A 72089-nucleotide genomic window follows, 5' to 3' on the forward strand; every position below is an offset into this window, starting at 1 on the left:
TCTGTACCAACTTTTCAAGAGTTAAAGTGTTTTGAAACGAGAGTTCACGACGATTCGTCGTACCTGTGACGGTCTGTCCTGCAGGTCCGTCACAGAGTTCAGAGAGTCGATTTCAGTACTCAGATTTCAGAATTTCCTAAGTGTTTTGGTACGAGACACCCTCGACGGTCCGTCGTGCCCATGACGGTCCGTCATGGGGTCCGTCGTTTCAGCTAGTTTTCCAGAAATAAAATCTGCTGCTCAAAACGACTAAACAGGTCGTTACAATAGATACCAATTTACCCATCATTCGTCCTCGAACGATTACAAGAAGAAAAACAAGGGCGAGAAGGAGTACCTGAATCTTTAAACAGGTGTGGGTATCTTTCTTGCATATCGACCTCCTTCCCCCAAGTAGCTTCCTCAACCGGACGATTCTTCCATTGCGCCTTGATGGATGCAATCTCCCTCGACCTCAACTTGCGTACTTCTCTATCTAAGATAGCAACAGGCTCCTCCTCATAAGACAAATTCTCATCAAGCAAAACTGAATCCCAACGGATAATGTAGTTTCCATCCCCATGGTATCTTTTCAACATCGACACATGGAATACCGGATGTACTCCGGACAGCCCTGGAGGCAAGGCTAACTCATAAGCCACCTCCCCTACTCGCTTAAGTACTTCAAAGGGACAAATGTACCTTGGGCTTAGCTTGCCTCTTTTACCAAACCGCATCATCCCTTTCATGGGCGAAACCTTCAACAAGACTTGCTCACCCTCCATGAACTCTAAGTCTCTAACCTTTCGGTCTGCATATTCTTTTTGCCTACTTTGCGCCGCTAAATGCTTTTCTTGAATAGATTTCACTTTCTCTAATGAATCCCTCAAAAGGTCAGTACCCCAAGGTCTAACCTCAAATGTATCAAACCACCCAATGGGAGACCTACATCTCCTACCATACAATGCTTCAAATGGAGCCATATCAATGCTTGAGTGATAGCCATTGTTGTACGAAAACCCCGCTAAGGGTTGGAAGTTATCCCAATGACCACCAAATTCTATCACACATGCACGAAGCATATCCTCCAACACTTGAATCGTTCACTCCGACTGACCATCGGTCTGAGGATGGAACGCATTACTAAGGTCCAATCTAGTACCCAATTCCGCATGTAATGTTTTCCAGAACTTAGAGGTAAACTGCGTACCTCTATCTGATATGATGGATAGTGGAACCCCATGCAACCGAATCACCTCCGAGATATAGATTTTACCTAACTTCTCTGCATTGTAAGTCACCTTGACCGGAATGAAATGAGCAGACTTAGTTAACCTATCGACAATCACCCAAAGAGAGTCATACTTACCCATTGTCTTTGGAAGACCAACCACGAAGTCCATTGCGATTCTCTCCCATTTCCATTCTGGAATGGGCATTCTCTGAAGTGTTCCTCCGGGCCTTTGGTGTTCATACTTTACTTGTTGACAGTTTGGACATTTGGCAATAAAGTCAACAATATCACGCTTCATTCTACTCCACCAAAAGTGTTGCTTTAGGTAGCGGTACATCTTGGTTGCACCCGGATGTATAGAATACCTTGAACTATGAGCCTCTGTCAGAATAGTGTTGATCAAATCATCGACACAGGGTACACATACCCTTCCCTTAATCCTCAAAACACCTTCCTCATCGATTGTTGCTTCTTTAGCCTCTCCTTGCAACACTTTATCTTGGATCCGGATCAATTTCTCATCATTAAACTGCCTTCCCTTAATCTTGTCAAGGAAGGAAGATCTTGCCTCCACACAAGCTAAAAATCCTCGCTTCTCATTTACCTCTAACCTCATAAGGTCATTAGCCAAAATCTGAACTTCTCTAGCCAATGGGCATCTAAAAGCTTGCAAGTGAGCTAGACTTCCCATGCTTCCCGCCTTTCTACTTAAAGCAACTGCCACAACATTCGCCTTCCCCGGATGATACAAGATAGTGATGTTGTAGTCCTTCAGTAGTTCCATCCATCTCCTCTGTCTCAAGTTCAAATCTTTCTGAGTAAAGACATACTGTAGGCTACGATGATCCGTGTATACTTCACAGTTAACCCCATATAAATAGTGTCTCCATTGCTTTAATGCAAACACTACCGCAACCAATTCCAAATCATGGGTCGGATAGTTACGTTCATGCATCTTTAATTGCCTCGAAGCATAAGCAATTACACTCTTCTCTTGCATTAGCACTGCACCCAACCCCGAATAGGATGCATCACAATAAACGATGAAGTTCTTACCCTCTACTGGCAAGGTAAGGATAGGTGTGGTAGTCAACAAAGTCTTGAGTTTCTGAAAGCTTTCTTCGCACTCATCCGACCATACAAATGGAACATTTTGCTTAGTCAAGTTCGTCAGTTGGGAAGCAATAGAAGAGAATCCCTTGACAAATCGGCGATAGTAGCTAGCTAACCCAACAAAGCTCCTTATTTCTGACACATTAGTGGGTCTCACCCAATTCTTCACTGTCTCAATCTTAGAAGGATCCACCATCACTCCATCCTTAGAAACCACGTGCCCCAAGAAGGACACTACATCTACACACTTAGAGAACTTGGCATAAAGCTTTTTCTCCCTCAATATTTCTAATACAATTCTCAAATGTTCCTCATGTTCCTTCTTACTTTTAGATTATATCAGTATATCATCAATAAACACGATCACAAAGAGATCCAAATATGGCTTAAATATCCCGTTCATCAAGCTCATGAATGCAGCAGGGGCATTCGTAAAACCAAAAGACATCACTACAAATTCGTAATGCCCATACCTAGTTCGAAAAGCAGTCTTTGGCACATCCGTTGCCCGTATTTTCAATTGATGATAACCGGATCTCAAGTCAATCTTAGAGAAGAAAAAAACACCTTGTAACTGATCGAACAAGTCATCAATGCGAGGAAGAGGATACTTGTTCTTAATAGTTACCTTGTTCAACTGCCGGTAATCTATGCACATCCGAAAACTCCCATCCTTCTTCTTCACAAACAAAACCGGAGCACCCCAAGAAGATGCACTTGGTCTAATGAAGCCTTTGCTCAACAACTCTTGAAGTTGAGCCTTTAACTCTCTTAACTCCGCGGGAGCCATTCTATAAGGGGGTATAGAAATGGGGCGAGTTCCCGGTTCAAGATCGATGCAGAAGTCAATATCCCTATCCGGTGGCATACCAGGAAGATCTGCAGGGAACACATCCAAGAACTCACGGACTACCGACACCGTTTCGATTGAAAGTACTTGGGTGGTGTCATCCTTAAGATGTGCCAAGAAAGATAAACAACCTTTACTAACCATCTTCTTAGCACGAACAAAGGACACGATGCGAACCGGATTGGAAGTGTAGTCGCCCTCCCACACTAACGGATCTGTCCCAGGCTTGGCTAACGTCACAATCTTAGCATTACAATCCAAGATCGCAAAATTTTGGAGAAAGCCAAGTCAAACCCAGAATTACATCAAAGTCAACCATTTCTAAGATAACCAAATCTACATAAGTGTTACTCCCCACAAAATTCACCAAACAAGACCTATATACCTTTTCAACTACCACAGACTCACCCACCGGAGTAGAAACACGAATAGGCATATCAAGTAATTCACAACGCAAATTTAGACCATTAGCAAATGAGGAAGATACGTAAGAAAATGTGGATCCGGGATCAAATAATACAAAAGCCATGCAATCACAAACCAAAAGAATACCTGTGATAACAGCATCAGATGTCTCCGCCTACGATCTCCCAGGGAAAGCATAACAATGGGCCCTTTCGTTTGTTTGCCCGTTGCCCCTACCATGTTGTGATGTAGTGGCTCCTGTTTGCCCATCACCCCGGCCGTTTTGGTGACCACCATTACCTCGACCACCGCGTCCTCCAGAATGACGGCCTCTTCCATAACCACCTCTACCTCTAGCTATTGGGGGTCGATTACTCTGTTTTGGACAATATCTCTTAATATGTCCAATCTCCCCACATCCATAGCACTCTCTGGGTTCATGCATAGGTCTCTCAGAGAAGTGTTGACCGGTCTGAGGTGGACCCCCAACTACAGTCTGTAGTGAAGACTGAATTGGTCGAACTGAGTAACCTCCAGAACCCTGTCCTCTAGAGTAAGAACCATTAAACTCACCTCACTTTCGAAACCTTTTTGATGTCGATGTCGAGGTGAAGTCATCGGGCTTCACTACTTCCACCTCTATCACGAAGTCTACCACTTCTTGGAAGGATTTTGCCATAGCTGCTACTTGTAAGGCCGAAATCCGCAACTATGACCTCAACCCCTTCACAAACCGGCGAATCCGCTCTTGTGGACTGAAACAGAGTTGAGTGGCATACCTTGATAAAGCATGAAACTTAGCCTCATATGCATTAACCGACATCCTACCTTGCTCTAGGCTGAAGAACTCATCCCTTTTCCTATCCCTCAAAGTTCGGGGGATATACTTCTCCATAAACAAGCTAGAGAATGAGGCCCAAGTCATAGGTGGTGCCTCTGTTGGTTGACACTAAACATGTGACCGCCACCACATTTTGGCGTTCCCTTGAAACTGATAACTCACGAACTCAACACCAAACCGTTCTACTATACCCATTTTGTGTAGTATCTCATGACAGTCAACCAGAAAATAGTAGGCATCCTCAGATTCAGCACCCTTGAAGACTGGAGGTTTCAATTTTAAGAACTTACTGAAAATTTCATGCTGATCATTTGTCATTATGGGCCCCGTAGTCAGACGAGGAAACGTGCCTATCTCCAATGAGGCATCCATGCGGGGAGCCCCAACAGTGGCATGTCGTACCTCTGGAACCTGAGGTGCTGGTGTAGAAAGCACTGGGGGTGTCTGGCCTTGATCAGATAACCCGCTAAGATAAGCCAGAACCTGATTGATCATCTCTGGGGTAGGTTGGGGTGGCATTTCCTCATTCTGCACTTTTTCATTCTCCCCATCCTCCCCCTCTCTTACTACCTCCTCAGTCGGTGGAGGAGTGACCGCCCTAGCATCAGATGGACTAGGTGCTCGTCCTCTTCCTCTAGAGGACGTCCTCCCACGACCTCTACCACGGCCTCTTGCCGCTGTTCTCCCTCGAGCCACAGCCCTAGTGGCTGGCTCAGTTGTATCTTGCCTTGCTGGTGTTGGTGTTGGCGTAGTCGTTGCTCTAGTTCTAACCATCTGCGAAATAGAGTGAAGATGGTCAGATACCAATTTGTATCACCTAGATACCAATTGGATTCAAGTAGTAGCACGAAAGAAAGAAAGAAAGAATGGAATTTTACTAAAGTCTTATAGCCTCTCAAAGAAAAGTAAAGGCGTCCCCCTACCGTTCCTTAAGACTCTACTAGACTCGTTCTTGTGTGATGAGACCAACGAACCTAATACTCTGATACCAAGTTTGTCACAACCAAAAATCGAGCCGCGACTGGCACCCACATTTACCCTCCTATGTGAGCGAACCAACCAATCGAACCCTTAACATTTCAATATAATGTCGACAGAAAGTAATGCGGAAGACTTAAACTCATTAAGTAAAATCAATAATCAACTTCTATAACTCAAAACTTATCATTATCCCTAAAATCTGGAAGTCATCATCACAAGAACATCTACCTCAAATTACTAAATCTAAGAGTTTCTAAGAAGCTAAAATACATAAAAAGCTAGTCCATGCCGGAACTTCAAGGCCTCAAGACATGAAGAGGAAGATCCAGTCCAAGCTAGAAGCATTAGCTCACCCTGATATCCGGAGTAATGAAGACTGGCTAGAGTTGCTGTTGAGTTGAAGACGACGGCACGTTTGCTGCACTCCACAAATAACAAAAGGAAAACATAAAAGTAGGGGGGTCAGTACAAACACGGTACTGAGTAGATATCATCGGCCAACTCAAAATAGAAAACTGTATATATCAAGTAATATCATAAAATCAACTATGATACTCAACATGTAGCAACAACAGCACTATAATCATTAACAAGTACCGCCAAGTTCACACATGAGGACGCAAGCCTCAATTACCATACTCATTTGGGGATTAGATTCATTAGATTGAGTTTATTAACATATTTCAAGATTCATTATCTTTATTCCCCCCGTGTCGGTACGTGACACTCCGCTCCATATACTATCCTGGTGTCGGAACGTGACACTCCGATCCTCATTCTATCCTGTTACCGGAACGTGGCACCCCATCCATATACTATCCTGGTGTCAGAATGTGACACTCCGATCCTCATTCTATCCTGGTACCGGAACGTGGCACCCGATCCCCTAATCTCACCACTTTCGTTCATCAAGCCTTCTTTTATACCAAGGCATCATCATTAACAAAGTAGATTAGGGTTTCTTTTCAAGATTTGGGATTCAATTGCTTCATCATGATTATTCATTCACAATTACATAATCATATTCATGCAAGCATACAATTAAGCACATAGCAGGGTTTACAATACCATCAATACATATCATTCGCTATTAAGAGTTTACTACGAATAGCATGAAATAACCATAACCTACCTCCACCGAAGACTAGTGATCAAGCAAGAAATTCCCAAGCTTTGCTATCCTCTTCGTTTCTCTCTTTCTCGTTCAATTCTCTCTCTCTCTTTGTTCTTTCTATTTTCTTATTCCAATCCTCTTTCTTTTACCCTAATTAACATATAATTAAAAATGAAAGATGGCAATAATAACCCACTAATTAACTTAAGGTTACCTCTTTTAACCCCCAAGTAATTAGATTTATAAACCTTAACCCTCTAACTTTATAATTAAAGTAGGAATAGTCCAAAACGTCCCTTAAAACGTGTAAAGAAATTCGACTCCTCCTGGGATTACGCAACCTGTGACGGCCCGTCGTGCCTGCGACGGTCTGTCATGCAGGTTCGTCAGGGACTCAATTTGTTTAAGGAGTCTGTGATGGCCCGTCGTGCCTACGACGGTCCGTCCTGAACTTCCGTCACGACGTTCAGATAATCGTTCCCTGTACCAACTTTTCAAGAGTTGAAGTGTTTTGAAACGAGAGTTCACGACGGTTCGTCGTACCTGTGACGGTCCGTCCTGCAGGTCCGTCACAGAGTTCAGAGAGTCGATTTCAGTACTCAGATTTCAGAATTTCCTAAGTGTTTTGGAACGAGACACCCTCGACGGTCCATCGTGCCCATGACGGTCCGTTGTGGGGTCCGTCGTTTCAGCCAGTTTTCCAGAAGTAAAATCTTCTGTTCAAAACGACTAAACAGGTCGTTACAGCATGGTATTCCATCAACTTGAAACTTGTTGCAACTGCAAGTCTTCTGTTCCAAGCATACGATATAAATATTTTTTTCATCACTTACTGAATAAGTGTAGTTAGTTGATGGGGCAACCTAGCATCAATACATAATTTCAACTATACACTCCATAGGAAAGCAAATACACTTTAAATACTTAAATAAATGAATATATAAGCAACTAAAATACGACAAATATTATTTTTCTTACAAAAATTAACATTTCTTCAGCATGCATACCGTCATACGCCCAGATTTTGATTAATTAAGCACAAGCATCTCCTGAAACTCCTTCTCAAGTAGTGTGAAAGTGCATGATGAATTCTTTTGATTTGTGCAATTCCATCTAGAAAACATCAAGCACACTTGTTCGAGAAAGTCAAATATGGGTAATTCTCTTGCTGCTACCAAAGTCAAATTGTTGCAGTCTACAATATTTGACGTCATCATGAGACCAGAAGAATTGGTGCATACAACCTTGCCCACTTCTCATATTCAACCAACTCCAAGTAGTTCTTCACCCTTACATTAAACTGCTTAAACCTTTTCATTAGCTTATCAAAATCAGTTTTCTTATATGTTTTTTCCATAGTGTAGAATACCTCACTCAATTGTTCATTTGGTTTTTTGAAAATTCTTGCATACATTAGCCCACAAGTTCCATATGCAGGTGTAATGTTAGATATTGTTTTACACATCAGATATGACCTTTATTATGCTATTAGTCGGTCAGATACCACACACATATTTCTTCTTAACATAAGTTTCTTTGAATTGTTCAAAGAACCATGTCCAAGCAATTTCATTTTCTGAATCAATAACTCTTTATGCCAAAGGCAATATATTCCCTATTATAATGTATAAGAAAGATGAATAACAAATAAATTAAATTATAATGTATGTATGTATCTAAAATACCTGCTCTATCCATAGTGTTGGCTGATACGAATGCACCAATATATGTTGATTTGAGGTGACTAGCATCTATAACAACAACCAGCCTACAATGATCAAATCCCTTTATAAAAACATCCAAAGATATAAACATGTATAAAAATTTGTTCTCATGTGTTCTCTTCATTCATATATGTGAATTATGGTACGTCTTATCCAAGGTATACAAGTATCTGGTAGCTTCCCATAAGACGCAGTTGGTTGCCCCATTATCAATTCTAATGCTTTCTCTTTTGCTAGTCATGCCAACATATAGTTAATATTAATACCCAATTCCAATCTAACGTCATCCATGATATCATTTGGAGTCTACTTCCTCTTGTGATTCCTCAATTTAGGCGCGATTATTCCTCCAATTAATCCACTTGTTGCACGATAGTCAGAATGCACCCCATCCTTGAGAGGACGTTTATGTTCAGAGTTAAATTTTGAACATCTTCGACTTGTTAATACTTGACGCTTTCATCAACCATGCACATTCTTTAGATTGGCATACAAGATTATAGATGGGAATACAATTTATATTTTTATTAGTTTTGTTTTGCATCTGCAAACACAACTCGATACACGTAAAATTAAATGAATTTAACAACAATTCACCTAATAGAGTTTGACCTCTCCACCAACAAATTAAATCCTTTTTTTGATTGAATACATTTCCATCACATCCTTTAATGTCGACTTATCCATGTATATCTGATAAACCATTATCTTCTTTTGTTATCTGTTCAGAATTATTAAATCATTTCCACGATCAAATATATCCGCTAGTTGATCGTCAAACATTGGGAGCATTGGTAAATATCATGCGTACCAATTAATTCATGATTGTATTCAAATTGCACCACATAACCTTCAATAGAAGTTTCTCAAGAATCAGAATATACTATATCAATATCGAAAATCCTTACACACAAGGAATATACTCCAAATTGAGTGTTGATATTTTTCAAACGAACATATATGCGCACACCTATGTTATTACGTATTTCTATTGGCGTGTTATTACCTACAACAATGTATTTGATTTTCATACTTTTTTGTAAGATTGACGTTCAATTGTACCGAAATCAAATCAACTAAATCAGAATACAAAACATATTCTTTCAACACTATCCCGTCAATGCTATATTCTACATAACAATTCTCTTCGCTCCATTTTCTAAAATACCGGATCAAAACTGTGATAGTAGCCATGAAGTTGTCTTTTCGTTTTAGGAGTGAAATTAAGAAGAAAGAAGGAGCATATTTTTTCCTTTTAAGTTGATCAGAATCCTAGAAGGTATATGTCACGACCCAAAAATGGTCGTGATGGCACTCGTCTTATCCCACCAAGACAAGTCAGCCTAAAACCCAATATCTAACAAAGTGCGGAAGTAAATGACAATCCAACAACAATTTCTATAAAAGAAAACCAAGTCATATTAATTCAATCCCCAAAACCAGGTTGTTACGTGCACAAGCCTCTAATGTAAAAATTAGAATTGGAACAAAATAGAAATCTAAATGAAGTTGTCTTTCAAGTAAAAACAAAGTCATAAACTGGAGTAGGAAAGTTCGCTGAGATGACAAGCAGCTACCTCACAATCCTCCACAAGATGCCTCGGAAACGAAGAGAATGGAGGGTATCACTAAAATCCCGGCTCGTAACCTACAAAAATTTGTAGAAGCAAGGGGTGAGTACCAAACCACGCGGTACCCAACAAGCAAACCTCTAAACACAAGTTAAGTGAACAAAATACGGGTACTCCTGACACCCTATCTAAACCTCCACGCTACAGCCTAATATTTTACCAAACACACCACTCAATAACCACACTCTATCAGTTTACACATTCTCAATAACAACTCAATATTCAACAATCACAAAATTCACAGAGAAACAATCACAAGATCAGCAAAACACATGTTCAAGTTCATCAATAATAAAATGTGCAATGCCATGAGATGCAATGTCAAATATCGTGATGCATGTCTTTCTTAACGATACACACCCGCTGTCTCTCAGTCTGGGACCCATGGGGGGCATATCTGTCCATGCATCTGTCGCGGCGCACGACACGACCCTCGATAGTAGTAACCTTCGCGGCGCGCGATACGTCCCTCGAAATATAATATCCATCGCGGCGCGCGATACGACCCTCGAAAATAGTACATCCTCTTACCACAACCATGTCTCAGATACAATGCAAATGACATGCTCAAATGAAAAGGAGGAGATAACTATTTGATAACAAAGCACAATTTGCAACAAGAAATACAACACTAACAAATAAGCAACAAGTCTCCAAATCATTCTCAACATCACACACGGAAATACACGAATTTCGTACGCTTAACAAGAGTTTAGAAATCCACTTGCCTTAGCCAATCGAATAATTACTCTTGGACTTGAGCCTTCCCTTTCCGTTGAGCTTCTGAACCAATGGAATCTATTAAAGTATATATTCACAATAAGGTTTTCAGAACTAACAACACTCACACTTTTATGTGTTTAACCTTTACCCAAAAATACACCCCAACTTTATAATCAAATTTGTAATTATTGATACCAATTCACATGCCAACTCTTTATATCTCCTCAAATTTCAAGTCTAGGGTTATATCATAATTTCTCCCAAACATTATAACTTTAATAGTATACTATAATACACCCAATATTTAATCACCTATATTGATATATCAAATTTTTGATCATAATGAGATAATAAAATTACAATTTCTAAATATAGAAACCACTGGTTATGAAACCAGTGGTGGAAATCCTATAAAATAAAAACGCCAACATTTCACATATATATAATATTATAGTTATACCAAGTATGCCATACCATTATTGCCAATAGGGGGTAACTCGTTTCCTTACTTAGATTATTTTATCAATTGGCCAATTACACCACACATTAAACAATATAAAAAAAAACTATATTCAATTATATATGACCCCTTTTGTCCTTTTCTTAAAGTTTCAAACAATACCACCCTAATAAATTTATACATATGAGATGTTAACACTTACTTGATTCACGCAAGGTTTTTCCTTGTGTTTTTTTCCCCAGCCGCAACGAGTTCTTCAACTCGTTCTTCTCCTCTCTTGTTGTCGCTCAGGTAAGGTTTTCGCCTCTCCTTCTTTTCTAAATTAATTATTTATTAAACTGATCAAAACCACTAACTTATTTTAAATTTTTTTTATATATATACATGACCCTAATAGTATAAAATCTTAAATAACTGATCACTTTAGCCCACTAACTATCTATTAATTTTATTATTTTTTTTTTCAACAATTACTCATAAATAAATTAACTCAAGTTATACAAATAATTTAAATTTTCCAAAAATAACCTCACGGGTCATTACAGTATATGTTAGTTACGTTTTTTAAAATGCCAAATTAGTGGGTTTAAGGGCTGAAAAATAGGTCATTTACATTAACTAATTGACCTCATTTAGTGGTATTTTATTTTTAATGTATTTTTTAAAATGAAATATTTATGGAATTTAGCAATTTTTTAATTCAAGCTGTAGCTATTTTTTTAAAAAAATATGATACTTATATCTATTTCAATCTAATAACCCTTAAATTATAGTCATTTATGTAAGTTATACAAAAAGAATTGACAAAGAAAATAAAAAAGACTGCTCAAAACATTACTATCTATCTATGAAACTTCTAATAACTAAGATGAAAGTCGGGACAAAACCCACAACATCCAAATTTAACTGAAAAGTAAATGGAATCAAGCAAACTATGCATTGAGGTGTAAGGGGAAACTCTAAAGCACAAGCTTAAGCTTTAGAGTACGAGTATGTAAGAGGAAACTTTAAAGCATATGCATAAGCTCTAACTGTAAAAAAAGAAAAACATACTCAGCTCATCTCAACTCAACTCAAAGATACTCAAGAATATACAAACTCAAAATTAATCAGCTCAATTAAGTATAAAAGCAACAATAAAGATGCATTACATAGGATGTTTTTAAAACAATAGATAATAACTCAATCTATTAAAAAATACAATAATAAAATACTCGATGTCTGAAAATATATTAAAAAAAGTCAAATAAATTAATAGAGAAATTATTAGTGACATCTAAAGAAAAAACTAAAAAAAAGGGAAAATAATATATAATAACAAAGTATTAATTAAATTAAGTGTTGTAAACATAGTTTGATTTAATTGTACCCCATAACAAACTGTTGCCATTTCGCCTCTCTCTTGTGATTCTCGCTCGTCACTCTCATTCTCACTAGCAGTCTCCCTCGCCTCTCTCGCTTTTATACAAACACAAATGTATATAATAAGTTTGTATTTGTATAAAACGAAAGAAAATTGTATATATACCTATATTTTTCATTCCCATCTCCTCTCTCAGATTTCGCTCGTCACTCTCCCAAATATCACTCGCGCTCTCACTTTATTCAAATGCAAATGTACACATTGTGTTTGTATAATATGAGAGAAAATTGTATATACAAATGCAAATGCATATAGTTACGTCTAATACACTTATGATTATACAAATACGATCTTCCTCTGCCCAGTTTTCTTTTTATCTTTCTCTCTTAATACAAACACATATAATGCAATTGATCTTTTTGTATATGTATACCGAAACATAGACAGTTTATACAACTGTTTTTTTGTGTATATATATAGAGAGAAATGTACATATATATGTTTGTTATTGAGCGCAATTATGCAAATTATATCTATAACATACAAATATATTTTTTATGTTTGTTATAGGTGAAAATTGCTCAAAAAAGAAACTACTTGGAACTCTAGTACTTTAGCTAAATAATTATACAATAGTCTAAAATTAATTTCAGTCTAGTCATTCCATAGATTTGGCCAAAAATGATACTTGGAGATGCAAGGTGTTTTCTATTAACACGAATAATTTAAAAATGTAACTAACTAATTTTTTTGGATGGTTGTTAGCCTAGTATTGTATTATATTGTATTGTATTGCCGATTTAAGAGAAAAAGGTTAAAAGTGCCCTTAAATTATGTGAAAGAAACAAAAATGTCCTTCATTTATTGTTTGGCTCAAAAATGCTCTTATCGACAATATTTAGCTTTAAAATGCCCTTATAGTCAATATTTTGGTGCAGAAATGCCCCTATAGTTACAAAATGAGTCAAAAATGTCGTTTTCCCAATAATTATATTTTTTTTCTTGGGAAAATGCATTAGTATCCCCCTAGACTTTGACTGAAATTCTAAAAAACACCTTAACTAAACTAAGGTCCTATTACTCCCCGAACTTATTATTTTATATAGTTTTGTGCACTTTTTTGACTTACGTGACATCCAAATATCTCCCACGCGCCTCAATTTCATGGAGTTACGGACTGTGCCACGTAAGACAAAAGGTGTATAAAATTACAAAAAAATAATATCAAGAGGTAAGAGGACCTTAGTTTAGTTAAGGTGTGTCTATGAGATTTTCGGTCATAGTCTAGGGGGTACTTGTGCATTTTCCCTTTTTTCTTTTTAAACACATCTTTTTCCAAATTAATATATTGTTAAAGAACACTATTCTTGTTTTCTTTCTTCTAAAATCATTTCAACAAATAAAAATGTACCTTTTTGATAGATAATATATGTCATATACATAATATTATAGTATATTCATCATTAATTTATATTTATATAACGATAAAAAATAATGATAGTAAAATAAAAAATATTTTTATATTCTTTTCTGAATTGAAGTAAGATAAATATTTTCTTTTGTTAAAAAAAAATTAATTGAAAAAAAATGTGTCAAAAAGAAAATAATAATATATTTATTTGAAAAACGAGCATTTTGATCCATTTAATAACAAAAGGAGTATTTTTAAACCAAAATATTGACGGTAAGAACATTTTTTTGACCAAACTATAATAGGAGGGCATTTTTTATCCTTTTGCATCGTGTAAGGGCATTTTTGAACCAAAGTATTGATGTTGAGAGCATTTTTAAGCCAAACTATAAAAGGAGGACATTTTTGTTCCTTTCACATAGTTTAAGGACATTTTTGACCCTTTTCCCTTGACTTAATCATAGTGTTTGTTTGATTGTTATTTAAATTCTATTGTATTGTTTAACTGCATCATTAGATAACTATGGAAAGATCAATTTTATATAACGATTGATTTGATGATCACCGCTACCTTAATATTTTCTTTTTATTTTTTCTTTGTTTGTTATGTAATAATTATATTTATTAGGTTCTGGCGTATCTTATCAGAATCACAATTAGTATAGATTTGATCAACTTTGCAATGTTTTTGTTGGTAGTCCTAATCTATCTCAGGACAACCATATGATTTCGTTCAATAGTTTGCTTCAATTTTTAGACAATTTAGAGTTGGCTAGGGGATTGTCCTTACAATTCATTTATGAGTAGAGACTTTCAGATAGTTAATAGATGATGTGCATTTTGTTTTGTATCAGATTCTCTTTAATGATATGATAGTTATTTGAGACTTCATTTTATTTTCCAGTTTATTTAGTTATGTATGATATCGTATTGTAATTTCAGGAGGTTAGCTTGGGTTTATTTGTGGCTTGAGGCTACGTGTTGTGTCTAGGAGGTAGTCTTGGGGCGTGATAAAAATATGATCAACACACTCTCACGATTACCTAACATGTAGCCACACAAAATCCTAACACAGTGCAATTGAAATCGAAGCTCTATAACTCCCACAACCACAATTTAAAATGTGAAGTGGGAACTAATTCATGACTGGTCTTTGTATAGATTTATTGAATCAAAATTTGACCTCTATATGTAATGTAATTTTTCGACGAGTGTAGCTTGACACCCGTTGGGCAAGGGTGACTCTACCCCTAAAAGAAGACTCGTACAACTTTAATTTGATGGGTTATGTTCCACCTAATTCATTATATGCTAAGAAATATATCCGTTTAAAGTTGACCCTTGAATAAACTAATGAAAAAAAAAAGCCTGCAGGAAGATTTGGAGCTCAGTTATAATCCTGAACCACTTCTAATACACGTAGCGTACATAAAAATGAACCTTAACATATCATAACACGTAGGACACTATTCAATTCAAGCTTATAAACCTAGGAGAAAGATTCGAATTCTACAAGTAGAATTGTGAGTTGTTCTCATATTTAATTTTGTGTTGCACTTAAACCAGACAAGAGGCGAACCATGACCATATGTTTCTGTTTGTTAGTGAAATCAGATTTTATATTTTTAAATTAATAACAATATATATTCTTACTCAATAGTTTAAATCAAATTTTAAAATGTACGAACTGCCATTTTTGTTGGTAATTTTTTTTACGGTGCAATATAAGATGGACAAACTATTATTGTCTTAATAATGAAATATTATAGGGTTCATTCATTGTCGGGAGAACTGACCCTTTTTTAATAAAAAAAATGATTTCCTTTTTTTTAAAAAAAAATCCAAAATTATGTTAGGGAATATATTTTACATTGTCATTGCAACCTTAACTATTTTGATAGGTGCGAATTTAAAGGAATGGTATTTGACGATATTTCTTTACTTGTTGAGTATTGACGTACTGAAACACTTACATTTCACAATTCACACTGAGCAGGATGTGAATGAAGGTTTTGTTTGGATTACAACCTCACAAATTTGAGTATCAATATACATTACGATGAATCAACAAAAACAACTTATCATTTTGTATTTTGGACGTTTGAAAAATTCCTTGACATAGAGTATCAAGTTTTACAACAGGAAATAAAAAATTATTGACATAAGTATGTGTCTTCAAAAATCTAATAATTGCACTGGATGCAACCGTGTAAAATACATATACAGTTTAACGTTAAATTTATAACACATATACCATCTCAAAATTGTATAACATATTCCAATTTAAAGACTTCATAATATAACAATTTTTAGTAACTAAACCGTAGTAATGTAATTGTTGGTTGTTGAATAAGCATCTGATCTATCGGTGGCTAAAATTTGTAAACACACAACTGAAATGAAAAGTAATTATGTTGGAGGTACTAACACACTATTTGACTGAGATTGAAGTAACCAAGACACTTAAAGTGTCTTACAATGTGACAGTTATTCTTGACCTCAACAAATTATTCAACTTCATAAAACATTGTATTATTTCTCTTCGGAGGTCACATGTGAAGAAAAAGTCATACAACACCTTCTGGTCAAAACCCTCGCTCTCATCGCAATAGCAATGCACTGGGTACAACTATAAGGAAAAGATCTAGAAAGGAAATTGATCTCTCCAATATTAGTGAAAGAGAAAGGAAAAGTATATGTATGCCCTCTTGCACAAATATCTATGGATGAGAGCTCAAACATAGATTTTGATGCCATGAATAAAGATGTCTATCCCTTCATTTTGTGGGGATTAGATTGGATTTTCTCAAAACAATAAGGGGCTTTTATAATATAAAAAAAGGAGGATATAATGCTTAAAGGAATATCTTAAAATGTGAGAAGCTTTTAGTGTGACCAAGAGACATATTTTTTCAAAGTGGGGTACACAATACTCAGGAAACAAACACTTATTAGGGCCGGCTAACACCCATGTTATAAGTAGTCTCTCTAGGACATATTAATTGTTACGTTGAAAATAATATTTAAGAATACAAATTTAAAATTATTTTTATTATTATTTAAATTATTCTATTAGAAAATAAAATAGCGAAGAGCCTTATTAAATTAACAATAAGTATATGAAAAAATATCAATTATTTTCTTAAATTTTGAATTTGTTATAAAATCAAGCTCAGAACAATATAAGTATAAAGAAAAGAAGACAAGAGAAGTAGATAGAAGAGAGAATTTTTCTTAATTCAAGTGTGTCTTTCAAATGATGAGTGATCTCTATTTATAGTGTTGAAATATCACTCCCAAAGGTCACCCAACAATTAGGTACATAGTTATCCACAATGGATCATATCACCTTGGAAATATACATACATGAATTCAAGTAATTCATGAATAACTTAAATGGACAATCCAGTTAATTAGTTCAATGAATTTATAACACTTTCCCTTGGATGCCCATAGATAATGTATCTCGTTAAAACCTCACTAGGAAAAATCCTGTGGGAAAAAAATCTAGTGAAGAAAAAAGAATACACATATCTTTTGATATGCATTATTTGTTGCCTCATTCAACATAATGTCGGGAAAATCCAATGGGACAAAACCTCTGTCAAGAAAAAAAGAGTGCAACGCATATTATTCTCCCCTGATTAAAACATCACATAATTTCTTGCGATAATGTATCCAATCTTGTAAACCGACTTCTCAAATATTGATATTGATAATGTCTTTTTGGTCAAATTGTATTCACAAAAATGTTGCATCGTTGAACTCATCCAATTTTATCATATTCTGATTTGATGAATATGATGAGGCTTTGAGTTTAGCCGAGCACATTATTGAATATCATTCTATTCATCATGACCTCGTTGTTGCAAGTAAATCGTCCATTCAACTTGTTCATAGCAACAACCATCTTGCGAACACTTTCACTTGTAGTTGATTATCTTCGTATATTGTGGTATATTATTTTTCAAATAAAAACCACACATTTTATAAATATGATGTGTCATTATTCTCAACCAGACGCATTCTCAACTTGCTTCATGGAGAGACATTATTTCTACATGGGGGCTAGAAAAGTTTGCTTCATAGACCACCAATATATTATTGCACCTCAACATCTAAATGAATAACATGTTTGAGACCTAGCTTTATGCGGATCAGATTAATATTTTGCATCTGCATAATCAATTAGTTCTGACTTAGATTCCTCGAATTAGAATAAACTCATGTGTATGGTCCTTCAAGGATATTCAAGTGTCTACTTAACACCATTTCAATATCCTTTTCTTGTGGAGGAAATGAATCTTGTCACTGCAAAGCAACAGATATCTGGTCCAGCATTGTTAACAAGATGCATTATACAAAGATATGGAGTTTCATCACAAAGAATCTCTTTATCCTTCTTTTGTGATCAAAGTGAATCTTTATGCATAATCGTTGTGGTACTCAATAAATGTGATTTATCCATATAAAATCGTATCAAAACCTTTCTGTGTATGTTTATTGATGGACAAATATTTCATTCGTCAAAAACACAATCTGTAGGTCAAGACAAAAATTTATCTTTCCAGAATCTTTTCATTTTAGATTCCCTTCTCAAACATTCAAAAGCTTTTGAAAGAACTATAAGAATATTAATAATGTTCAAGTCATCAACTTACACAAATATTATAACAAAATAGATTCTGACCTTTTAATAAAAATGCAAGGATAGCTAGTTAAGGTAATTCTTTTTGTACCCTTCGCTTTCTTGATTATTTCACTCTATATAAAGATTCTTGAAGTTTTATTGAAAAAGTTTGTTTCAAACTGTTATATCCTTCAGGCATCTTGATTGTTTGAAGGATTTTCAGATAACTTTTGATATTGTCTAGCTAAATATGATAATTATTCATTATATGCATTCAAGTTTTCATATATTGCCAGAGAAAACAAATATCATTGCAATCACCATAGGAGAAAACATCTCCAATAATATCAAATTTTTTGCGGCAAATGGTTATGACTCATGGCACAAGCCATACTTGATATCTTACAGTTATACTAATGCATAAGAATTTATTTGTACCCCACTAACACTATACCTTGATTTATGGACTATTTGTTCAAAACATCACTTTTCTAACTGAAACAAAATATACTTGAATTATGCATGTTACTTGGTCAACCATTTACCTGTCCACACAATATGACAAATTTGAATCAAATCATCATCACAATTTATATCATTGACCGCTACTTCATACCAAAGATACCATGAATGGTTACTTGATATCTTTTCCAATATGACATAACCTATCGAGATCTCTTCATTTTTATCATTTTTAAGTACATGAACCTTTTATAAGGCTTTATGAAGTGTTATGTTGTGGCGCTCTCTTATAGCACTTACCTCAATATCATGACCATATTGATCAGTTGCTCCTCTCCTTCTTCAAGGAATTTTATATTTGGAACCGATTGATCTATTACGCTTCAGATTTATCATAGACTATATCCTTCAAGGACTTCTCATTAGAGCATTTACGGATGAATTATATCACAGGGTCAGAAAATTAACCTTGCAATTGATTTGCAGCATTATGTAAATAAATTATCACTTGAACTTCAAGTTCATATTTTATTATAACAAGGATCTCGATAATTCATATTAACCTCACCATAATTTAGCTGTAAATCATCTCCCCCCCCCCCCCCCCAATTAATGTTAGAATATCCAACATCCATCTCAATATTATTTGGGAATTCATCTTTGTGTGTGGTGGAAAAATAAATCATAACCGCATATTCAATCTTTTAGATGCAATTAATTTCATATTTCATGACACCATCCATTGGTGAACATCTCCTTCAAGGAGAAATTATATTACATTGTCATGGTCAAATTATCATGAGCAAGACATGTTTCTTGCTTTACTTTTGTTGTACCATAGGTACACAACAATGAAAAATTTGTATTGCTACGAAATAATATTATTTTGGTCATGGCCATAATTTTTATAGACAGTAATTATTTCTTTCTTTTGTCATTTCGGTAGTTCACAATAAACATACCATAATATTTATGACGTATAAACGTACACGATCATCGGCCATTTCCGTCAAATAAAATTTATTTATTTTTCTCAAACATCCCATAGAGGTGAGTTGTGGCATATATCCCACAATATTTTTATTATATCTTGATTCATTCACTTTCAAGAATGGGCAAATATTTTGAGTTGACCATAACCATTTATACTTGTCGTACCTTTATATTTGAAATATTAATATGACTCACCTCAACATCATTTTGAAAGATAAAGTACACCATCACTTTATATATTTTTTTAAATTTGATGGAAGATTTATTAAATTTTACTAGATTAGTCTGCAAATATTGAGTGTCAATTGACATTTCATACTAAATTACAATTACTACTATCAACCTTCGAAAGACTTTTTTGAGATGATAATAATTACCTTCACATTTTAAAAAATTATTTGGAGAACCCAAAGTGTTCTCTCTTTCATAATTGTCGCAATGATGACTATTATAATTTTGTCCTTTCACGCCCTTATTCATACATTTAATCACTTGTCATCTTTCAGACTTATTATTCACTGCAACCAAATTCGTATGATAGAATGGAGCAGGTGGGCGGATTTCAAACTTATAATATACTACTTCCGCATCTGTTTTAGGGAATGGAGAAAACTCAATTGGACAAGTTTCAAGACTTTTCGTAGAAATATATTACTTTTTCCTTAGTCATCATTTTATCATCATTACGATTTATTGACTCAAACTCAATGTCATACCCATTTAAGATGTGTTAAGCCATAATTCTATGGGACTTGAACCCAATCCTTTTCATCAAGGTACATCATAACTCAAATTAGTGTCTTATATTTTTGGTGCGATAGAACATGAATGTACCATCTTACCTTCAAACACTATGATAATGATGCATCCGGACTTTAATTTGATGTCTTACCCTTTTTGGTGCGGTGACATTATAAAATGACGTGGTATTGCAGGTCCAAAATGAGTGTATTACACACATCCATCGAATCAGAAAGGGGTCTAAAATATTGTGCTTGCAAAAGTTTAAGGATTTAGTTGACAAAGTCATAAGTATAGGGATATAACTGACAAATCAAGTCAAGTACAAGGGCTTCTCAGTGAACCATATAAACATAACCTTAGCTCTAGCTGATATCAACAACTTACCTTGTTTCAATAAACATAATAAACATAACCCAAAATGTATTTTGGTTAGAACCTCGTGTTGATAACGTGTTATAATATCAAGCTCAAAGCAATATAAGTATACACTTGAATAAGAAGAAAAATTCTATCTTCTATCTACTTCTCTTGTCTTCTTCACTTTATACTTGATTTTATGATAGAATAACACTTAACTTAAATTAAGAAAAAATCATATAAATCATTAGGAATCTACTAAATGAGCATGGCCCAAGATTTAAATAAAAAATTGTTAGGTAGAGGGAGCTATGGATGTTCACAGTTTGGATAAAAATTTGTCGAAATCAAAAACATGAACCAACTCAATTTTATTTGTGTTTGATTTGGTTTGTTTTTAGATTTTTAAAAAGGGAAACTAAGCAAATACTTTATAAAATCAAAATAATTACAGTATGTATCCCATAGTAAATTTCGCTTAATTGATACTAAATCAATATTATATACTGATTACTATATTGGTATCATTAAATTTGATAATTTGACTTTAAAACTAATACATAAGGTTGGGGAGTTAAATATTTACCTTAACCGATGAATTCCGTGAAAAGCGGGTGCAAGCTGCCAAAAATCGCCACTCCCATATCAAAGAACTGATATGTAGAAAATAGGAGTTTATGAGTTATTTTTGCATTAAAACACGATCCGGTCCGCTATAGTGGTGCCGCCATCACAGAACTTACCCCTGCTATAACAATTTGCACACTAGCGGGACGCCTTCTGCCATATCGAGCTCAATGAAAGTTCAGAAGCTTAAAAGTCCGAAAAAGACCATTTTTACAACACAACATCTTCCCTTGACATTCTGACATATGCCTTTTATTCCAGGATCAATTTCGAAAGTTCTACTTATCTTGATTCAATTCGGAAAGTCTCTATTATATATTTTATTTTGAGTTATTATGTTTAAACATGTATTTTAAAGGCCATAGATTCTAATTGATGGATATTGGGGTTATATGAATAAAATGTGCTCGTTCTAAAAAAAAAAGGCTCTATGGACCTCTTATGTCTTGGTTTCAAGAATATATGAACCCAACTACAAAAATTGACCCCACCCATATCAGGATGACATTAGACCTCACCTAGCCTAGATTCTATTTAAGGCTGGCATTAAGGAAAGGTGTAGGGGTAGAACTGTTTTTTTTATTTTTATAAATAGTGATTTCTTTTTATAAAAAATAAATAAATTTAGCAGTGAGGTGGGGTAGTAGGGGTGGGATATAATAATTTAGCTTTGATTTAATATTTTTTGGTTTTAGGAGATCAAAGTGAGTTAAAATAATTTTATCCAAATCATATTTGACCAAATTCATATCTATCCATATTTTATGTGAATGAACTGTAATATCTATTTTCAATCCATCCAAATCCAATTTGTCCCAACCACTTGGCGCCCTATTTGTAACTAAAAATTTAAAGTGATAAATCTAGTTGAATTATGATGTCATTTTATATTCTTCTAATATTCAATAAACTATAAGTTCGTTTTTGTGAATAAAAAGTTACTTCATGGAGAAGCTTAATCTAACAAATGAGACACTCAAACACAATAATCCACATATATATGATGAAACTTCCAGATCTTGAAAGTACTAAACCTTAGGTAAGCATTCCTTTTCACTGTTTTAAAAGGTGGGGGCGTGAGACGAGACATTTTGTACAGTATAAGGCGAGGGGTAAGTCCCACGGATCTACAAGATGTAGTCTTATGTATATCCAATTTATAGTTTTATTACTAATGAAATAAGCAAAATTAAATCTTTCAATGATTTATGATTTTTATTTGAGATAATATTATTAATCAATAACTAAGAAAAAATATTATAATTACTATTTGAGAAATATCATTACACCAATGATAAAAATATGATTTAAAGATTCACAAAATTAAATTTAAACACTCGGGTGTACGTGTTTCTTTTAGGACTTACGTTTTTATGCTCAGGGTTTACGCCTCAAATTTAGGACTTATGCCTTATGGATCTACGCCTTTCATTTACACCCTAGAGCGTTTTTGGTACGCCCTGCCCCAAACTCGCCCTGAGACTCGCCTCAAAATGTTCTTAAAACCACTTTTCCTTTCTTTATCAGAAATAAGAATCATTCAATGTGAATTATACATTAGCATTAGGGGGTGGTAGGGTAGAAATGCAATAACAGTGTTTGGTCACATCACATCACGTTCACAACTTTCATGATGAAAATGATCTCTACAATAGGCCACATAGTCTTCACTAGTATGGCAATCCTATATATTTATCCATCTTATCATATGAATTATTATGTTTTTCAACCTCCAAAGATTTAACCATTTGATTGAAATCACATAAAATTATGGAAACATAACAACCTCAATAGGTCTCACTTCATAGCATACTATTGTTGAAGGGGATATATCTGTAGAAATATTGGCCATTGTAATAAATAGTATATCATATTAGTAGATGTTGTGTTACTTCTTCCTTTTCTGTGTGTTATATCTAAAATCCTTAGACTTTTCTACGTGCAGGGTTACTCAAAAATCTTTTACAATATAGTTAATGCTTAAGTTTGGTCGATCTATAATGCCTATTGAAAATTTGTGATTTTGTATTCATACTAAGCTTGTTAATTTTTTTGTTATGCAAATACCGATACTGATCTCTAGGGCATTTCTTGACTTATTTTTTTATTACAATGGCCAATATTCCTATACCTATATTGAATTTAATATTTTCTTTTATGTACTAGATTCTAACATTTTTACCTTTCTATTTTAGAAATATCTTGTACACGTGATATTGAATTTCAGAACAATTTTGTATTGCACTTTTACTTTATGAAGTTTAGAAGGTTTAATATATACTAATAATCTTTTAACTTATTTTTGCATATCATTTAGTTTATATTCGCATATCTTTAAGTCGTGATTATTTGATATTATTGTGTTAGGTTCATCAGTTTCACGATAACAATAAGTCTCTAATTGAGTCTCACAAATCAATATGATGACATTTGTATCTATCTTTAAAGGCTATGAGAATTTTAGGAAAATTCAGTTTTTTGATTCTTCATTTTGTGTAATCAATTACCTCTTGAGTTTTATCAACTCCGTTTTTATCCTCTTACATATGGTGAGGATGGGATTAGCTATGATCGGAGATATATATATAGATATATATATATATATATATATATATATATATATATATATATATATATATATATTGTCTCCATTTTAAAAAGAATGACTTAATATGACATGAAACGAGTTTAAGAAAAGAAAGAAGACTTTTTAATCTTGTGGTTCTAAATTAAAGTTATATCAAATGTATCAAATCATCATTTAATCTTGTGACCTTAAACATGTCATGTGGAATGTTGAAGTTAAAGTGTTGCCAAAAATAGAATATAGGTCACTCTTTTTAAATAGACTAAAAAGAAAACCAGGTTATTCTTTTTTAAACAGGGAGTAACATATCAAGTATAGAGTAACTAACATAAACCTAGGGAAAAGAGTAAGTGTTATATTTTCAAGTTGACCTTTATCATGGTAAAAACAAAGTAAAAGAAACATCAAGTTTAAATAAAGAAAAATCATCTTTTCCTTTTATGTATACTCGTTTTAGTATGTTGACAGATTTGTTTGAGACACAAATTATCCTATTTTCTAAGAAACATATTCTATACATTATATTATGCTTGTTTCAAAATTTCTGTCCTTACCTTGGTGATATTTAGCTAGGCCTATATATGTCTTTGTCAAAATAAATATTGCTTCTCAACATACTAGATGGAAGAGGCCCATGCCAATAGTCAAATTAATATGAAGCAATTATTTTGCTTGTGAAAATATGAATATTAATGAATCAAGGGTCACGGCTACTGTAAAAGATGGTTGATATCATATACTATTAGAAATATTCAGGATATGTACAACAGGCACCAGTATGCTGTCTACTTGAGTAATCTTAAATACTAACTAATGTTATACACCCAAAAACTATAACAAATGTTTCGGTTTTGACATATGAGATTACTATGGCATTGTTTATTATATGTAAAGGATGTCGGAGTTCTGTTACAATTTGACATTAAGAAGTACCCATCTATAAGCATAAGAGAGAAAGAAGATGAAATTTACTAAGAAGAAAAAAATATTTCATTTTTCTCATTGTGTTGTTGTACATGTGTATATATTACCTAATATTCTGACTAACTTTTGTAACTAACATTCTTCTAAATCTAACAAGATAACTCCTCTAACTTTTCTATATTACAACTTAATCCCTAATATTTGTTAAGTAATACCTTCTTTAATACTCCCCCTCAAGTTTGAGGGTATAAACAAATTTATTACTCCAAACTTGGAAAGTAAGTACTCATATTTTGACCTGCCTAGACCTTTAGTAAGTAGATCAGCTATCTGTTCTTTTGTACTTAGATGTCTTGTTTCAATAACTCCTTTTTGTATCTTCTCTCTAATAAAATGGCAGTCCAACTCTATATGTTTGGTTCTTTCATGATTTAGTGGATTTGTTGCTATCTGTATTGTTGATTTGCTATCACTATGGACAACAACTGAAGTTTCAATTTCTGCTCCTAATTCTTTGAACAAACTAACTATCCATACAACCTCTGCTACAAAATTTGCCATACTTCTATACTCAGCTTCTGTTGAGCTTCGAGAGACAGTTCCTTGCTTCTTGGTCTTCCCTGAAATAAGAGAGTTTTCAAGATTTATCAAGACTCCAGGTACTGATCTCCTAGTCTGTGGATATGTAGCCAAATCTAAATCACAATAAACATTTAGATGTTTGCTACTTTTACTGGATAGCAAAATTCCCCACCCTGCTTCACCTTTTATATATCTTACCACCTTCAGAGTTTCATTTAAATGTGATTGTTTTGGCTGTTGAAGAAATTGACTCAGAGTCTGTGTTGCATATGCAATATCTGGTCTTGTAACAGTAAGATAAAAGAGTTTGCCAATTAATCTTTTATATATGTTGGGATCTTCTAGTAACTTGTCATCATGTCCTATATTATTAACTTCATCATATTTCTTAGTAGTCAACTTCACAAAAGAATCAAGTGGTGTGGTAGCTGGTTTTGGTGCACTCAATCCAACCTCAGAAATAATCTGAAGAGTATACTTTCTTTAATGAATAACTATACCTTTATTTGACCTGGCAAATTCTATCCCTAGGAAATACTTAAGATCTCCAAGATCTTTCATTTTGAATGTATCTTGTAATGTCTGTTTAGTCTCTTGTATCAGCCTAATGTCATTACCTGTGATCATCATATCATCAACATATACTAAGATTATCACTAAAGTATCCCCAACTCTTTTAGTAAATAAAGAATAATCAAGATGACTCTGTACAAACCCTTACTTTATGAGAGCTTCAGTAAGCTTAACATTCCATTGTCTAGGAGCTTGATTAAGTCCATATAGGGATTTAATGAGCTTACATACATGCTTCTCCCCCTGTCCACTAAATCCTTGTGTCATCTTGAACCCTTGTGGTAATGTCATATACACTTCATCATACAAATCTCCTTGTAGAAAAACATTATACACATCCATTTGATGTACATGCTAGTTACCTGCTGCAGCTAGTGCCAAGACACTTCTAACAGTCACCATTTTTACCACAGGAGAAAATGTCTCATGAGACTCTAGTACTTCCCTTTGATTATATTCCTTAGCTACTAGTCTAGCCTTAAACCTCTCAATTGGACCATCAGCTTTGTATTTAATCTTGAAAATCCACCTACATCCAATGACTGTTTTCCCATAAGGCAAAGGCACAACTTTCCTAGTGTTATTGCATTCTAAGTCCTTGATCTCAGCCTGCATGGCATCAACCCACCTAGGATCTTTGCATGCTTCCTCAAAACTAGATGGTTCAATCTCAGCTCCAAATGAAGACATATATAACTGATACTTGGCAGATAAATGATCATATCCAAGGTATTGATCAATTGAATATAATGGCTTGCATACTCAGGGATTTTTTAAACATATGCCACATAGTCTTTCGTCCATAGGGGAGTACTACTGATTTATAATGATCTCCTGGTGTTACATCCTGTATAGAAATTGTCTGATCAGAATATGATTCAGAAGTTTCAGATTCTGGTACATTTGATATACCATCTAGAATTGCTTCTGTAGGAATATTAGTGGTAGGAAATAGTTTTCAGGAAACTGAAGAAGAAAGTGAGAAAGGAAATATAGTTTCCTTGAACACAACATCTCTACTAAGAAAAAAACACTTGTTCTTCATGTCATAAAGAATATATCCTTTAGTTTGCTCACTATACCCCATATGTATTGCCACCACACTTCTTGACTCAAATTTATCACTGATATGCATATTTTTGGCAAAACATAAACACCCTATTACTTTCAAATGATGCAATGAAGGTTTGCTCTTATATAGAGCTTCACATGGTGACTTCCCATTCAGAACTGGAGTAAGTAATCTGTTAATAATATTAGTTGCACATAAGACACAATGACCCCAGAACCTAATAGGTAAATGTCCTTGAAACTTGATAGCTCTTGCAACTTCCAGAATATTCTTATGTTTCCTCTCAACAATACCATTTTGTTGAGGAGTATAAAAATAAGTTCTTTGATGTACTATGCCTAGTGATTTACATAACTGATGACATTCTAGAATTAACAAATTTTGTACCATTATCTGTTCTAATGACCTTAACGGACACACCACATCACTTTTCAACTTTATTAAAAACAACCATACCATTCTTGTACAATCATCTACAATTGTAACAAAGAATTTATTCCCATCATATGTAGGAAACTGAAAAGGTCCCCAAACATCAATATGTAACAAGTTAAATGGCAATAAGGACACAGAAGTACTATGAGGAAAATGGTATTTTGTGTTGTTTGGCTAATGGACAGATAGTACAATTTTGAATTTCTTGTGTATTATGTTTAACAAATTCAAGAATAACACTTGCTAATACATTTGAAGATGCATGTCCTAACCTTTGATGACACAGGAACACAGAAGAAGTTGTTGTATTAGTGTTATCCTGAACATTGTGTGACTATATTTGAGTATTTAACTCTTTCCTTGATTTTGGAGTAGGGAGAAAATAACTTCCGTTAGATTCTTACCAATAACCTTCACCTGTCCATTGTAAAGATCCCGGAATACAAAAAAATCAGGAAAGAAGGAGACTGAACAATTGCGACTTTTTGTGATTTTTGAGAGAGAAAGAAGATTATTTTTAAATTTTGGTATGACTAACACATCTTCAACCCTTTCATGTTCATTAATGTTGCAAGACCATGTATGAGAAACAGTGGTTTTGTCTCCATTAGGCAAATAAACTTGATTATAACTGTTACTAGGCATTGAGTTCTTATCGAATAGCATATCAGACTTATATGTCATATGATTTGTTGCTCCAGAGTCTACAATCCAATCATGTGATCCTACTGAGATTTTAAAACTATTACGTGCAGTATTGGAGCTTTGTATTTGATTAACACTGCCACTTATTGGACCCTGTGTGCAAGTACCCACATCTGATGTACCCTGCAAATTAGTCTTTCCCAGTATTTGCAATATTTGGCTGTATTGTTCATGTATAAACTCCATACTTTTATAATAATCTCCAATTCTTGAGCCTTGATTAGGATGTTCTTGAGTCTTTACAATATTATCCAACACATTATTTGCTGCATTATATGAATTACCACCTCTCTCAGTATAATAATTCCTATTGTCTGAGTAGTTGTTCCCTTGATTCTCTCTTCTTCTCCTTTCAAAATCAGGTGGTATCTTACTAGACGAAAACAAACAGCCTTTTTGTGTCCTTATCGTTTGCAGTGATCACATCTTACATTTAGATCATAGCTATAAAATTAATAAGGCTTTTCTGCCTATTTACAGGATTGGAACTAGATCTAATTGAAACTAATGCATTCATATATGTTTGACCTCAAGATTTATGCGATTGAGATATGAATCTTTGACTCTCACGTTCTAGTAACATAGAGTAAGCTTTGTTTAACGATGGCAAAGGAATCATCATAAGAATCTGACCTCTTGCTTGTTCATATGTCTCATTAAGTCCCATAAGAAATTGTAGTAATTTTTGATTTTGTACAAACAGAATGAAATCCTTTGATTTCTCACAATTACAAGAAGGTACTGGAGTAATACTATCAAACTCTACCCAAAGATCTCCCAATCGAGCAAAATAGACTGAAATTGAACTTGTACCTTGAGAGATCGATGCAATTTCTTTATGAAGCAAGATGACTCTTGAACCATCAACTTTGTCATATCTTTCCTTGAGATCTCTCCAAACTGCAGCTGTATTCGTTGAATATACAATTCCTCCAAGAAGTTCATTGGATACACAGTTCATAATCCAAGATAGAACTATTGCATTACAACGTTCCCACAATGTTGTTAGATTAGGGCCAAAACCTTCCTTTAAGCAAGTTCCATCTATGAATCCAAGCTTATTTCTACTTAAAATTGCATTCTCATTGCATGACTCCAAACTGAAAAATTCTCTGCCGCTGTAAGCTGTATTGAAATCAACATTGCACCAGAATTATCAATGGTTCTAAGAAACGGAGGATGATTATGACCTAACTTCTCTGGTAATTCATTATCGATTGTTTCCATGGCTAATTCACTTGATCAATTTGGTATTAACATTGATGCTATGATACCATGTTACAATTTGACATTAACAAGCACCCATCTATAAGAATAAGAGAGAAAGAAGATGAAATTTACGAAGAAGAAAAAAATATTTCGTTTTTCTCATTGTGTTGATGTACATGTGTATATATACACCTAATATTCTAACTAACTTTTTTAACTAACATTCTTCTATACCTAACAAACTAACTCCTCTAAGTTTTCTATATTACAACTTAGTCCCTAATATCTGTTAAGTAATATCTTCTTTAATAAGTTCGCTAGTCTTATGCATTCTCAAAACCATATCACACGGAGCTGTAGGGGTTCCTAAGAAAATTGTGTAATGTTAGCAAATTCACAAAATTGAGGTGGTTGATGATGAAAGTGATGCCATTTGGAAAGTGATATATGAAACAAGCACATGTGGAAAGCTAAATAATGAAGGTATTCCAAAAGGACGTGGAGACTATATTATGAATTCAGTCTCTTACTCTTAGGCGTGAATAAATCCTTCTGACATGTGGAGAAGTTGATAAAGATTTTTTTAGATGTATGTATAAGATACATAATATGCAAATGTGATCAAATGAAAGCAACACACTTCCTCTAAGTTTCCGGTGATAAATTAAAGACAATATTTATAAATCGAGAACAGACAACACATGTTTTCTCCTACTCTATTTTTTAATAATATTGATGAATACATATTTTTTGATACTTTTTTTCAATATCATGGAGTACGCCACGCACCTCAACTAATTCCACAGGATACCAATAGAAATTCATTCCTACAAGTTCCCTCAACGGACCAAATTCTACTTAGCGTTAATAGTTTTGGCACGATAGACTCATGAGATGTGACCTCAGGGTGAAAATGGCTCATGACCATGTATTCAATTAATTTCCTTGGAAATGATGGTCAGAATTTGCTGCGAGAATTCGATTCTATCAATTTACAGAAATCAAGAAACTCTAAATCAAACAAACACCACACCAAATTTGCTAAACCTCTACCATCTAATTAAAAGAAAAAAAAACTTTCATTGACAAAATTTAAGAAAAGATGTAATCTTTACCTGTAAAACAACATAAAAAAACAATTGTTACCAAGGTTATACAATCCAGGTACTGTCAAATAATTTTTTTTGAACTACTTTTTCATGATACTAGTAACTCAATGGGAATTAAATCCTCACTACTATTATTGAATTTGTGCAACTCATGTGGTTTGCCAAAATTACTCATATATAGTATGTGTCCCTATGAAAAAAACGCAAAAAATTAGCATAAGCAACAATAATTAATCACCAGGAAAGTATATATATAAACTCTTATCTCATGACTTACATCAATTTAAAGTTGAACATAACCATATTTGATTGGACAACTACATGTAAGTAGAGAAAAGTCAGGAATAAATACAAAATGTAAGTTAAAGTAGAAACGCGATAACTTGAACATTAACCAGCTGAAAAAATGTAAGAAATTCCACAAAATCTGGAAAGGAGAGATAGAACTCGAGTAAAATAAATGTAGTTCAATGACATATTCACCCCTAATTGTAAGACTGGATAAAGTGACTTCTAATTCTTCTTGCGGCCACGCTGTCTACTAATGACCATTAGCAACGCGGATGGAAATATACAAAAAAGATATTTCACCTATCACTCATGTGTAGCCAATAATAAACTCATTGTAGGATGACCATAATGTGAAGTTGCCTGCATTTCTACCTTACTTTTTCTCTGATTGTCTTCTTTTATCCTTCATTTTTTTAAAATATATTAAAAATAAATTATATATGCAATAAATATGTATTATAAATGTTTTTAAAAATACATTATGCTTGTTTGGTAAGAAATTGATATGTTGTATTTAATTATCAATAAATCAAGTGAATTTTTTTATTGCTATAAATGGTATTCCCCTTCTTTTTTCTTCCGGTAACAATACAATTTAAAAAGTTTTGCTACATTTAAAAAAATGAGTTTGTACTAATATTTGTAGAGCTAAAGAAGAATAAATGAAAATAAACAATGTAATTTACTTGATGAAGGGGCTAATAGCCTAGTACCAATTAGTCATTGCAAATGAAGTGGGCTCAATGCATAGTACAACTTGCATTGAATTATGTACAATTAGTCATCTCTTGTTGACTTATAAATAAGGTAGATGAGTCATGACTTGTGCTCAAACACTAACCCTAACATCATGAATATTTAGATACTAACTCAATTAAAATAACTTTCGTATGAATGATCCCCTGCCAGAATTTTACATGAATATCAATTGCAACAAACATGAAGATTATTAAAATATCAACAATTATTTTTACATTTGAAAAAAAACATGAAAAGCTTATAAAATTGTTGCTTGGACATGATATTATATCACAAAAAATGGCTTCTATACCATACCACCTCATATTTGGGGGGTGGGGGGGAGGGATCCAGAAGCTAATCAAAAGTGCTCTTTGATTTCATCATTCTGATAAAGACTTGGTGTCAACTTTGTTTGATTTGAACTCCATGTTATTGGTTCACTGGCAACACATGCTTCATAAACACTCGAAATGTGTTTCGTACCAGTACAATTGACCAGATATCAGATAAATCTAACAGAAGCGGAACAAACAAAATTAACTGTCATGAAATCGTTGGGGTGAAACTTACATCTACTACTTTTAGAAAAAGTTCTCACCAACATGATAACTCTTCAACTCTATAAATAACAACACAAAAATATGTGCAATGGAAAGCATACAGTTCACCTAATAATTTTGAATGAACCAGAAGGGAAAATGAGCAAGTAAGAAATTGAACAATCTTTCGTCGAAATTTTTCAATAACAAATTTACATAAAGCATTTCTTGCATATAAATCAAGTATTAATTATGATTTTCTTGTGAGTTGCAGAGACTCATACAAAAGGAGAATCATGTTCATCCATGTCATTATGTACACACGGAAACACCATTCTAAGTCGTCACAATGCTTTTATGTCATGAATTTTCACAAAAAGACCAATAATCAGAGTAAGAGTACAGTTCTCTCTAGAAATCAGAATAAACTGAATATATTAAGAACAACCATAAAACAAAAAAGATCCACAAACCTAACAATGAAATTTGAAGTAATAACTTACGGTTATCCTAAAATAGAGCAAGCTAATAAAACAACATAGAATGATGACCCCACAACTATAAATAGGAGAGAATAAAGCTCACTTACTTGCCTATTTAAGTAAATACTTTCAAGTATAACATAACTAAAAACTAAAAGGAGTCATTACGACTATTTGCAAAGGAGACGGACGGACAATCGGCTAAAAGGAATTTCAATTTGGTTACATGTACAGTTTAAGATAAATTTAAAATATGGATATGCTAGAAGCTCAAGTAAAGTACAATTACAAAATATAGATAAATAGGAAGATAAATTGAATACTAGAATAGTTAATTACCTTTTATTTATCTATAATGTGCACAATATCTTAGATATTGGGGGTAGGTTAGCAAAAACCAATATATGACTGACTGACCAAATTGTAGGCAATGTCAAACTTACATGACGGATTCAAAACTGATTGTATTGATATGCAACAGGCAATAAGATCTTATATCAACAACAAAAAAATTGAACTTGGCAAAAAACAAAAACTAAAGTTTTATTCATATTTCCATAGTTGTCGAACTCTAAACAAAGTTAAATAATGTGTCGAGTACCAGCTGAAAGCTTAATGGTAATGTCGATTATATACTGATTGAAAGCTTAACCCAATTTACCTCAAGGTTCATGTCTGATGGGAAGTACTATTATTAGTAGTTACTTTCAAGACAATTATAAAAGAAACTAAAACATCTAGAGAATACTCGCACCATTCATATGGTTAAAAGAAGTAATAATTTCACATTTATTTATACCATATGACAGATTGAATGAAAGACACAATTGCTAATTAATATTGACTATTTCATAGATAGGTCATTTTCATTAAGTTGTCAGAATGTAGTTATTTAAACATAAGTTACACTTTTAGTTGAAATCCAAGGCATAAAGATAAGCCATGACAATGACTACGACTCACTAATTTTAATGTGGCTGTCATTTTTTTCAACATTTTTATTACTTTGTTAAATTCCTCGGTTACTTATTTTGAGAAATTGAATGAGAGTTTCCTAACAAAAAGAAAAAATACAGAGAACATATAGATAACATAACTAAATAAATAAGTTTACCTACAAATGTGTTCATCCAGAATCAACCAAAGCCTTCATAATCAGTTCCTAGCCTCGACAAAAAAAAGCATGTTAGCTAGAAAACACATCGGCTACTCTCGTTGTACATTTGAAAGTCAAACAATTAGATACGAAAATCTAGAAGAGTGTGACAACAATGGATAGAGTAACTTTGAGTCTCATTCATGAGGAAAATACACTGCCTACTCTCACTGGTAAAAATATGGAAAACATTAATGATATACCTCCATTATTAATTTCTGCATTAAGTTGTCCACTATCAATATAACATATTATATTTCCAGCACACTAGGACCCATTTGTACAACAATAGCCATGTAGACCCATCATGAGTTTACCACCTGCCTTAATAATAGTAAAAAAACGTGTCAAATAACTGAGAAATTTAACCAAATAAAGAGATAAGACCTTTTGCTTATAGACTGAAGTAGGAAGTAGAAAATATTGGATAGTATTAGAAGATGAGTCTAGCAATAAGAAAAATCCTTTTGTGAAATTGTACAGTACTAAACTTAACTCATCTAATGAAATCATAAATGCAACGTAATTAAAAAATTTAAGTATTTTTTCAATAATTAATCCAACTTGAATATACATCCCTTCTTCCTAGGGTTCAATCCTCCTTTGTTCTGTCATTATCAATGCTCTCTCAATACATTCAATTGTTATTGTTCAATGTAAACAACCTTTAAGGAAGGGGAGAAAATTCATGATTCGAGTTCGCGTAAACATAAAAATGGAAAGGCCTTCTGAATTTAATTAGCCTAAAGGAGGTCATTTATATAATAAAATTTCAAAACGCGAAAGAAAAGTTCTTCAAGGAATGCCAGACCTAAAAAAACATAGATATGCAGACAACAAATAATTATTGAAATCATGTAGTTACATGATTCTAATCATGTTAGATGAACGTGGAATAATATTAAAATTAGAAATTGCCAATTAGTAAAATTAAATTACTGAAAATGTAGAATAAGGTAATTTCGAACACGCCAAAAATCCGTTGCCGCACATAAGTCAGAAAAATCTAAAAATGTTGTCACGACCCAAATCCGGGCCGCGACTGGCACCCACACTTACCCTCCTATGTGAGCGAACCAACCAATCTAAACCTTAACATTTCAATATAATATAAACAGAAAGTAATGCGGAAGACTTAAACTCGTAAATAAAATCAATAACTATTATTATCCCCAGAATCTGGAAGTCATCATCACAAGAACATCTACGATCAAATGACTAAACTAAGAGTATTCTAAAAGCTAAAAATACATAAGAAGCTAGTCCATGACGGAAGTTCAAGGCATCAAGACTTAAGAAGAAGATCCGGTCCAAGCTAGAAGCGTTAGCTCACCCTGAATTTCCGATGTAGTAAGACTGGCCTGAATTACTGTTGAGTTGAAGACGATGGCACGTTTGCTGCACTCCACAAATAAGCAAGAAGAAAACATAAAAGTAGGGGTCAGTACAAAACACGGGTACTGAGTAGATATCATCGGCCAACTAAAAATAGAAAACAATATATACCAAGTAATATCATAAAATCAACTATGATACTCAACATGTAGCAACAACAAGCACTATATCATTAACAAATTCCGTCAAGTTCACACATGAGGACTCAAGCCTCAATACCATACTCATTTGGGAATCATGTTCATTAGATTGAGTATATTAACATCTTTCAAGATTCATTATCTTTATTCCTCTTGTGTCGGTACCTGACACTCCGCTCCCTCATATTCATTAATCCTCTTGTGTCGGTACGTGACACTCCGATCCCCTAAATCTACGTGTCGGTTCGTGACACCCGATCCCCTAAATCTACGTGTCGGTTCGTGACACCCGATCTCCTAAATCTACGTGTCAGTTCGTGACACCCGATCCCCTAAATCTACGTGTCGGTTCGTGACACCCGATCCCCTAAATCTACATGTCGGTTCGTGACACCCGATCCCCTAAATCTCATTCAATCAACTCATCAAGCCTTCTCCCTTACTAAGGCATCATCAATCTCATTACCTTAGTTCGTCAAGCATTCTCCCTTACCAAGGCATCATCATTAAGAAGAGATTAGGTTTTTATCAAGATTTGGGATTCAATAACTTCATCATGCTTAATATAACTACAATTATATAATCACGTTCATGCATGCATACAATTAAGCACATAGCAGGGTTTACAATACTATCAATACATATCATTCTCTATTAAGAGTTTACTACGAATAGCATAAAAACCATAACCTACCTCCACCGAAGAATTGCGATCAACAAGCTATCTTCTCAAAATCCTTGCTATCCCCTTCGTTTCTCTCTCTCTCTACTCGTTCTCTTTCTTTTTCTGTCTCTCTCTTTGTTCTTTCTTATTTTTCTTATTCCCGCCCTCTTTCTTTTACCCTAATTAGTATATAATTAAGAATAAAAGATGGCAATAATGCCCCACTAATTAACTTAAGGTTACCTCTTTTAACCCCCAAGTAATTAGACTTATTAACATTAACCCACTAACTTTATAATTAAGGCAAGAATAGTCAAAAACGTCCCTTAAAACGTATCAAGAAATCCAACCCAGACTGGGATTGCGCAACCTGCGATGGCCCATCGTGCCTGCGACGCTCCGTCCTGCAGGTCGTCGCAAGGGTCAGAGACTCAATTTCCACTGAATAATCTGTGATGGTCCGTCACGACTGTGACAGTCCGTCCTGCCATTCCGTTATGAAGTTCAGAGAGTCAATTTTCAGTACCCAATTTCAGATTTTCTAAGTGTTTTGAAACGAGACCCTGCGACAGTCCGTCGTGCCCATGATGGTCCGTCGTGGGGTCTGTCGCTTCTGCCAGTTTTTTTTCCAGAATTGAAGTCTGCTACTCAAAACGACTAAACAGCTCGTTACAATAGATACCAATTTACCCATCGTTCGTCCCCGAACGATCACAAGAAGGAAAAACAAGAGCGAAAAGGAGTACCTGAATCTGTAAACAGATGTGGGTATCTTTCTTGCATGTCTGCCTCCTTCTCCTAAGTGGCTTCTTCAACCGGTCGATTCTTCCATTGCACCTTGATGGATGCAATCTCTCTTGACCTCAACTTGCGAACTTCTCTATCTAAAATAGCAACAGGCTCCTCCTCATAAGACAAGTTCTCATCAAGCAAAACTGAATCCCAACGGATAATGTAATTTCCATCCCCATGATATCTTTTCAACATAGACACATGGAATACCGGATGCACTCCGGACAGCCTTGGAGGCAAGGCTAACTCATAATCCAACTCCCCTACTCGCTAAAGTACTTCAAATGGACCAATATATCTTGGGCTAAGTTTACCTCGCTTACCAAATCGCATCACCCCTTTCATTGGTGAAACTTTCAACAAGACTTGTTCACCTTCCATGAACTCTAAGTCTCTAACCTTTCGATCTGCATATTCTTTTTGTCTACTTTGCGCCGCTAGAAGCTTTTCTTGAATAGACTTCACTTTCTCTATCGAATCCCTTAAAAGGTCAGTACCCCAAGGTCTAACCTCGAATGCATCAAACCAACCAATGGGAGACCTACATCTCCTCCCATACAATATTTCGAATGGGGCCATATCAATACTTGAGTGATAGCTATTATTGTATGAAAACTCTGCAAAGGGTAGGAAGCTATCCCAATGATCACCAAACTCTATCACACATGCACGAAGCATATCCTCCAACACTTGAATCGTCCTTTCAGACTGACCATTGGTCTGAGGATGGAACGCAGTACTAAGGTCCAACCTAGTACCCAATTCCGCATGCAATGTTTTCCAAAACATAGAAGTAAACTGCGTACCTCTATCTGATATGATGGATAGTGGAACCCCATGCAATCAAACGATTTCTGAGATATAGATCTTGGCTAACTTCTCTGCATTGTAAGTCACATTTACCGGAATGAAATGAGCAGATTTAGTTAACCTATCGACAATCACCCAAATGGAGTCATACTTACCCATTGTCCTTGGAAGACCAACCACAAAGTCCATTGCAATTCTTTCCCACTTCCATTCCGGAATGGGCATTCTCTGAAGTGTTCCTCCGGGCCTTTGGTGTTCATACTTTACTTGTTGACAGTTTGGACACTTGGCAATAAAGTCAATAATATCACGCTTCATTCTACTCCACCAAAAGTGTTGTTTTAGATCACGATACATCTTGGTTGCACCCGGATGTATAGAATACCTTGAACTGTGAGCCTCTGTCAGAATAGTGTTGATCAAATAATCGACGCGGGGTACACATACCCTTCCCTTGATTCTCAAAACACCTTCATCATCGATTTGTGCTTCCTTAGCCTCCCCTCGCAATACTTTATCTTGGATTCGCCTTAGTTTCTCATCATCAAACTGTTTTCCCTTAATTTTGTCAAGAAAAAAAGATCTTAACTCCACACTAGCCAACAATCCTCCCTTCTCATTTACTTCTAATCTCATCAAGTCATTAGCTAAAGTCTGAACCTCTCTAGCCAATGGGTGTCTAGAAGCTTGCAAGTGAGCTAGACTTCCCATGCTTCCCGCCTTTCTACTTAAAGCATCCGCTACAACATTCGCCTTCCCCGGATGATACAAAATAGTGATGTCGTAGTCCTTCAGTAGTTCCATCCATCTCCTTTGTCTCAAGTTCAAATCTTTCTGAGTAAAGACATACTGTAGGCTACGATGATTCGTATAGATCTCACACTTAACCCCATATAAATAGTGTCTCCATTGCTTTAATGCAAACACCACCGCAGCCAATTCCAAATCGTGGGTCGGATAGTTACGTTCATGCACCTTTAGTTGCCTTGAAGCATAAGCAATCACACTCTTCTCTTGCATTAGCACTGCACCCAAACCAGAATAGGATGCATCACAATAAACAATGAAGTTCTTACCCTCTACTGGCAAGGTAAGGATAGGTGCGGTAGTCAACAAAGTCTTGAGCTTCTGAAAGCTTTCCTCACATTCGTCCGACCATACAAATGGAACATTCTGCTTAGTCAAGTTCGTCAATTGGGAAGCAATAGAAGAGAATCCCTTGACAAATCGGCGGTATTAGCTAGCTAACCCAACAAAGCTCCTTATTTCTGACACGTTAGTGGGTCTTACCCAATTCTTCACTGTCTCAATCTTAGAAGGATCCACTATCACTCCTTCCTTAGAAACCACGTGCCCCAAGAAGGACACTGCATCTAGCCAAAACTCACACTTAGAGAACTTGGCATAAAGCTTTTTCTCCCTCAACATTTCCAATACCATTCTCAAATGCTCTTCATGTTCCTTCTTGCTCTTTGAGTATACCAATATATCATCAATAAATACGATCACGAAGAGGTCCAAATATGGCTTAAAAATCTCGTTCATCAAGCTCATGAACGCAGCAGGGGCATTCATAAGACCAAAAGACATCACTACAAATTCGTAATGCCCATACCTCGTTCGAAAAGCAGTCTTTGGCACATCCGTTGCCCGTATTTTCAATTGATGATAACCGGATCTCAAGTCAATCTTAGAGAACACACAAGCACCTTGTAACTGATCGAACAAGTCATCAATGCGGGGAAGAGGATACTTGTTCTTTATGGTTACCTTGTTTAGTTGTCTGTAGTCTATACACATTCGAAAACTCCCATCCTTCTTCTTCACAAACAAAACCGGAGCACCCCAAGGAGATGCACTTGGTCTAGTAAAGCCTTTGATTAACAACTCTTGAAGTTGGGCTTTTAACTCTCTTATCTCCGCGGGAGCCATTCTGTAAGGGGGTATAGAAATGGGGCGAGTACCCGGTTCAAGGTCAATACAGAAATCAATATCCCTATCTGGTGGCATACCAGGAAGATCTGCAAGGAACACATCCAGAAACACACGGACCACTGAAACCGACTTAATCGAAGGTACTTGGGTAGTGTCATCCTTGAGATGTGCCAAGAAAGCTAAACACCCTTTACTAATCATTTTCTTAGCACGAAGAAAGGAGATGATACGCACCGGATTGGAAGTGTAGTCACCCTCCCACACTTAAGGATCTGTCCCAGGCTTGGCTAACGTCACAGTTTTAGCATTACAATCCAAGATCGCAAATTGCGGAGAAAGCCAGGTCATACCGAGAATTACATCAAAATCATCCATTTCTAAGATAACCAAATCTACATAAGTGTTGCTCCCCACAAAGTTCACAAAACAAGACCTATATACCTTTTCAACTATCACAGACTCACCCACCGGAGTAGAAACACGAATAGGCATATCAAGTAATTTACAATGTAAATTTAGACCATTAGCAAATGAGGAAGATAAATAAGAAAATGTGGATCCAGGATCAAACAATACAGAAGCCATGCAATCACAAACCAGAAGATTACCTGTGATGACTGCATCAGATGCCTCCGCTTCAGACCGCCCAGGGAAAGCGTAACAATGGGCCCTATCGTTTGTCTGTCCATTGCCCCTACCATGTTGTGATGTAGTGGTTCCAGTTTGCCCATCACCTCGGCCATTTTGGTGACCACCATTACCTCGACCACCACGTCCTCCAGAATAATGGCCTCTACCATGACCACCTCTACCTCTAGCCATTGGGGGTGTATAACTCTGTTTTGGACAATTCCTCCTAATATGTCCAGTCTCCCCACATCCATAACACTCTCTGGAGTCAAGCATAGGTCTCTCAGAGAAGTGTTGACCAGTCTGAGGTGGACCCCCAACTTCAGTCTGTAGTGAAGACTGAATGGGTCGAACTGAGTAACCTCCAGAACCCATTCCTCTAGAGTAAGAACAATTAAACTCACCTCCCTTTCGAAACCTCTTTGATGTCGATGCCATGGTGAATTCATGTGGCTTCACTCCTTCCACCTCTACCACGAAATCTACCACCTCTTGGAAGGATTTTGCCGTAGCCGCTACCTGTAAGGCTGAAATCCGCAACTCTGACCTCAACCCCTTCACAAAACGGCGAATCCGCTCTTGTGGACTGAAACACAGTTGGGTGGCATACTGGGATAATGCACGAAACTTAGCCTCATATGCATTGACCGACATCCTACCTTGCTCTAGGCTCAAGAACTCATCCCTTTTCCTATCCCTCAATGTTCGAGGGATATACTTCTCCATAAACAAGCTAGAGAATGAGGCCCAAGTCATAGGTGGTGCCTCCGTTGGTTGACACTCAACATGTGACCGCCACCACATTTTGGCGTTCCCTTGAAACTGATAAGTCACAAACTCCACACCAAACCGTTCTACTATACCCATCTTGTGTAGTAGCTCGTGACAGTCAACCAGAAAATCATAAGCATCCTCCGATTAAGCACCCTTGAAGACCGGAGGTTTCAATTTCAAGAACTTACTGAAAAGTTCATGCTGATCATTTGTCATTATAGGCCCAGTAGTCAGACGTGGAAATGTGCCTATGTCTAATGAGGCATCCATACGAGGAGCCATAGTGGCTGCATGTTGTACTTCTGAAACCGGAGGTGTTGGCGCAGAAAACACTAGAGGTGCCTGACCTTGATCAGACAACCCACTGAGATAGGCGAGAACCTGATTGATCATCTCTGGGGTAGGTTGGGGTGGCAATCCCTCATTCTTCACTTGTTCAGTTTCCCCATCCTCCCCTTCTCTTATTACTTCCTCAGTCGGTGGAGGAGTCACTGCCCTAGTATCAGATGGGCTAGGTGCTCGTCCTCTTCCCCTAGAAGACGTCCTCTCACGACCTCTACCACGGACTCTTGCCGCTGCTCTTCCTCGAGCTACAACCCCTGTGGCTGGCTCAGACGCACCCTGTCTCGCCGGTGCTGGTGTTGGTGTTGGCATAGTCGTTGCTCTAGTTCTAACCATCTGCGAAAGAGAGTGAAGATGGTCAGATACCAATTTGTATCACCTAGATACCAATTGGATTCAAGTAGTAGCACGAAAGAAAGAAAGAAAGAAAGAATGGAATTTTCCTAAAGTCTTATAGCCTCTCAAAGAAAAGTAAACGCGTCCCCCTACCATTCCTTAAGACTCTACTAGACTCGTTCTTGTGTGATGAGACCAACGAACCTAATGCTCTGATACCAAGTTTGTCACGACCCAAATCCGGGCCGCGACTGGCACCCACACTTACCCTCCTATGTGAGTGAACCAACCAATCTAAACCTTAACATTTCAATATAATATAAACAGAAACTAATGCGGAAGACTTAAACTCATAAATAAAATCAATAACTATTATTATCCCCAAAATCTGAAAGTCATCATCAAAAGAACATCTACGATCAAATGACTAAAATAAGAGTATTCTAAAAGCTAAAAATACATAAGAAGCTAGTCCATGCCGGAAGTTCAAGGCATCAAGACTTGAAGAAGAAGATCCAGTCCAAGCTAGAAGCGTTAGCTCACCTTGAATTTCCGATGTAGTAAGACTGGCCTGAATTACTGTTGAGTTGAAGACGATGGCACGTTTGCTGCACTCCACAAATAAGCAAGAAGAAAACATAAAAGTAGGGGTCAGTACAAAACACGGGTACTGAGTAGATATCATCGGCCAACTAAAAATAGAAAACAATATATACCAAGTAATATCATAAAATCAACTATGATACTCAACATGTAGCAACAACAAGCACTATATCATTAACAATTTCCGTCAAGTTCACACATGAGGACTCAAGCCTCAATACCATACTCATTTGGGAATCATGTTCATTAGATTGAGTGTATTAACATCTTTCAAGATTCATTATCTTTATTCCTCTTGTGTCGGTACGTGACACTCCGCTCCCTCATATTCATTAATCCTCTTGTGTCGGTACGTGACACTCCGAACCCCTAAATCTACGTGTCGGTTCGTGACACCCGATCCTCTAAATCTACGTCTCGGTTCGTGACACCCGATCCCCTAAATCTACGTGTCGGTTCGTGACACGCGATCCCCTAAATCTACGTGTCGGTTCGTGACACCCGATCCCCTAAATCTACGTGTCGGTTCATGACACCCGATCCCTTAAATCTACGTGTCGGTTCGTGACACCCGATCCCCTAAATCTACGTGTCGGTTCGTGACACCCGATCCCCTAAATCTCATTCTATCAACTCATCAAGCCTTCTCCCTTACCAAGGCATCATCAATCTCATTACCTTAGTTCATCAAGCATTCTCCCTTACCAAGGCATCATCATTAAAAAGAGATTAGGTTTTTATCAAGATTAGGGATTCAATAACTTCATCATGCTTAATATAACTACAATTATATAATCACGTTCATGCATGCATACAATTAAGCACATAGCAGGGTTTACAATACTATCAATACATATTATTCTCTATTAAGAGTTTACTACGAATAGCATAAAAACCATAACCTACCTCCACCGAAGAATTGCGATCAACAAGCTATCTTCTCAAAATCCTTGCTATCCCCTTCGTTTCTCTCTCTCTCTACTCGTTCTCTTTCTTTTTCTGTCTCTCTCTTTGTTCTTTCTTATTTTTCTTATTCCTGCCCTCTTTCTTTTACCCTAATTAGTATATAATTAAGAATAAAAGATGGCAATAATTCCCCACTAATTAACTTAATGTTACCTCTTTTAACCCCCAAGTAATTAGACTTATTAACATTAACCCACTAACTTTATAATTAAGGCAAGAATAGTCAAAAACGTCCCTTAAAACGTATCAAGAAATTTGACCCAGACTGGGATTGCGCAACCTGCGACGGCCCGTCGTGCCTGCGACGGTCCGTCCTGCAGGTCGTCGCAAGGGTCAGAGACTCAATTTCCACTGAATAATTTGTGACGGTCCGTCCTGCCATTCCGTTACGAAGTTCAGAGAGTCGATTTTCAGTACCCAATTTCAGATTTTCTAAGTGTTTTGAAACGAGACCCTGCGACAGTCCGTCGTGCCCATGACGGTCCGTCGTGGGGTCTGTCACTTCTGCCAGTTTTTTTTCCAGAATTGAAGTCTGCTACTCAAAACGACTAAATAGGTCGTTACAAACGTGCTTTTACTCTCATCTATCTGGATAGAGAAGAGATGAAATTAGGTAGCCATTAAATATAAAAACATACCTCGCCTTAGACGTTTCTTCTCTAGCATTATTTGACACATTTGGCAAGCATCCCAGAATATACAAGTCATATGAAAAAATGACATATTTGTTTGTTCTTGAATTGATGGACTAACTTATTTATTGAATATGACTACGAATGTGGGCTAAGCACCGAGGTATGAAAATGTGTTGATCACTACATCTACCATAGATGAAGACTCGATCTTGATTTGTGAAAAACATATGGATCACCACCGGAGAAGACGGTTTCTTGATATGTAGAGGACTTGTACATCACCACTGGTGAAGAAAAACCATATCACGTATTTGAACCAACATCAAATAAAATGGCCTTGGATTAATGGTAAAGTTTTCTCATTATGTTTTAAAAGTAGTCCACATCACACTTCTTGAGGTGCGGACTTCCTCGAATCTGCTTATAATATGAGATGCTTTTTGTACCAAAGTGCCTTTTTACCACCATATCGGTATAATGACCTTATAATAGGCTAAATCTAACACTGAAGAGGAAATGATAGAAACCTAAGTTGGATCAGGAGTATTGATCATAACATGCTTAAACTATTTACAAGTAGCTAGTTTGTCACAATAGACCACAAATACATAAAAAGGGTTATTAATTACCACTCTAACAAAGGCTAAGAATTGCAGTTGAAATGAAATTAGTTAGTGAAAAAAGACTCCAAAGGAGTAATAGAAATGATTAGTCTAAAAATAACTAATACTCAACACTGAATTACACGTGTTACTGCATGGGTTTACCTTAGCTTTTCCTCATGGATTGTATCCTCTTAAATTTGAAACAGACTTGATTCGGGTACTACAAATGGAAATTAATTAATAAGACATCAATTTGACATTGAACCACCTAGGAATGGAACCAGTCTACATTTATGCCCATCCACTACTCTTTTTGAAGAACCACCCGCAAATGTAGTGAATACCTATGATACTGATAAAACAGTAACCAACTTTCCAAGTAAAATAAAATATAATTAATGGTGAATAATATAATTTAGAAAACCTTAGCTCCACACCAACATCAAGGTAATGACCAAGTATTATCATTTTCCACTCCAGATATATAGAAGTCCATGCATAGGCATTTTGGCTACACGTAGGGAGACATTTCGTCTGGAAAATCTTCAAAATTATGACCAAACAAAAATTCATACCAACCCATTGAATTAATTCCATCCCATAAATGGAACAATTTTGTTGAATATTAAAGTCATAATGACAGAGGAAATAGGAGACTTGAACCTGATATGCAGAGATATCCACCCCATTCATGAGATGGTGTGCAGGAGGAGATGATGTATTGCATCACCAATTGTTCTCATTTTTCTTATAAACAAAGTATACGGCAAATTCCTTCAACCGAGCACTAACAATGCAGTCATTGAAATGCTCAAAGTCTCTAGTATCCAAGTGATCTCCTATTTCCCAATGGCATAGTCTCAACAGGAAAGCTAGTAACCTTCACTGCACCTTTGCTTTAATTGTGAATGAGACTGTTGGCATGGAAGAAACCTTTCCACGGCCAACATCTGATTCTCCCATTGGTTTTGGGAGACGCTCGTAAAGCTGTCTGTCAATTAGAAATCTGTATCGAACAAAAGGAGAAAGTTATAGCAACAGGACTTCTTACCTCGTTCAAATAGTCCAATATGTGATTTTGAGTCTGATTTTAGTTGATTCTCCATCCATATGACTGTCATTTCAGAAGCAAAGCACATAGCATCGTGCAGTCCTACTTATCTTCTCTACTGCAGAAGAAGGCCATAGAAAGATCCATATATCGATATGATATATTAACTAATGCACTATATGGTCCCAGCATGGCAACTAGAGTCTGAAGACTAACCTGACTCCGTGAGTTCCATTAAAGTGCATACTTCAACCTGTGAGCAGACCTTTGGATGTGCCTACTTAAAAGGTTAGTAAGGAGAAGGTCCTCAATTCTTTTGTGTAGTGGATCTTTGGTAAAATAAATGTCCTCATCTCTTTTCCTCTGACTTGATCCTAGACCAATGTACTAACCCATTGTAAAGTACTCTTTCAATTAGATATGTCGAGTTTACGTAATTTATGTGAATTATGCTTTGTGTTCGGTTGTTGAACATTTCCCCATCTTATTCATGCTTTGTATGATCGCATATGAGTGCTCAAATCAAATTTTATCCACAATTATAGAGTAACCTATTGTATTAGTTGTACCACTAACATGAGTAACCTGGCAGTTTGTCTTTTTTGCAAGCTCAACAATGTCATGATTTAATTTTAATTCATTCCGCAAATCAATGTACATAGTATGAATTATGAAGTACAATACATTATTTTGTTTTGGGATAATGCCCAAGTACCTCCTCAACCTATGCCCAAAATCTCAGAGACACACTTATTCTATACTAAGGTCCTATTATCCCCCTGAACTTATTTTATTAATAATTTTTTACCCCTTTTTAGCCTACGTGGAACTATCTGGTGGGCCCAACGATGGTTGACTTTTTTTTCAAACTAGTGCCATGTTGGCTAAAAAGGGGTAGAAAATTACTTACAAAATAAGTTCAGGGGGGTAATAGGACCTTAGTATAGTATAAGTGTATCTCTGGAATTTCGGGCATAGGTTGATGGGGTACTTGTGCATTTTCCCTTTTGGTTTCACTCTTAAATAAAAATGAAAAGAAATTACCTTCCTGAAAGGCGAACCTCTTTTGTACAACAACTTCGTGAAAATGCTCGTGCAACTTATATAGATTGATACCATAAATCAAGACTTCCACTAAAAACTTGGTTCATCATGAGAAGATTTGTTGCTAGTTTCTAGAATTTGGATTTCCTTATATGTGTTTGAAATTCGTAAAACTTGTATATTACTTGTTTCCTTGTTCTCCGTCTCTTAAACTCGTTTATTCAATTCACGTTTAGGTATTATCAGGTGACACTCAATGTAGGCCAACCCCCCAAACCATACTTTCATGACATAGACACATGGAGTGATCTCACTTGGCTCCAATTTACGCACCTTGTGTCAAACGTATTCCAGTGAGAACACCTTTTTATTCCTTACGCAGCCTAGCTCTTTCAAGTTGCACGGAAGATTATTAATATGAATTTAAATATGTAAGTTCGAAGTTGAATTGAGATGTTAGCTCGAACTTGATATGAAGTTATGATGATTTAACAAACTTATTAATCTAATAAGGAACCAGATCCTTGTTATTGGAAATGCTGACATTAAGATGAATGATAAACTCAGTGTGAGGTATATTTGTGTGTTATCATCAAAAGGTGGGAAAATATTATAATATAGGTGTTTTGATAATCCTCACAAATGCAGAGACTTAGTCCCTGGTAGAGTGCTCTCGTCCATATAAAAATGGGGTACAGTCGTAAAAGTTTTCATGTCAGGTGGTAGGTGAAAAGTGCAGTATCCTACACTAATAAGAAAAGAGGACGAGATTGTATGTTTCAATATCTAAAAAATGTAGGGACCTGGTCCTAGGCAGAGTTTCGTCCATCAGACACATAATTGGTTATAGCTGTAAAGCTGACACGTTAGAGGTTAGTGAGGCGTCATTGTTCTACACCAATAAGAATGGAGGAGAGTGTTTGTCCAACGGATAATAACTCTTTATATTGATATTTTTAGCATGACAAACACCATTTTATATTCATTCATCCAAAGAAGGAAGTCATCCAACAAGACTTTTCAAGAACTCACAAAGAAGTTTGCAAGGGATCTAGTCCGGCAACACTACGACGCGAAAAGTTGAAAAGACAGCTGTCAGAAAAGTTATCACCTGTGATGCGGTAGATGCACAACTTTTCCAACAGCAGGCCTTCACTCAATGGGATGGTTTCAATGAATTTGTAGTGATTTATATTATCTCTTTACAACAAACACAAAATTTAAGACTTGGCAAATTAAACTTGGATTTCCTCCTAAAATTCACAAGCTTGAACAGAAGGTCATCTTCAAGGAAGAACATTGCTCCAGAAGGAACTGATAGAGTAAAGAAGAACCTTTGTTGTGTTTAGAACTTTGTGTCTATGTACTTACATTATAAATGTGTTCCTAATCTATAAAAGATTCAGATATTTATTTTGGATTTGTAAAAGTCTAACTCAATTAATGTTAATTGATTTAGTGGGCAACATTGTGTTGTTGCTTAGTCAAATTCTAAGTCGTCTAGAGTTAGGTGGTTTAGTGGGTGGTATGGTATCCACTTAGAAAAGTCTAAGTTATCTAGGGGTGATAGCTTAGTGGACGGTGTTGTATCCTCTTAGGCTCTTTAAGTAATAGGCAGATTACTTGATCGTAAGATTAATAAATTTTTCTCACATTGCTTGTAGCCGGGTTTTACTTTTGCTTGAGAAGATTAGTGAAGACAGTTGAATATCATGTGCAACAGGTCGTGTTTTTACTCCCTTTCGCAAGGAGGTTTCCACTTAAACTTCCTGTGTTGTGTTCTCTGTATTGCTTACTCTTCTACATTGTTTTTGCTGTGTCAAGGGACCTGGTCCGTTGACTGATAGTGGACACACATATTTCAACAAGTGGTATCAGAGCGGGTTCTCTCTATCTATCTAACACTAAGAGAGAAGTTCCTACGAGAAATGGCATCACTACTGAATAAGCAAAGAAATCAATCTCCCACAAGACCTCCTCTTTTTGATAGTAAGCTCTATAAATATTGGAAGATTCGGATGAGAGACTATCTCATGGCTGAGGACAGTGAAGTATGGAACGTCATATGTAAAAGTCCTTATGTGCCAACTTTGGAGGTTAAAGATGGAGAAGTCACAAGAGTCATTCCGAAAACTAGAAAACAATATAATGACTCTGATAGACTATTATTCCAGAAAAGTCACAAAGCAAGGAATCTACTGATGTGTGGCCTTAGTATAAATGAATACAATCTAATTTCTTTTTGTGAATCAGCCAAAAAAATTTGGGATTTGTTGAAAACAACTTATGAGGGCATTGAGGAAAGAAGAAAATCTAAGCTAGATATCTTTGCTGCTCAGTTTGAAAGTTTCCCAATGAATGAAGGTGAACTCATTCATCAAGTGCGCACCAGATTCTCCAACATCACAGATGAGTTCCTGTTCCTTTAAGAACATGTTCATATTGTAAAGCAAGTCTCTAGGATACTGGAAATTCTTCCTAGATCTTGGACAAATGATTTTGTGACTTGAAATGAGGCAAAAGAATCTGATGTCATGAGATGCACAGAAAAAATGAGGGTCTCTTTATCAAGGGCAAACACAAGAGGAGAAATCTAGTTGATAAGGCCGATCATAAGAAAAACAAAATCATAACAAGGCTACCAGCTCAAGTGAAGTGTGTGGCAAGAGTTATCTGCCTAGTCACTACATTGGAAAATTTCGTGTGCACAAAGATGACTACATGAAATTTGTCAAGAATGCATAAGATAAATACAAAGAGGGGGACCAGGTCAGTCCCAAGATAAGCAGAAGAGAAGTCTTCTTCGGGGCAGTAAAAAGGGATATGGCTGCATGGGAAAAATCCTTAAGTGATTCAAATGATTATGAAAACCTAGATAATAGTTTCATGGCAAAGTCAGACGAGGAAGATGTTGATGAAAATGTAACTTTATCTTATTTCAAGCAAAATTTACTTGTTTTTCACGAAAATAATTTCTAGGAAAACCATTTCCATGGAAAACATATTCCTTCGTACCAAACACACTCTTAGTTAAAACAATTACTTCATAATTGGCAGATATAAATAATGTCAATCCTTCATTAAAATATCATTTTATTATTTGTGTTTGCTCAATTAGTATTATTTGAAATTGCACAAGTGATGAATAAGGGTTGAAATGAAGTGATGAAGCTAGTTGAATTATATATGATAAATAGATGAACGATAAGATTTTATGTTGTATATATATGCTAAGAAATAAAATAAAATAGAAAAACTCCAAATCTTGAAATTACTAGATCACTTATGTCAGCATTGTTTCTTATCATAAATAAGAATCATTCAATGTAAATTATACATAAGCATTAGGGGGTGGTAGGGAAGCAATGCAACAACAAAGTTTGCTCACATCACATCCACAACTTTCATAATTAAAATGATCTCTACAATAGGCCACACAATCTTCACCAGTTTCACATTCAAACTTGTCCATCTTATCATGTTTTTCATCCTCCAATGACTTCACCATTTGGCTTAAATCACATAAAATTAAGCAAAACATAACAAGAAAAATCAATTTAGCCTTTTCCATCACAAGTTTGAAGCAAGTGTATGGATTTTTTTCTGTACTAAAACCTTAAGTGAACATGTATTTATACACTCCAAAAAGAAGGCAACATACACACTGTTAAATAATTTACCTAAAATGGGACAAAATTATGCAATGCTAATATATGGTATATTGTATTTACTTTATGTAATCGTTCTAATAAGAGCGTGTTTGATTTCCTTCTAAAAATAACTTATTTTTAAAATCACCTTTTTAAAATGACTTTTTTAAAAAGTGCTTTGAAAAAGAATTAAAACTGTGTTTGACTAATTTATTTGAAAATTATTTTTCATAAGCAAATTGTGGTTGACTAATCTTTATTTAAAAAGTATTTTTGAGAGTCAAATTACAAAAAGGAATAACTATTAATGTACTTTTATTATTAAGATTCTTTGATACATAGAAACAATTATAAATATCTATAATAAGAAAATTAATCAAATTTTTATTTTTATTTTTATTATTATTAAATTAATATAAACCTATTTAAATTTTCAATCAATATTATACCTTTTGGGAGACTAATATCTATAATCTTGCAAAAATATTGTTATTACCCTTACTCCAATTCTACGACTACCTTCTTACGATTCGTAGATGGCTTCCTAAAATACTACCTTAGTGTCAAAAATGCAACTCTTTCTTTCCAATTCAACTTTCAATTTTCTACGTGTTACATATATATTGGATTGTGGATGGAAGTACAAAGATCATTGTTGTTGAAATTTGGTTGAACTGGCACAAGATGCCACATAATTTCGTACATGATCTTAAAAAAAAAGTTGGTAAAACTTATAGCAATTCAATATAAGCATACCATGTGTTTAAATTTATAGTTCATTTTACTTTACTATAATTAATTAACATGTGTTTTACTTCATTACATCACATAATAATATAAATTGAATTAGTTTGGTGTAAACACCCGATGTGAGTAAATTTTTTCCATACAAACAATATATATATATATATATATATATATATATATATATATATATATATATATATATCATAATTGTTATATCGAATTAACAAGGATTAACGCTAGAAAGATCATTCTTATCCTTGAATTTGAACAGTCAAATTTAAGAACAATATTGAAAGGGATTTTAGGAGTAATTTCCCTAGATAGTCACTCATGTTTGGAAAATTACCTAGGAATATCACTTATATTTGTTTTAGGACTATATATCATCCAATTTTACCTATTTTCCTCAAACTTTACGCAAAAAATACAATATCTCTCTTCTATTAGGATTTCATGTCACATTATTTAATTTTTTACTATTAAAAGAATTATGTTTTAAAACTATTTAAACGTTAAGTTGCAATATGTTTTTTTTTCCAAAAAATATTGTTTTCCATTTATGTTTTTTGAAAATGTTTTTTTAGATATAAAAAGATAAGTTTTAAAAATGAATGAAAAAAAGTACCCCATTTCTACAACTACTTACTAATGGACTGTTTTGACTATTTTTTTAAAAAATAAAATTTTCTATTTTTTAATGATAATTATAATTTTTTACTATAGTTTTTTAATTAATTTTTAAAATAATAATTATAGTTTTTTTTATGGTGCACTTTTTCTTCTCCTATTTAGATAGATATTTATATATTCCATTTTATTGGAGCATTCCCTTAAATCACTTAAAGTGTGATAAATATAAATAGACATTTCAGTTTTTTTAATAAAATAATTCAATTTTCATTTTTCATTTTTTAACCTTAAAAATTGAAACTTTGAAGCATTTAAATATCTTTCATTTTTTTTCCAGTAAATGCCATTACTGTTTTTATAAAAAAAAATAGTTCAATTTCATTTTTTTCCTTTAAAAGTGAAATTAGAGGCATTTAAAAATCATCCATTTTTTGCCGTTATAATCTTTTTCAACAAAAGAACTTTTATTTTCTATTTAAAGTTGCTTTATTAAAAATTCCTTCTTTTAATTGTATTTTTAGATTATATTTAAAATGTTTTTTGAAAAATTAAAATTCTTGAATATTTGTGGTGCTGACATGTGACACTTTTTACTTCTCTTATTATATATAGATAATTTTTTTTAAAAAAATAGACAAATCCACATATTATATCTAGTAGAAAAAATTACACTAAAAATTGTAATATGAGCTCCTCCAATTGTTCAAGAAAATATGTGGATTCCTTCGGTTCTTTAAAAGAATTAGAAAAATATTAATAATAAAATAAAAATGTGACATGGCACCCTAGTAGGAGAGAAATAATGTATTTTTTTGTGTCAAGTATATTTTGAGGAAAATAGGTAAAGTTGGGTGATATTATAGTCCTAAAACAGACATAACTGATAAACCTAGGTAATTTCCCAAACATGGGTGACCATGTAGGGAAATTACCCGGATTTTAGCTAGGGAATGTTCAAGAGGTAAGTCCTTTGAATAATTACTAAATTTGAGGATTAATTCAAAATTTGTAGCCTATTGAAAGATGTTATTAGCAACGTGGATAAATTTTTCCCTACAATATATATATATATATATATATATATATATATATATATAGATAGATAGATATATATATATTTCAACAGACAAGTTTAAGAACAATATTGAAAGGGATTTGAGGTAATGTTCACGAGGTAAGTCTTTTGATTTATTTGTTAAAATAATGATAAAAGTTCTATATCGGTGGTTAATGAGATGAATGGATTTCTTTTATGTCTTGTGCAATCCTCCTCCCTGTGAGCTAGCTTTTTTTGGGGGTTTGAGTTAGACCTAAAACCTAATTTTACATGGTATCAGAGCATGACCCGTCTCACCCGATGTTGGGGTCCCCCCAAAATTAAAAATTATCTACGCACTAGATGTTAAGGACTAGGCATGAGGTGGGGTGTCAAAAGAATGACAAAAGTCTCACACCGGTGGTTAATGAGATGGGTTGAATCCTTATAAGGCTTGAGCAATCATCCTCCATTTGAGCTAGCTTTTAGGATGTGAGTTAAGCCTAAGATCTAATTTCACATAATTACTATAATTTGAGTATTAATTGAAATTTTGTAGCCTATTGAAAGACATTATTAGCAATGTGTGATTCTTGAATTTGTAAAATAAACATGATTTGAGGTTTATATGTGATCACTTCCCATTAATTGATTATTGACATTTATTAGATGGTAAATTTTAATTACTTGGTGCAAAATTATTATAGAATAACGTTGATAAATTTCAATGTAAATTTTTGTACTTAGTTTAAACTTATATTTTCCTACTTTTAATATTAGTAATGTGATAATAATAATAATAATAATTATTATTATTATTATATGATCAGATTTTACTTAACACCTTTCCACTTTTAGTATTTAGTATATTATGATATGATTACTATTTAGTATTTTATTAATTAACTGCAACAATTAATGATTAATTGAATCAAAACGAATACAACAATCATTGAGAACAACAACTCAAAGTAGGCATTTAGGAGTTGTCAAAAGTAAAGGAAACACGTTAATTCCAACTGAAGTAAAAATGTCAAAGCACTATTTAAAGTATTACAACTACTCTTATCCATACTTTGAAAAGAAACCTTATAACTCATCCTAACACTACATCAGCCTAACGTCATAAGCAGAATCAAACCCAGTTTTGTGCAGAGAACGATTCAAGTAAAATCTATCAAGAGGTCAGGTCAATTTATAAATGCCACAAAAAAAATTACATAAATATGAACTTTATGGTTAATATTCAGACATGGTTATATGAGCTTCTTGTATATAGAAATCACAAACACATTTTTCTTGAGCAACAGTATTGTGGGCAGATAAAATATACAATAACCTTTGTTTTTCTATTCCATGTTTCATTCTCAGTAGCGGTCCAACATTTCATATTTTATGCCATAGTCAAGTTTTTGCTTATTTGCATAGTCATCTTATCACAATGGATAATACAATAGTAAGGAAAAACAAAAATAGAAAGTGACATGAAAAAAACATAAAATTTATAGTGTACTCATGTATGTACAAAAACGCAGTTCATAGTAGAAACTGAAATGGCCAAAATATAAATTTCGTAGCACTTAGCATGTTAGTCCATCACCAAATTGAAAATAACCCAAACAAATGAAATTAGCAACAATTGATTAATATTTAGGGTTGAAGCAAATTGAATGTTATGGTGAATTGAACACAATAATATTTGGTGTATAAGTAAGTTCTAACAAAACTTAAGATGGTAAGAAGATTTTCTACAAAAATAAAGTCATTTCTTATGGTATTATTATGATCTCTTCTATGTATATAGAAATTACATACACAACTTCTCAAAGCATACTAATTAAGACCAAAAAACCACCGACCCATCATGATTAATTTTATTTTGATCCACAAAAATCTGTGAAAGTGATTTTCGACTCAAAGACTACAAGAGAGATAACGACATGATTGATAGTCTAAATAAAAAATGGGTTGACCGCCTCTATGACGATGCGCCTATGCAGGAGGAGGTAAAATATGTACTAATACGATTTTGGAAGGGCTTGGATCTTTCATAACTTAAGTATTGTACTACAACTAGTGGTTCAGGTGATGTAGCAGAGGTGAATACAAATTTAGGTTCCGGAGAGGTGAGCGCAAATAGTAGTTCAGATTCAAGTTGGTTTAGTGAGGGTGACTGCGAAAGTCACCGAATGGCTCAGTACAGTCTCTGGGATTTTATTCGCTTTCATTGGATTAGTTTTCGGATAGGGAAGAAGGGTAGCAACATTCCGGGTGTTAGGATATATTTGTAATGTAGAATATTATGTTAATAAAAAAACACTTGGAGTCATTTTTGCATTGTTGCATCAATACCCTAGCACCGGCTATCCTTAACGCCTACCACCAGGCCATACCCACAATTACACAATACTGTCGCCATACACTCTCATAGACCCACATTTTTTTAAAGAGACGAATTGGTAAGTATGGGCTTCCGCCATCCATCTTATCATGCGTTAGGTATCTTATGTTGCGACAAACATACTATGATGCGACATTTATAGGGGGAAGTAGCCTTGTAGTCTTGCTTGTTCATCCTCGGGATACTGAACTCCCTTGAGATAGAGAAAAAAAAAGTGAGGTAGTGGACAACTAAGAAAAATTATCTTTTCAACGCTAAAAGTGTTATAAAGGGAAGTAGGTAGAAGAAGGAGACAAGAACTATCTTGCGATACCCGAATTAGTTGCTTGCACTTGTATTTTTCTCCCCAGCTTCTTTCTATGATTCTAGTCAAGCCTCGCTAGTACGCCTTGAGAGTCTGAGCTACTCTTTTTTTCCTTACCCATATATCACAGTTAGTACCCTCAAAGCCACTGCCTTTCAAGTAGAGCGTCTTTTCAAGTCAGTCTTGTCCCGCCTGCTCATTAGCAAGTGCCTCGGGCCTTGCCTCTCTTTTCCAACAATCTCAGTCGAGTGCTTTTTTCCCTCCTTTTAGGTGAGCTACTTCATTTCAGCCTTTCTCTTTCTATTTTGAAACACTTCGGCTTGAACTCTATTTGCTTGAGCTCGCAACCCTTATCGACCTGTCTTTTCAGACTCATTCACGTGCTCTTAATGATTATTTTCTCCTCTCTTTCTAACTGATAACTTTTGGCTTCTTTTTTTTTTTTTGTTATTTTAACTAAAAAAATAGGTATTTATAAGCCCTTTATTTCAAATCAAAATACTTCAAATCTACCTCAAAATTATATTCACTTTGAGAGGAATTAAATAAGTCGATCCAAAGAGACTCTTACTTTTCATATTCATGTTAGATTCTTGAAAATTCCTCATGTTTTTTCTTATTTTATAGGAAAGCATAAGGAGGACTTTGTGAGTTGGGTTATGTAAATTATATAACTTCAATACAAGGAAATTATAAGAAAGAGGAACTAAGTAAAATAGGAAATATCCTCTTTTTTTTTTTTGTAGATCATTTCTGTGCATTTGTATTTGGTTGTGGTATATATTGATTTAGTTACAACTCTTTATGTTAATTAATTTAAGATTAAAAGGAGGAAATCTTGATTCACATACTTGTTTAAAATTCTAGAAATTATAATTGACTCTTTCTCTTTCACGTTCTCTTTCTAATAAATAACTTATAATTCAAGAATAATTAAAATAATATTATTTAATTAATTAAATGTTTTATTTAGTCTAGAGATAAAATGGTAATTCAACTTTTCATCTTTGGAATTTTCTACTGATAATTATATAAGTGAAATGGTCTGAAAGACCCTTATACTTGGCTCAGATTGTCAACTAGACCCTTCTACTCATGACTTTGTCAATCTAATCCTTAAATTCAATGAAATGCAATATTTTAAACCCTGTGACTGTTGACCAATCCATTGTGGCAACTTAATAGTCGAGATGGAACAAACGTGTGATCTCGCACGTTAAAAGAGCGTAAACAGAAAATTTGAAAGAAAAGAAAAAATCAATAAAAAGGCAAATCTTCTTTTCCCCATTTCTTTTCTTTCCTACCCAACTACAGTATCTTTCTTCCCCCATTCCTAGACCCCATTTTTCTTTCTTGCTCCCTTTCCCCATTTTTTATAATCATTATATGTTTGAAAAAACTATTTCAGAAATTCTTTTTCAGAAGTAGCTGCTTCAGTCTTTGTGAGATAAAAATATATGAAGAGAAGCGATTAGGGGAATGAGGAGGGATAATTTACATGCGGCTAGATGATCGAGTTCTGATTATTTTTAAGAGTGAAGAATGTTATTGTATGTCTTTGTAAAATTAAGTTGAAGTTATTTTAGTATGCTTCATTGACATCAATGGAGGAAACAGATCACAATGGTTCAAGTGGTGGATGAAGACCTTGATAAAAAAAATATGACAAAAAATTATGAACGATGAAAACTTGGAGAACAATGATAATTTTTTAGTTATTTAAGGTAGTGATAATGAGTAAGGAATAAAATTATAAGATGGCAATGAAGTATTTGGTGAAAAAAATGGAGAGAAGTAGTCAATGATAAAGTTAGAGTGAGGAAGAAACAGAGTGAAAAAGAAAAAATGGAAATTTTAATTAAAGTTAAAAATAAGTGAAAAGAAATAAATTTAAACTTCTTAAAATAAAGTAAAAATAAGTGATGTATCACTAAAAGTCTGATATGGATCATGACATGTCATTTCTATTATGTGTTTGAAGTGCACGTGAAGTCAAAATGATATAAAAGATTGTTTTCCATTGATTTTAAGTATTCAGTTGGTAATATCGTGAGTATAAGAGTTCAGTTAAAAATCTGAGTCAAGTATAAGGGTCTCCTAGGTCACATATTTAAAATTTTAGATATCATTTTTAGCTCTTGTTCTTCCACATTCTCTTTCTAATAAATAACTTATAATTCAAAAAATGATTAAAATAATATTATTTAATTAATTAGATGTTTAATTTAGTCTAGGAGTAAAATGATAATTCAACTTTTCATCTTTGGAGCTTCCACTTATAATAATTCTACTTTCTGAGTATGTGTGTTGCTTGTGTGATCCATGCAAGTTTTCATAGATCCATTAAAACGAGTAAGTATATATGAAAATACATTATTAGTAATAAAACAACAATTACAAATAAATTTTTAAAAGGGTGACAAAAACAACATTTATAAATTTTGAACTTGTAGAGGAAAACGAAATACAAAATAGTCATAACAATATAGAGGAAAACCAAATACAAAATTTACACAATTTTTTGAAATTTTTGTCAACGCCTTCTGTAACCAATTAAAATTGTAGAGTTTTCTTCATTGAGTAAAACTAAAGAATAAATCAAATATTAAAAAAAAAATATAAGTGCTGCGCTACTTTGATAATCAAATATTACAAAGGATAATCTTTGGGGGAGGGGGTCTCATAAAACCAAAAATATATGAATTTATATAGATAAAAGCACGGAAATACCAAAAGTTTCAAATTAAACATTTGGAGGTTATAATTATATAAAAAAACATGTAATTTACGAATATTAAGATATCAATTAAACAAGTAATTAGATAAATTAAAAATACTATTAAATCTAGAGGAACTATGCAAACCTAATTCTCACTTTAATCAAATATATAGTCATGTTTCCTAAGTTAGACGATTAAAGTTTAAAAAATTTAAAAAATAAATAAATTCTTAATCAAGAAAATGAAAAGTTTTTATCCTTGTTCAGAAAACAATGTTTATCCTTATTTAAAAAAAAAAGTTACTTCACATTTCAATTAATTTTATAAGGAGAAAAAAGATGAATAATTTTTTAGAACATAAAAAGGTGTCATATCACATTTTTAAGAAGAGAAAATCCAAGAATGACCAAACTGAAAAGCAAAGGAAAATTACAACTAAATTTGGACTTTCAATTATCCTTTTTTTCTGCTTGCCAATGGTTGTCGGTAGTGGATTGTTTTCATGTTCTAGAGCTCATGTTCCTCTACACAATCTTAATTTTACCATCAAATTGGCAAAATAAGAGACGTAAATTGAAAACTTGTAACACATGAGATGATACCTGGTACACAATTGTTATGTCGTAAAATACCAATTAAAAATTATAGCGTGTATGCCCTGATAAAGAGGGAAAATAAGAGCACATCACACATGTGTTATTTAATAAAGATTACGTACTATATTTATTGAAAGAAACTAGTCATAGATCAAGAGTAAATTTCAACTTTTCAGATTAAGTACTCACATATACATCATTTGTAAATGATGAATTCATGACTTGTCGCAAGGAATAAGAATTGGAGAAAGAACAGGAAGAAAGGAGGTGTATTTTAGTACACAAAGGACTCGATTGTTGAGTTCCGTTAAACTGAAAATATTAGCGGCTTTTGGGTTTATTTGATGGAACAATTATCTAATATAATTATAATAATTAACCATTAAAGTCATTAAAAAATTTAAAAATGATAAGTTGAGCATCTGATCATATATTTTTTTTCTAGTCTAATTGTATTTATTGATTTAAATTTTAAATTATTTTAATTAAAAAATAAGTGAAAGGCATTTTCATAATTTCACTTTGAACTTAAAATCTTCCCACTTGTAAAAGTATATGATATGATGAATTGAAATTCAAATTGTGATTATAAAAAATAACAATATATTAAAATTATGTATAACTTACATATATCTCATAGTGTAAAACCTAAATTACATTCTATCCCTACTCTTTTCTATTTTACAAGAATTCCTTAAAAATTGTAGCATTACATTATAGTCAACTAAGACTGGTCAACGGACCGGAACCGGGTCACCGGACCGGAATGAACCGGTACCGGACCGGACCGGAATCCGTTGACCGGAATTTTGACCGGTACCGGGATGAACCGGACCGGAATTACCGGGATGGTTCATCGGTTCCGTCCCGTTCCACTATATACCGGGACGGAACCGGAATGAACCGGAACGGACCGGGATGGAACGGGACGGGATTAACGGGACGATATTTTTTAAATTACGAAAATATAATTTTTTTATTTTTTAAGTATAAATTAATAGTTTTTAAATTTATACTATAATTTTTAACTTAAGTTTATTTTAAAGATATTTTATTAATTTTTTTTTATTATTGTTAAGTTTGCAAGTAATCTAATAAAGTTTTCAAAATTTAAATCTTTTGAAGTTTATACTTTATAAGTTATTACTTATATTTATTAATATTTATTTTATAAGTTATATTTATAACTTGTATCTTGTAAATATTAAATAAATAAAATTTGTAATTTAAAAAAAGTAAATTAAATTACAAAAATTAAAAAATATCAATTTAATTTATTTAAATTTGTAACAAATTACAATTTCAATTTACAACTATTAGTAGAGTACATAGCTTACGCAGCCACCTTCTAGGAAGGGTTCTGTTTCAACTATGTCTCGAATGTAATACTAATAGTTGTATAGTCCCGTAAATCCTCTTTCTAACTCAGCTAGGGATTGATTGTGATCAACTTCTGGTCTTGGTAAAGCTCGTTGACGATCTTGAATTTCGATGCCATCGTCACTACCACATCCAATAGTTGAATCTATGAAAAGTTCAAATTGACTATCTAACTTTGGAAGTCCTTGATTTCTACGCTCAGCATTTATCCAATCTCTAAATAACACTGATATCTCCAGGCTGTCTTCTGCTAACGAATATCTGTGGTCTCCAATTTGAAATCTTGCCGCGCTGAAAGCTGCCTCCGAAGCTACTGATGATCCTTGAATTGCAAGCACATCCTTCACCATCCTACTAAGTTTTGGATATTGAGCTCCACGATTTCTCCACCAGTTCAATAGTTCCGGTATACCATTATCGTTTGTAATATCATCTGTACCCTGTTCAAGATATTTAACAAATTCACATTTATTAGAAGAGTCAAGACCAAGTTTATGTTTCACTCGTCCATGAGCACCTACTTGATTTGTAGACGTTTGAGGATTTTCAACATTATCTAAGAATGAATATTTATCATACATTTCTTTTGCAAAGTATTTTATACTATTTTGACATGTTACCAAATCAGGTTCTTCTTCAGGTTGAATATCTAAATTCTGATAAATGCATTCAACTAAAGCTTTTGTACCATATTCTTTATATTCGGGGTTGAAAAGAAGTGCAGTTAAATAAATTTGAGGAATAGGAAAAAAATATTTTTTAAATTTTGTAATCATAACTTCAATAGCAGAGGTGAATAAAGTATTTGTTTTATATTCAGAAAAAATAGATGAAATCTCACATATGTGTATTAAAATTTCAGAAATAGTAGGATAATATATTCCAGAAAAAATTTTAGTAGCATCATAAAATGATTTCAAAAATATTCTAAGTTCATTTACTTCATCCCAATCACTATCATTAATTTTAAATTCAGGATAAGCATTATGATTATTAAATAGCGTAGTAATAGGTTGTCTATATGCATAAGCAACTTCAAGCATATCATAAAAGGAATTCCATCTAGTTTTTACATGCTTCGGAACTTTTCTAAACGGAAGTTTAAATGCATTACAAAGTTCTTTAAATTGATTAATTCTACTACTACTATTCATATGAAAAATATAAAAACAAGCATTATCAATTTTATCACAACTATTTTCAAATAATTTCACACCGTCACTAACAACCAAATTTAATATATGCGCGGCACATCTAACATGAAAAGCATATTTACTAATAGGACAAAGTCTAGGTTCTAGCAAATTAATAGCATTTAAATTAGCAGAGGCATTATCTAAAGTAATACTAACGACTTTATCACAAAGACCAAAAAAATCTAAAATTTCCAACACAGTAGTAGCAATATAAATTCCGGTTTTTTTCTTTTGACAAATTTTATAACCAATAATTCTTTTTTGTAAATTCCAATTATAATCGATCCAATGCGCAGTAACAGTTAAATAATCAAAACCATTAGGACTACGACCCATATCAGTAGTAATAGCAACTCTACAATCCATTAGTTCAAAATAGGCACGTAAATATTGACAATGTTTTTCTTGAAATTCGAAAATATCTCTTTTTACCATGCTTCTTGATAAACCTTGAAAACTAGGATTATATGTTTCACGAATATAAGCAATAAAACCCGGATGTTCTCCAAAACTAAAAGGTAAACCACAAACAACAACCATTTTTGCAAAGTTTTCACGATCACGATCCTTGTTATAGGTTCGATGTGTAAGAGGACCACTTGGGTTCGAAGTATTTAACTCACTTTGAACCATATTTGATCCTCTAACCGATTCTTCAACATTACAATTTCCACCAACTTCAAGAGAAGACATATATGCAAACCACTCTTTACTATGCTTGTTAATCAAATGTTTTTTTAATCCCCCCGTTGAACCTCCCGTCCCACCAGATGTATATTTAAAATGTTGTTTACAAAGATTACATATACTAAAAGTTTTTTCTTCATTCAAATAACAAAATTTCCACACATGTGATTTTAAAGAACGTTGTACCTTGGTCTTACCTCTAGTTGGAATAATAAGGGGACGAGTAGTTCCAACCGGAGGTGGAGCTTCAATACCTATACTATTGACTGTATTGAGGTCGGCGGCGGGGCTAGTCGGTGTATCATCTAAATCTACTTCTTCATCTAAATTTAATTGTTCATCCGTTTCCACTTCTTCATTTTCTTGATTAATACCATAATATCTTTCATAGAGTTCATGGGGAGTCGGACTATCTGAATTAATATTTATAGGACCGGGACGGGAAAAACTAGTTTCATTCACATGCGTAAATTCATCTGTATTTATTCTAACAAGAGGAATTTTAGATTTAGACGAACTAGCACCTTTGTTAGTTTTTTTAACTAATTTTTTTACTGATTCTACTAGACCTTTTTTACTTCCACTTTTTTTAGAAGACTCCATGATATAAAATTATAAATTATAAAATACGAAACTTAACAAGAACAACTTACAAGTTAAATAATAAATACAAAAAATAAATATAAGATTAGAGAGTGGAACGAAGTTACCAAACGTTTGTATAAGAACAAACGATTATAATGAAAATTAAAATATTGATGTCGAAACTTGAAATTTGAAGAAGATTCCTCCTCCGAAATACACCAAATGACCAAATGATATAAGTTATACACTTATACTTATAAATATGAATGTAATTTGGAAATATATATTCTCTCAAATACTCAGATTATATTTGTAAGTTGTAAACTTGTAAATAAAATTTTTTTTACACACAACTCTAATTTATACAACAAAAAAACTAGCCGTTTTAATTTTTCCGTTTGGGGCGGGGGGGGGGGGGTGGGGGGTGGGGGGGGGTGGGGGGGGGGGGCTGCAGCTGCAGCCTGCAGTGCTTTATGCAGACTGCAGTCTGCAGTCTGCAGGGCGGGCAGGGCGGGCAGGGCGGGCAGGGGCGGGCAGGCGCGGGCAGGGCGGGCAGGCGCGGGCAGGGCGGGCAGGCGGGATTTTTGAAAAAATTTAAATTTTAAAATATAATTTATAAAAAATATAAATATAAATTATATAAAATATAAAATATAAAAAAATTAATATATATTAAATAAACCGGACCGGAACCGGAACGGACCGGACCGGAACCGGAATGAACCGGGATGAACCGGTACCGGTACACCGGTACGAAACTACGGTTCCGTCCCGTTCCGTGTACCGGTTTAGAATATCCCGGCCCGTCCCGTAGGCAACCGAAACGGGACGAACCGGAACGAACCGGAACGGTACCGGAACGGTACCGGTACGTCCCGTTCCGTTGCCCAGTCTTATAGTCAACCGGTACATAGCGTCCGATACATTAAATAATTTGACTGTTGCGCTTAAAAAGGAATTTAAATGTAAAATTAATTATCAGTCCACAAATCACGCAAAAGAAATTGATATCAATCTATTCCTATCCCTAACAGATTCAGAGAATTCGAAATTCAAATTTTCTTCTCCTCCATCTATCCCAGATCATAAAATATCCAAAATAGAAAATCCATGACGACTTCTACATGATGACTTATCGATTTTCTTTTAGATTTTTTAGATTTTAGGTGATCAATCTGAGTTATGAATGATGTAATAGCGATTGAATAGTTGTTGGAAAAACAATTTCTTTTATAAATCTGAAACTGCTATTACAACTGAATTGAATCTCAAATCCATCACTGAAACAAGAGACAAGATGACAGGAGAGATACATTATTTTGATGCTACATCCGGTAGAATTGTACCTGTCGAAGTTGAGAAAAACAGTACTCGTAAAGCAGCTTTCATCTTTGTAATAGTGAAATATAAAGTAAAGTACAACTTCAATTTTTGGTACAAGGATCTTGTAAAAAATGTACTAGATAAGTTGTTTTGTATTGTGAATTAGTATTTTTGATTTCTTGATACACAAGTCGTGATTTATTCATAATACAGTGTTAGTTACTATTTTATACATAAATATGTTGCATTATAAAAATAAGGAATAGAGATTAGGATTTTTTCTTGAAGCAACTTGCAACATGTGTTGTCCTACAAAAGCTCCAACACAATATGGATATTCCAAAGATTTCAAATGACACTGATTCACTCCACCCTCATACTGAGTTTGAGAAGCAAAAACACAAGATAAAGCGTTTTGTCCAATCACCTAATTCTAATTTTATAAGTGTCAAATGTCAAGGTTGCTTTCAAATAACAATAATTTTCAGTCACTCGCAAACCGTGGTTACATGCCCCATTTGCCAGCAAGTGCTATGCCAAACAACTGGTGGTCGCGCAAAAACTTATTGACCAATGCTCTTTTAGGGTTAAAGAGAAGGATATGTGGTCTTGGTTGATACTTGCTAGAGCTGATTTTAAGATATGCTATTTTAAACTAGGTTTTTAAAGAATGAGTTGGTCAAGAGAACTTTTCCTTTGCATAGTATTTTTTATGGCATTTTGACTATAATACTGTCCATCTTATTAATCTTTACACATTTTGAAGTAATTAATCTTCTATCCATGTTTGCTCAAAAAAAAAAGTTGCATCATATGTGTTATATGTTTAGAGTTGTATATCGTTGTGTGATAATTCTAAAGTATGTGTGAAATATTTCTTCATTTTTTAATATGTCATTGCTTATGCATATGTAATTATGAAACATTAGTATGAAATATATCATGTATTTATTCTGTATCTGAAACACGTAAATGTTGAGGACAATATGGTTTGTTGAGGTTAGTTGTAATAATTTACCTTGTATTGATTTTTTTTGAAAAGATACATAAAAGTAGCAAATTTTTAATGTATCTTGTACAAGTGCAAACAGTGAACAAAGGGAGCGTGATGACTTCTAACATCCCAGAATATATCAATAGTTAGCTTGTTGAGTCATGACAACTACCTACATTATACTTTTTGAATGAAGTTAGAATTCTATTTGGTTCTTGAGACTGTAAAAATCGGGAAATAACATCTTTTATAAATAATACATTAAGGATGATATATAAAGTAATGTATCTCTAACTTTACACAATTTCAGGTCATTTCATCTTTTTGATATTTTTGTATCAGAATCATGATATATAAATCCGACACTTATTTTTTGATATTTTGTATTAGATAATTATATAGTATCAAGTGTTATGTGTGTAAAATACTTATAATAGACAAAATGTAATCAGATACTAAAAGTATTGAAAATTACATTCAAAATAAACAATCGTTTTTTTTTATAGAAAAATTGTAAAGCTTGGAACAATGTTCTTTAAAAATAATAAACTCTCCAAAACATTATTTAATCTATCTTAAAACAAGGGAAAATGGTCACATATGCCCCTAAACTATTCAAAAAGGTCTAGATATACCCTCCTTATAATGTTTGGGACACTCATGCTCTCGTCGTCCAACTTTTGGCCCAAATAAGCCCTTATGGGCGTTAGTATGTTGGACATATCCAACTTATTTTAATTTATTTAAACGCCACATGGAATTGCCATGTCATTTTTATCTTAACACATGACATTTATATAAAAATGGAAAGGGATTCAGACTCATAAACACCTAATCCGATCCATAAATCAATCGCCCTTTTAAATAAACTATCTATGATTAATTTTTATTTTTCAGTGAATCCCGAAATTGATCAATTGATTAACAAATATAGAAAAATAAGAAAAATAAAATAAAATTAATGTCAAAAATTTAAAAATAAATATAGTAACCTTAAATCTGTCAATTTAAATATTTTAATTAAAATTTGAGTTTCGGTAAATCTCGAGAATGAGTAATTGATTAATAAAAAATATGAAGAGTATATATAAAATAAATTAACATCAAAAGTTCACAAATAAATATAGTAACCTTTAATTCTATATATTTTTTTTTTAAATTTTAGTTTTTTGACAAATTCCAAAATGAGTAATTTATTAATAAAAAATAGGAATTTTTTTAATATAATTTTTTTTGATAAATCAATTATATTTTATTTTTTAATTAATAAATTGCTCATTATCGGATTTTGTCAAAAAATAAAATAAAATGTAGAATTAAAGGTTACTGTATTTATTTGTGAAGTTTTGACGTTAATTTTTTATTTTTTTCATATTTTTCATATTTTTTATTAATCAATTACTTATTTACGAGATTTACCAAAAAAAATCAAATTTTAATTAAAATATTGAAATTGTTGGATTTAAGGTTACTATATTTATTTTTAAATTTTGGTATTAATTTTATATTATTTTTTCATATTTTTCCTATTATTTATTAATCAATTACTCATTTTTGGGATATATCGAAAAAATAAAAATTAATCAAAATTGTTAAAAATGGGTCGGGTAGATTATTTAAAAGGGGTATTGATTTATGGGTCATATTAGGTGTTTATGAGTTCAGATCACTCTCCATTTTTATATAAATGTCATGTGTTAAGGTCAAAATGACACGAATATTTCATGTGCATTTAAATAAATGAAAATGAGTTGGATATGTCCAATATACCAACTAACACCTATAAGGGCATATGTGGGCAAAAAATTGGACAGTGAGGAGTGACCCAAACTTTAAAAGGAGGGTATATCTAGATCTTTTCAAATACTTTAGGGGCATATTTGAGCATCATCCCTAAAAATAATAAAACATCAAAAGTTGTATGTGAATTGATGCAAATTTACTAATCTACATGAACCAAGTCATCATGTTGTGATGGAGTTAAATATCCCTTCAACTTTGATGAGTTATCTTTATCTTTAACATATCTCGTCTTAGCCTTGTCGAAACCATACTTCATAAAAGTGTTGCATATCTTATGCGAAGATTGTCAGCTCGAAAATCATTAAATGGAATGTTGACTTCATCACTAAAGAATTCAGCAAAGCCACTACAAACATTCCGTAACCACTACAAATATTTCATAGATACATTATTAAATTTGAACTAAAATGAAACAAAAAATGTTAATTACATGGTACACTATAATAACTACAAATTATCTTACTGTTTGGTTGATACATAATAATAAAATATAGTAACTAATACTCAATACCTTTTGATGATATTGTATCTGATAATAAATGAAACGTCATATATTCATTATATGTTATTTAAGTATCATGTTTAAACTATCGTAAAATATAATACACTGTTATGCAAGTTAAATCCCATCAAAATAATTTCTACTATATGATTTGAGACATTAATTGCAATATATTGAAAAAAAAAAAAACAAGATTATGATTTTATGTATAATTTCAGAAGATTTAAAGCAAGCCACATAACAACATGATAATGTATTGACAACAATGTATAAATTTTCACACCCCGAGTCTACACGTTGTACGTGGCTAACACTCAATGACCATTGTTGGCCTTGAGCGGAACCTTGACCTGACTTACTTAACTCAGCAGAAGACCTGAATCAATGAAATAGACTCATTCAATAACTTAAAGTAAATAAGTTGTCCAAAATGACACTTAAGTCTCAATAACAAAATATCAGCAATACAAAGATGAGGGACTCAATACTAACTCTCTGACTGTCTATGAAGCCTCTATAATACTAAAATTGATGTTGGGACAGACCCCACAACATCCTACAAGAAGAAATATTGAGAAGCAATAAATGTGTCCTCAAGAGTGCAAGGAGACTCACCACTGACTATGAGTGCTCAGCTGGATCAACGAGGCGTTGGGTAATGATGATCCTAGTTACCTACGTCTGCATCATGATACGATGTAGGCCAACTGAAATTAGTACATTGAACATACGAGTATGCGAGTTGGAATGTTAACAACAACTTAAGCTATAAAAAGAGTAAGAAGGAATACTTTCCTTGGATCTGCTGAACTCATGAATGACTTGACTTAAAATAAAGCAGTAAGACATAAGCAATACATGAAAACTTGTAAAACAATGAAAACACTTAGTTTGTTAAAGAATGCAATAACAAATTTACTTTACTTATATATGAAATAATATAGTTTCCAGGGGAGATTCTCTAACCGACAACCACCACCATTATGATCCTAAGTGATTATACAATGTCTTTCCCACTCTACTAGAATTGTCTTATACTTTGCCGTCGCATAGAACTACTTAACTTAGTGGATCAACTAGCTTACTTACGTGATCATTTTAAAAGTATGACACTTTAATACCCATGATGTCTACATGGTCTTCACGGAGACTTGAGTTAATATAAACTCGCATCCCCACATTGGTGCTCAATACTTCTCCCAAAATATACTTTATCTCATGATTTTAAAGCAACTTCTTTCTCTAGTTTGAGATAATTACTCAATGCTTATCCCAAAGGCTCATTTGAATCAGTGTTCCCTTTTATCTCATACAGAAATACATTTCTCTCCACTGCTCAAGGGAGGATTTTTTGAAACAGGAGAGTACCCGAAAAAGGTTGGGAAATCTTGGTTCAATAGTTCAATTTTTGTGGTTGTTCGAATAATAGTTTAGAGTAGAAAGCTTGTGTTGCAATATTACTATTTCCAGGCTCTTTAAAGTTCACAGTAAGAAATTTTCATTAGAATTTAAGTTTTTCTTTGAGTTCTTTGGATTATTTTAGGTTAGACGGATAGTTTTATTAGAGTGAAGATTTGTTATTTCTTGTTTAAATTTCAATGCCTTTCTTTTGTTATTTGTGACTTATTGTAGTAAGGTTTACCTTAATGTCTAAATATCAATGTCTTTCCAGACCATGATTAATTGAAGGTTTGGTTTGTTATGTGTATGATAGTGTTCACTGGTTTATTTTGTTATATGATACTTTGTCCATTGCTAAAAATGTTGCTTGATTTCCTTCCCTCTAATTGTTGAATTGTAGTTTCTGTGTTTTTTTTCCTTTTATTATATTTATTTATTTTCTTTTTTGGTTTAATAATCATTATGAGCTTTTCAAAGCGTTTCCCTTTAATATCTTCGTAGGTTGATCAAATACTAATCTTTCTTTTCTTTTTCTTTTCTCCATGAAACTCTTCTATCGAGTCCAATTGGACTCACATTCTCTCGCATACACCTCCTCTATCAAGTCCTCCTCTAAGCTCTTGACAGGAAAGCTTGATATTGTTGGGTTAAAAACACAAAGAAGACAGCAGAAACAACAGTTTAAATCATCATTAATGTTCGGGAAGATTCCACCCTAAAAGGATTTTGAAGAATAGAATTCTTAACTCAATACTTAAAAAATTTACATAGACAAAGAAGATAAAATAGTCAATTTGTAATCTATCGGTAATTAATATAGTCTACCTAATTCTATCACGGTTATTGAAGATAGATTCAATAAAGACCTTATCTATTATTGTTGTTCATCTTGTATTCCTAACATACTTAGAACAAAACTTTGAACATCTGTGTAAGACAACAAAGTTTAAGAACATTTTCACAACTAGAAAATTTAAACTAGTAGCGAAACTAGAATCAAAAACAAATTTTTAAAAAAATATACGAAATATTTTCCTTAAAAAGAATTGTTGTTTATATGTGTCTAAAGAATCTTACTGATTCCAATAAACTTTGCAGAAACACAAAGTTACCAAGTTTAATGAACCAATGACGAACAAAACAATAGAAGAACTTAAATTAATTCACAAATGTAAAATTTGTAAAACATGTACTAGAATCTAGAAAATTTTTAATAGGAAAAAGATCAAGTCCACTGAACTCAAAGTGTCCCCTTAAGGAAATTATTCCCCTCTAGTATCCAAGGTTTGCTTTGGAATATGATCTCCCAGGGTAAAATGATCTCACTCACCAGAGTATAAATACCAAAAACTTTGGCGTCAGCGAACCACTCAACGTCAGTAAAGTACACTTTGAATTCTAGATTTAGTAGTTGAAGAAAAAGTCCATAAATTATATATTGAGAGGAAATCTCTAAATTTATAGAAAAAAGGGTAGTGCGAAAAGGTTATTTATGGAAAACAAAGGGTAGTGCGAAAATGTTCTTATTGTGCCTTACTGGAAAGGTCACAAACCTCTGGAAAAGTCACAATCTTTCATAAAGGTCGTCACCTTTCATAAAAGCCTCAACTTTCCATAAGAGTCCCAACTTTTCATAAAAGTCACAATTTTTTCATAAAATCACAACTCTTCATTTTCCATTCACACCTTTTTAAAACCCAATAATTCCTCGCATGATTGGGGAATGACTCGAAGACAGAGAAACGGACAAGTATGTGTATTTTACAAGCAAGAATTAATTGCATTTGGATAAGTAGGTTTCCCCTTGGACTTTCCCTAGTGAACATATGTAAAATATACTCGGTCAGTTGGTAGATGCGATATCTTTGAACCATCGAACTTTGGTGTATACCTTGACAACCATATGTCACACAATTAACCCTTTATCATTTATGGTTCTTACGGTTGTGTTCTTTTTAGACGTGAAAGCCTCCTTGTTTTATGAGTGTATAGAGAGATGGGCTTTTGACAATCATCTTCTTTGAAGCGGCTTACACTTCACACTCACATAGGTGATTCCTAACCGTGTTATCGCGTAGATACACTATTTGGTCAATTCTGCCTAACTTAGCAAATCATTAAAACCATTAAGCTTTATTAACCCATTAACAAGTCTTAATGTTGTATCCTTGTCCTTGAGCATTGTCTTCATCATGAGAATGGATTGAGTTTGTTGACAATGCCGAACCGTCATTCACAACTTTGTTTTCTCCTTGAATCTAGCTCTTGGGGTCTCCAGTCTGCTAGATAGAGTTACCGCCATGATGACTTGTCCAAAGACATAAATTCATTCCCTTAGATGATCTTTTAACTTCCTCTCTAGTTTGGCCTTTCTGTAAGTGGATCCGACACATTATATTTTGACTTTACATAGTAAATTATGATAATTCCACTAGAGAGTAGTTTTCTAACGATATCATGTTTATGTCGTATTTGACGAGACTTTCCGTTATACGTCATGCTCCATGCCCAACCTATTGCATCTTAACTGTGAAAGTGTATGCATACTAATTCCAATGGTTTGGGCCCAAGTAGAATATCTATCAAAAATTTCCGGAGTCTTTCAACTTATTCAATGACCATATCTAGAGCACCTAGCTCAAAGAACATTGTAGAGCTAGCGATACATATCTCTTTTGAAATATTTCTAAGAGACTGCTCCTCTACCAATAGTAGATACATATCCACTAGTGAATTATACTTCATTCGTCCGATAACTCAATTTGCATCACTTCAATATTGTTGGATATTGGTATAATGCAAGACACAATTTTAAGTATTATTTTAAATGCTCCAAAACTCTATTTATTGTCATCTAATGAATTTATTTGGGATCACTTGTGAACCGACTCAGTTTAAAATAGCAAATGCTATATCTGATCGCACACACTATATGATATACATCATGCTTCCCAAAACTCTAGAAAAATCCAATTGTGAGTCACTATTGTTTTCACTCTTTTGAAATGCAAAGTTCACATATATTGGAGACTTGACAATATTGACATCCAAATATTTGAACTAGTTAAGTACCTTTTCAATGCAATGAGACCGTGAAAATGCTAAATATTATGGAGTTCTACTAATTTTTATATCTAAGATCACATTAGCAACTCCAATAATTTTCATTCCACTTGCTTTATTACATACGTTTAGTAGCATTTATGTCATTAGTGTCTCTATTGATGATCAACATATCACCAATATACAAACAAACAATGACCTTATCATTTTAATGTGAACACATTTATCACATCCATCATTCTTCAATCCATTTTCCGACATGGATTGATTAAATTATGTCATTGTTTGGGTGCTTTCATAAT

The 72089-nt window shown here is 33.8% G+C and overlaps 1 protein-coding gene and 1 pseudogene across 1 annotated transcript; one reads left to right on the plus strand and one right to left on the minus strand.

The window, feature by feature from the left end:
* Nucleotides 1-4195: 4195 nt before the first annotated feature.
* On the minus strand, nucleotides 4196-39780 carry LOC109118844 (uncharacterized). Its single transcript, XM_069290804.1, has 9 exons — nucleotides 39645-39780; nucleotides 29222-29645; nucleotides 28220-28869; nucleotides 27153-27235; nucleotides 26671-27061; nucleotides 26540-26622; nucleotides 25452-26200; nucleotides 4825-4888; nucleotides 4196-4336 (listed from the first exon to the last, which is right to left on the minus strand). Exons 1-9 carry the CDS (start codon nucleotides 39778-39780, stop codon nucleotides 4196-4198), a joined length of 2721 nt encoding a protein of 906 aa, XP_069146905.1.
* Nucleotides 39781-64354: 24574 nt separating this feature from the next.
* On the plus strand, nucleotides 64355-64691 carry LOC112940247 (small ribosomal subunit protein eS27w-like; annotated as a pseudogene).
* The last annotated feature ends 7398 nt before the right edge of the window (nucleotides 64692-72089 follow it).

Source organism: Solanum lycopersicum, chromosome 11 (assembly GCF_036512215.1).
Source record: "Solanum lycopersicum chromosome 11, SLM_r2.1".
Taxonomy (NCBI): domain Eukaryota; kingdom Viridiplantae; phylum Streptophyta; class Magnoliopsida; order Solanales; family Solanaceae; genus Solanum; species Solanum lycopersicum.

Bases quoted from the DNA above. Each gene is read 5' to 3' on its own strand.
- LOC109118844 (XM_069290804.1), bottom strand. From the start codon at position 39,780: ATGGCTCCCGCGGAGATAAGAGAGTTAAAAGCCCAACTTCAAGAGTTG. The intron at 26,623-26,670 runs GTAACTAGCATG...TTTTTCTACAAG, and splicing joins CTTGGCACTAGCTGCAGCAG to GAGATTTGTATGATGAAGTG. The intron at 4,337-4,824 runs GTACGACATGCC...ACTCTGTTTCAG, and splicing joins CAGCACCTCAGGTTCCAGAG to TCCACAAGAGCGGATTCGCC.